Source organism: Lactuca sativa, chromosome 2 (assembly GCF_002870075.4).
Source record: "Lactuca sativa cultivar Salinas chromosome 2, Lsat_Salinas_v11, whole genome shotgun sequence".
Lineage (NCBI taxonomy): Eukaryota > Viridiplantae > Streptophyta > Magnoliopsida > Asterales > Asteraceae > Lactuca > Lactuca sativa.
In genome coordinates this window covers 73,650,171-73,722,259 of record NC_056624.2, presented here as the reverse complement: position 1 = coordinate 73,722,259, position 72,089 = coordinate 73,650,171, and the positions used below count along the sequence as shown (strand labels likewise).

Genomic DNA, 72,089 nt, shown 5'->3' with positions numbered 1-72,089 from the left:
ATAGCGCGTTATTTCTGGCCACTTGAAATTACACATGAATGTTATGAAATACTGTGGATTCCCATAAACCCTACATAGCACAAGTGCATCCTGATAGTGACTATACATGTAGCGAGGACCACACGTAAAAGATGTGGGTAAGAAGATGTGTTTCCCAACTGATCGAGCTTCGGTGTCACCCTTTGAAAGTGCATCGTATGGATCGCTGACATATTCGGAACAAAGATTTTCTTGATGAGAAGCGATATATTCCAGTCGTCCCTCCTCAATACAAGTATATGCATCTACCAAATATTGCTGAAAGAGTCGAGATGCATTCAAAATAGTAGACCATATGTGTCGGCGAGCATGAATCTAATATGTAAAATACATATTAACAGTAAGATTCCTTGCATTAGCAGTAGTCTGATTACCCAATTTTAGACGCGGAGACCAACCCTCTTCACCATATGGAAACAAAATCGGATATTGCAGCGGCATATAGCTAGGATGAAGCTTACTAATACGCTACGGACGACCCGAATTAGAGTGGACTACAATATCATAATTTCTACAATTAGTATCATCACCAGTCACTATGCAACCCATGGAGCCGGGTGAAGGTTGGTCATATCTATAGTTGGGAACATTGTTAAACAAACGAATAGCATATGATGTAACGTTCATCTCATCAGCAAATTGTTTTGCAGTCTTGAATGTACACATATATTCGTTGTTTCCCTTTAAAATGGCAACCAAAAACGTAACTATACCCTCATCCAAATCCCTTTTTTTGGGATTGTCGAATGTCCTAAACCTGGACCTCATTCTCGGTGTCAAACAAATACAGCTAAAGAAACCTAGGCCCCTTGACAACATCAGGGTAAAGGACTGAATTTTATGACTAATTTGACCGGAAACCTTAAACACATAGGGACCACGACTATCATTGAGATCCTCATCTACATTTGCCCCAAACAATGTCATAGAGAACATGCTATTATAAGCTATAATGTCCCTCAAAAAACGAACATTATCAAAAATGGCAATATATTCAATCGGTAATGTAAAAGGATAAGGAAGGATGACATCACCAGATTTGTAATAATGACCATATCTCGGGTGATGAGCAGTGGATAGCTTCATAGACCTTTCAACAAACCACAAATAGGCGCCGCTAAATTCGCAAACGCAGACACAGTCACCATACTCGGGAAGAACAACAGCGGTGCATTCGTCGAGATCGCCTAGTACAACCAATGACAAAGGAAACAGCCACAACCAAAGAGGAACCAACATCATCCCCGAGAGAAGAGAACCCAACATCGACACACCTCCGCTTACAACGGAAAGACATACGAAAAGAAACCAACTACAACAATCCGAAGAACCCAAACACCAAAAAAAGATCGAAGGATTTTACCTACAATTAGAAGAGGAAACAGAAAGGGAGAAAGCGAGGGAAAAGATAGATACCAACAAAGAAACAAAAAGGCCGGTACCATGAACATGGAATTGAGTAACAGCAATCCAAAGCTGATTAGGGAAAAAAAACAGTAACGTTAACTGTGAAGAAACATGTGTCCAAACGTGGCAAAAAAGATTTGAAAAAATGACAGAAATTACCCCAAACAAAAATAAAGCTAGAAGAGAACACATAACCATAAACAAAAAACCAAACCTTCCAAAAACCAAGGAACTTTACTATTCCTAAGATTGTCTTACTTTAATATATATATATATATGGTTAGATTCATTTGAGAGGGGTCTACTTTTATGAGATTGTGAGACCACTTTTTTTGATGAAATATTCTAATATTCTGTTATTCAAAAAAAATATATATGTAATATTCTGATATTTTAAAATAATATTTTTAATACATTTTACACTAAAATATTCTAAAAGCATATAATGTTAGAATATTATATATATATATATATATGTGTGTGTGTGTGTGTGTGTGTGTGTGTGTGTAAAGGTTCAAATGAGAACCACTAAAAATTAAGAACTCTAAAAACCACTTATTATTAAGTCGATTTTTCTTATTCCATAAAACCTGATGCATTACTCTCGTTGTTTTATAAAAACAAAAGGAATTATTTCATATACTTCAACCACCTGTGATAAATACCACCACCACCACTGCTGACAGCCCATTTCCGCCAGCATGGCTGCTCCACCACCGCCACGACGCCCACTGTCGCCACCATCGTCGACGGCGGCTCCGCCTCCTCTACCTCCCTTCCTCTGTCGCAGCTTCCGATCACCTACGAGAACATATACATTTGTCACACAAGCCCCTCTTTCAATTCTAGATCTGTTGTCACTGCCTCTTCTCGTTCATTACTCCGATTCGCTGCTAACGACCTCAATCTACCACCAACAAATCGGCCTCCTTCAGTTCCATTCTATCTCTAAATTGCAAAAATGTTTCAGATTTGGAGAGAGAGTATTAACGTTGAAGTTAAACCACCTCCAACGTCAAACAACCACCTAGATCTGACAAAGCACTAGAAAGCTTATTTGATATGCTTTGCCGGAACACAACATCTGATGTAGAATGAAGTTATTTGTTGCCTCCAGATGACCGAACACATCCAGATCTGCTTTTTTCGGCCAATCTCCTCTAGATCTACAATTTCATGTTAATCGTCGTTGACGTCACTCTACCATAGGTGTTTGTGGATCTGAAGCTATGAAGCACACTCAAATCTGGAAACAAGAGTTTTAAAGATGTTTGATGATATGCTCATGAAAAAATGTATGTTTTAAGTTGTGAATGGTGTAAATGTGTTATTTCATGTTAGATTTGGTGTTTATATGTGTGGTGTATCTGTATCTGGTGATGGTGTTTACATAAAAAAAATTGCAAAAAAAAAAAAGATGCACACAAGGTGCTTGATGAAATGCCTCAATGAAATTAAATAAATTATTAAGTTGTAAATTTAGTTGTGAATGTTACTGGTGAAGTTTTTTTAGATTTATACAATGAATAAATTGTTAATATAACGTCTCTTTGTATATTTGTTCAGATCTTCTATTTTAAGATGATTATGGATATGATGTATATGGTGAACACAAAGTGTTTGATGAAATGATTCAATGAAATTCGGTAAGTTATTAAACTGTGAATATGTGTTTTTTATAAATTTGTTTTTGTGAATATATAAGTTATTAAACTGTAATTATATATTTTTTTATTCACTAAATTATGAGTTAGTGTCGGGAATATTGAATTAAGTTGTGAATTAATGTCTCAAATATTGAATTAAACTGTGAATTCTGATTTTTTTATTATTTAGATCAGATTTTTTTTTTAATTCACTAAATTGTATATGTTTTTCTTTTAATGTTTGGTTATGAAATATGAGATAATTTATGTATGTATTAAATTGTGAATGATTTGTTTAATACAGTAACATATGAGATTATACTTGTAAATGAGCTATTGTATTGAACTGTGAATTTTAGGTATTAAATTTTATTCATAACTTAATATAATAGATTCACAATTTAATACATAGAAATGTCTGCGTATAACAATGTATAAATGTAATTTTTAAGTTGATAATATTGATGTGAATAAATAATTTTACATATTAAACTGTGAATTGACTATATTAAGTTGTGAATTGATTGTACTATGTTGTGAGTTTGTTATGAATTTTATGTTTGCTTCTGAAATATGATAAGAAATAATCATTACACACATATATGATTTTTTCTAAATTTAAATAGATTATATGAAAACTTAAATTAAGAATATTGTGTAAATTTAACTTTGAAAAAAACACTGACATTCATATCTAAAAGTATAAATGTAAGTTTTAAGTTAAGAATATGACATTTTATTGTATTAAATTGTTAATTTAATATATTAAGCTGTGAATTTTTTGTATTAAACGGTAATTATTATATTAACTTGTGAACTGATATCTGAAAGTGTAAATGTAAGTTTTAAGTTAAGAATATGACATTTCAGTGTATTAAATTGTTAATTTAATATATTAAGCTGTGAATTTTATGTATTAAACGATAATTGATTATATTACCTGGTAAACCGACTTCTACTTACTGTGATTTTTTTAAATAATTTTTTGTTTAAATATAAATGATTTATGAATGAACTTTTTGATGGGTTTTGGTCCTAAGAACATCCTATGTGCTCATACAAACCCTAATGCTTGGATCTAGGTTTCTCTATTGTACATGCAAGTTATCCAAGACTATAAACCCTAGATCTAACATATGATAATCAATATAACATATAATTAGGGTTTAGATCATACCTTGATTGTTATGTAGCAATAACAATCCCAAATCTCCTTGTATTGACTTTAGAAAGCTTAGAGTCACAAATGTCACTCCTCTAATGGTTCACAAACACCATAAGCAAGAGGATGAAGAGGGGAGAGGTTAGAGGCTGCCCAAAAACGTGTGAAACCCTAGAACAAGTATTGGCCACGTTTTTGGTCCTTAAGGGGTCTATATATAGGAGGCAATTAGGGTTATCAAACAAGGAAACCCTAATATGGATGCTTAAGCCCTAAGCAACCCATAGATCCCTTTCCTTAAGGCCTTGGACGATTTCCTTATGGGTCTCCCCATAGAATTCGTCCACTCCTTAATACAAGGCAATCCATGGCCCAAATTGCAATTATCTTATAATTACAATTCCAGTCCCTTAAGTTTAATTAATCTCGTTTAGTCACAAAATTAATTACTAATTAATTCTTGACTAATATTAATTAAACAATATGATTTCTCCTTTAATATATTATTCTCATAATATATTAATAAATCATATTTAATCCTTTCTCTCCATAATTCATCCTATCAAGTTGCTTTGGTGAAGGCAACCCAAAAGGACCATGCACCATCGGGTCAAGTACATACCAAAATAGTTATGGACTTAGACACTAATCCAACAGTCTCCCACTTGGATAAGTCTAATAACTATTATGCGTATGACTTCAGATCCTGATCTGCAATCGTAGCTTTCCAAAGCCGCTGTCAACTCTGATCATATCAGATACGCGTGTCCTTTAGATAAAGGATCATATATTCCTCCATTCTAGATATCATATGAGATATGATTTCAAATCATTCTCTCTGTACTATTTCTCAAATTCTGATTTATGACGAGTGACTAATTGAACAAATCAAATTAGCCCTAGCCCGGCCGAGCATTTACGTTTGTCATCACTAAATCATCGAGGGGCCCAAAGATATCGCTTTTATCCTACTTTGGATAAAAGGAACAGATAAACTTTGATACAATGCTTGCTTGCACTCACTAACCAAATCACACACAACAATATGTTTTATAACACCAAGTTACTAGTGCGTTTACATATTATCAATGTGCAATCGATTTGCAAGATACAACTCACACATCTCGGTTTCAAGAATATAAGATGTTATCGTCTCAACAATCACTCGTGATACAATTCATGGAGTGATCCAAGTGAGCGTGGGTTTAATCCAATACTCAAATCATATTCATAAGCACTCATGAACGTTGCAGCAAACATTTTCTTATGTCTAATACCTTATAGACAATCCACACACCAATTCATGACAGTCTTTATTCATACCTACTTCCAACGTATGAATGACTGTGGCCCGTTCGAATAATTTGACTGTTCTTAACCAATTAAATTATTCAGGAAGTCAAAACATGCAAAGTGAAACACAAGAATAATACTAATCCCATATGGCCTCAAACCTTTGAGTATAAATAAAACACCTTTTGTTTATCACCATATCGATTACTCATTATTTGTCGTTTCGGGTAATCAACTTTTTACTTGAATTATTACACTTGTCCCATGCTCCCAGCATGCACACAATGTTTACCTATGGTTCTTACTTTGTGAAATAGATCAAATTGAACACATTTCCAATCATACTCATTTCACAACTCCTAATCCTTTTCATAAGTGAAAGAATATCAAATTCTTGCCACTTATGGAATATGTTAGATTCTAACATTTTATGCAATGACCCTTTCATAATGTCACTGCACCAAAGTCACAAAGACTATTGCCAATGATATTACAAAAGTCCTCTATTGGAGATTGTTACAACAAAATTCCTTAGATATGATGTCTCTCACTCAAAGTACATTCCTTTGAACATCCTTTTGCATAAAAGTTTCTAATCTAGACATAGATTTTCAATATTCAATTCCCAATATGGAAACGTTTCCATATTTTCCATATGACAACTTATTCTTAATAGAATCTTATCTATTCGTAATAATGTCGATATGGTCCATTCAATACCATGCTTCTAACTACTCACAAGCAACCAATCCTCGTCGAACTTTGGATTGTCCTTTGATAGTTGTTTAATTATTTTAGTCAAAACCAATTCTAGTCCCTTTTCCTTCTAAATGCGCTATACATTTGGAAAATTTTAGAATGGTAAAACATTAAAGCATTTGCAATCGATCGTATACCCGAAGCGTATGGGACACGACGCATAATGTTTTATTTGCTATGTTCTCAAAATTCGAATTGTGAAGATGAATGCCGTAATCGAAATTTTAAGAACACACTATGTACCTTTGACTAAATTTATTAACACTTCTCAACCTAAACCTTTAGATTTGAAATGAAGCATAATATTCTCTCCCTTAATTATAGCAAAACAACTTTACAACCCTTACGACTTTGCAAGGTATAACTCTTGTTTTCTATAATTAATATTGCCAACTTGCAATACGTGCCTTAATAATCATACAATCATAACATTTATGCTCCCACTATCATGATGATTATTATAAAACATAACACTTATGCTCCCACTAGCTTCGACATGTATTCATAAACATCTTAACTTTCAGAAAGACAATACCTATTGAATTTCTTAAGTCCATGTTTCTAATACTTAATGCTTTGATAATATTTTATCAAGGCCTCTTAAACTTATACACCCTTGCCTTAGATAGTTCATATGTGTGTCTAAACAATTGCCAAACCTCACAATTCAAATTATGAAAAGGGATACTGTAACCATAATCGAATTCGAGAATGCAATTTTACAGTCACTATCTTCTTAAAATCTTTCTTAGTGAAAGTATTTCCTCACAATCATTTTCATGAAGGAGGAAATCTTATGACACTTAGATTTAAACGGTGTATGTGTTCCTATCCATGTGAATTTGTTAAAACCAAAGTTTACGACAAATTCAAACTCATATGGACCGAACTATCTTAATCTTGATTTCTTGCCTTATGGTAGCTTAGCTGCCCACCATGTCTTCCAAGTAGTTAATCAGCTCACCCTTTCCTATCAATGTACCTTTCATTGATTAAGGTCCTTCCCTTTTATGCATTCAAATGAGAAATCATAGGACTCACATGCATAATTAACTCGATTGGATTGGCACAGAAACAAAATAATGTCGACACGATAGGTTGTAAACCTCAACTCGTGTGCTAGTGATGATCGATAAGGTTTATTTGATTTGTTCTTGAAACCTTTCAAGACCATTAAGACTCCCACTGACTCCTTGACATATAAGATTCTCTTGTCAACAAACATTTCTTGACAAACAAATATTCAAGAGTTAGTGTAGTTTAAAACACTTCATAAATTGGTCCTAGTTGGTCTTTGTCTTATCCAAGACATCACAACTTTCCACATTTGATGAATGATATAAACCTTCTTAATACTTTTCACTCAATGTCGCAATCCTAACTCTAAGACTTGTTTTGGAACGAAGTATGATTGACTTCTTGATTTAACCATTTCTTCAATCCTCGATTCCTCTTCTTAGACATACAATTGTACTAAGACTCACTTAGAGGATCAATTGAGATATGGTTCTTAATCATTAAGACCTATCATAAAGCATAAAAGGTACTCTCCCTTCTTCTTAGAATGGAGAAACTTTTATCTTTTTGCCTACTTGATTCTTCTTATTCGTTCTGCTATTGATTTAAACCTTTTCAATCAATTCAGAATTACACTTAATCTTATAAGTATAATCATATTTACTAAACTTTTAGTAAATCATGACGAATATTTTGTTACTCTTATGGTGGACTTTGATCAACACGCAACTTTGTGTATTCGATCTCCAAGTCCTTCACTTGACACTTTGTCAATGAATTAGTCTAATTTCCAAATATGAAATTTCTCATTCATCGTGCAACCAAGTTGCATGATTCCAAGTTTCTGTGCAATTGAAACTTGGGCGATGAGAAACTCTCCATATTTGGTAAATTCTCGACTTTCCATAAATAACATAATAAGGACCAAATCCATTATTGCTAATAATAGAAACATTTTAACATCAATTTTTCATACACGCCATTGTAAGGATAAATAAATAATATAAAATCAAAATTTATTTTATTGCGGAAAAATTTGTCCTTACAATGCAATTCATTGAAAAACTATGCTAATACATCTTTCTTAGCAATCTAATTCTAACTCTAAGTAGTAGCTCAAGAATCTAATCTTCGAGAAATGCGATCGAAATCCATTCCTTCACGGTTAGATTCTGCTCACTTCTTCCCTTAAGCTTCCTTTCTTTTCTTCGATCCTACAAAACATCAATTGCAATCTTATCACATTATTTATTAAGAATCTAGAATAGAAGCTTAAAAGAGTTAGTCAGCAGAGCCATACGTTTTGACTCTCCCATCTCTTAGATCTCTTAGGTAAATAGGGCAGCTTCGTCTCCAATGCCCCTTCTCTTGGCAATAAAAGCAGATTGACTCTTTTGGAACAGGACATGGAACTACTTCAAACATTGCCTTTCTCTTATGATCAAACTTTTGATCATAGCAAGTCTTTCGTTGCCATTGTCTATATCCATAGAGGTCTTGAAGGCAGATTCACCGATCAACTTTGCTTTTCTATTGCGCCAAATCATTGCTGATTCAGCAGCAATAAGCATATAGGTGAGATCTATAAGGATCACGTCGCAGTTCATCATATAGTACTCTCTTACGAACTCACTATATGATTTAGGAAGTGACTGAAGAACCCAATCAACAGCCATCTCCTCACAAACAACGGATCCCAACATTCTTAACCTATCAATGTGTGACTTCATCCCTAGGACGTGTGCACACACCGACTTTCCTTCTTTATGTTTACTTGCCAAAAGGGCTTGAATGAGCTTGAACTTTTCAAGTCTTCGAACTTGTGGGTTAGGGAGAATAATTGGAGGAGGAGGAGGAAGTGAAGCATGATCTCTAGTTCCTCGATCGAATCGTGGAATACCATCTTCATGTGGAATGCTTGTTCCACGGGATTTGGGAAGACCATAGTTGTCAAACTTTGACATCTATAAAATGGGAGAAACAAATTCAAGTTAGTTGATTGATTGAGTCCTTAGTAAATCACCCAAATGAGATACTAAGGCTAGGACCCAACACAATATTCTACAACTCGGGAGAGGGATGTTGTAACCCTAATTGCAGAATATTTGAAGGTAAGTGAATGACGATTCACTAATTTCCACCATGAAAAACGAAAAAGAAATTTAAGTTTTAAATCTATGAAAACTCCTAGATCCTTTGAGATTCATTGAACTTTCAATGGCATGTTTAAATCTCGATATGCCCCTCTTGTTTGTGACTGGGATGCCGAGGATCACAAAGCGGGTGTGAATAACCATGCAAACTTACATGGTGCCCTCACATGTTACAGTCACCTATTCGATGTGCCGGTAAACCACACATGCTCCACCGAACTATGACAAACATTGAGTCACCCTTTGCTACCTTTGCTTAGAACCATTTAGTGTGTCGGTTAACCACACGCACTCCACTAACGTCTTCGCAAGGGCACAAAGTGTAATTTCATGGAATTGCGTCAATTCACTTTTGCCTAAGTAACTAAGATTGGGAATTTGTAAAACATTTAGTTACTTTTGTACTTCATTATACTTATAATGGAAGGTTTTTGTCCTATCCTACCTGTTCGGCTAACGACCATCCACTAGTCAAGAGTGCGGTGGGTAAGAGTGGATACCCATTCAATCGTCATTTTATAGGCAATTTCCTTAAACACCCTTTATAGACCAGCTTCGTGAATGAGGCCTACTAACGGTAAGACTGACTTTTACTCATACATATATATAATGTTAGACTTTTAATGTTATATATAGTATAGGGTGTATTTTACACTTTTTTAAAATACTAGGTGGTCTAATTTAACAATTATACTTTTAATTCAATTAAATTGTAAACCTAAACTTTTATGGATTTATTAAACCTCTTTTAATTATACACCTTAATTAGTTAATAAAACCATAAGGGTGTGATTTGAACTTTTCAAAACAATACTAGGGTTTTAGAATTTAACATTCCTAATTAAACTTTTAATCAACTTTTAAATTCCAAAACTTGAGGGCAAGTTTTGAAACATTTCAAAACATTAGGGTTTAGAATTTAAATATACATCAAAATTAAACTATTAATCAAAATTTAAATTCCAAAACTTGAGGGCAAGTTCTGAAACCTTTTTCAAAACATTAGGGTTTTAACTATTTAAATTTCAAAACAACAAAACTTTTGGGTTCAAATTTAAACTATAAAACCTAAAGGGAAAAATATGAAACTTTTCAAAGCAGAAGTATCAAATAACAAATAATCTAAATTAACATTTAATCACATAATTATCCATATTTGATTTATTTAATGATTTCTTGCAAAACAATTTACCAATTTAATCAAAATAATTAATCAATTATCACACAAGGAAACAAATATTTTATTAATTGATAAATATCTTCAATTAGATCAAGAATATAGTCAAATATATCATAAAATCGGATTTATATTGATCTAATATGATAAGGCAACTATCCTTAAGCAAAAACAGCAAGAAATCTCGGTTTTCCCTCCATCTGACCAGCCGACTCGCCGAGTCAGGCATGGACTCGTCGAGTCAACATGGACTCGGCGAGTTCATCTATGGACTCGGCGAGTCCAGCCTCCAGAAACACAAAAAACGAATTTTTCAATTATACAAATCATCAATACAATAGAAACCAATCTAGGCTCTGATACCACTGATGGGTTTTGGTCCTAAGAACATCCTATGTGCTCATACAAACCCTAATGCTTGGATCTAGGTTTCTCTATTGTACATGCAAGTTATCCAAGACTATAAACCCTAGATCTAACATATGATAATCAATATAACATATAATTAGGGTTTAGATCATACCTTGATTGTTATGTTGCAATAACAATCCCAAATCTCCTTGTATTGACTTTAGAAAGCTTAGAGTCACAAATGTCACTCCTCTAATGGTTCACAAACACCATAAGCAAGAGGATGAAGAGGGGAGAGGTTAGAGGCTGCCCAAAAACGTGTGAAACCCTAGAACAAGTCTTGGCCACGTTTTTGGTCCTTAAGGGGTCTATATATATAGGAGGCAATTAGGGTTATCAAACAAGGAAACCCTAATATGGATGCTTAAGCCCTAAGCAACCCATAGATCCCTTTCCTTAAGGCCTTGGACGATTTCATTATGGGTCTCCCCATAGAATTCGTCCACTCCTTAATACAAGGCAATCCATGGCCCAAATTGCAATTATCTTATAATTACAATTCCAGTCCCTTAAGTTTAATTAATCTCGTTTAGTCACAAAATTAATTACTAATTAATTCTTGACTAATATTAATTAAACAATATGATTTCTCCTTTAATATATTATTCTCATAATATATTAATAAATCATATTTAATCCTTTCTCTCCATAATTCATCCTATCAAGTTGCTTTGGTGAAGGCAACCCAAAAGGACCATGCACCATCGGGTCAAGTACATACCAAAATAGTTATGGACTTAGACACTAATCCAACACTTTTGTATTAATGTTAGAATATATTTATTTTTTGTGTTGTATAAGTACGTAAGATTGTATTAGTTTTTTTAATTGTTTTGTATTAAATTTAATATGAGTAAAGTAATAGGTTTATTAAATTATGAATGTAGTATTTACCCTCTCATCGCATGACTTTATATACAGATCTGATTTTCAAGAAAAGATTGTTGCAATGTTGGCATAGATTGTTGGTGGCAGCGTTTATTGGTGGTGGTGGTGGTAGAGTTTAGGTTTGACTTCTTTAAATTTGTGAATTAATATAAAATAGATTGTATTAAGTTGTGAATTTTGTCTATTAAACTGTAAATGAACTACATAAATTTGCATTTTACATAATTTTTGGGTTAAAAATATAAAACGGTTATATGAATGGAAATATTAGACTAAAAAAATAAGATTTTGCCATTTTCTTAACAAAAGACAAAAATTAAAATTTTAACATATTTAGTAATATTCACAATACATATTACTTATTATATATGAGTTCTTAAGGTTTTTAATCTTTTGTAGTTCTCATTTGAACCACTCTATATTTAATAATATTCACAATACATATTATTATATGCAATGTTTTAAAAACCGGTTTGAACCGGCCGGTTGGACCGGGAACCGGAGGAGGGAGCGGTTCAACTATCACCGGTTTTACATTGATTTCTGAACCGGATTGAACCGGCCGGTTTTTAGAAAAACCCGGTTGAACCGGTCAAAATAAACCGGTTAATCCGAATAAAAACACATGAAAAATAATTATTTACATAATAAACTTTGGTATTTTTTTTTCAAATATATTTAGTTTTCTCTAAATAAAAACATATGTTAAATGCTATAAAGTTTTTTGATGTGGTTGTATTCATCTAAAACTATATTTCATTTCGGTATTATATTTAATTTTTTTTAGCATATATTGATTGATGTAAAACACTAAAACTTATGGTTATGTGTTATTTTAATGTATTTTGATTTAAACTTATTTTTATGTGTATTTTTAATGTTTGAACTTGTGAACATCAAATTCATAATTTATATATGTATGTATGTGTATGAAAATAGAAAAAAAAAAACATGAAAAATATAAAAATCGGTTCACTCGGCTGTCGAACCGGTTAAACCGGGAATCGGTCACTATACCGGTTTTTAAAACATTGATTATATGTGAGTTCTTAGGGTTCTTAATCTTTTGTGGTTCTCATTTGAACCGCTTCCTATATATATATATATATATATATATATATATATATATATATATATATATATATATATATATATATATATATATAAAGAGAGAGAGAGAGAGAGAGAGAGAGAGAGAGAGAGAACGTCTAAATGACAAAAGTAGATTTTACATAACAAATCGATAAAGAAAAGTAATACCACTCTATCCAACAAAATCGTTTTTATAGAATATCAAAAGTGATAAATATATAATATATTAGTTTAATGTCGATAAAAAAAGTCGATCCATGTTGAAATTAAGACTCTCACGGACAAAAGGGCAAAACATGGCTTCATAATTTTGTGGCTTTTGCACAAAGGGTTGAAAGAAAATAGTCACCTAATAATTATAATTTTTGGTTCATTGAGTACAGGTCAAAACACAGTACAAAAAAATCAGTTCTAATATATCTAGCATAAGAGACAAGGCCTAAAACTATATCAAAATCTTTTTTGAGAAAACAATATTAAACATATTTGAAACTACCACAGAAAAGAAGCATAAATAATATAATACAAAGTGATGGTGCTCTCTCACTAGGAACCACAAATCATAATTGATCCAAAATGGTACAAATTAAACACTATAAAAATAAAAAAATAACAAAAATGTTTTCTCCTTGATTAGAAATGGTATCTTATGATGTGGCATTATATGCCGCATCAGCTGAAGATGTGTCCATATCGTTCAAACCCAACTCCTCATTTTGTTCCCAACTCCTCTCATATTCCTCAACTGCATAACATAAAACACCAACAAATCTTATCATACAAGACTTTAACATTTTGTCTTTTACGAAAATAGCCCTTTTTTCTTATTGTATGATGTTTTCTTATCCTATAATAATAAATAAATAAATAAATAAATAAAAACTTACTTGTTAATTGATGGTCATCTTTAATATCATCAGAAGCCGGAGCAATGAAAGAATTTGACAAGGCATCATCCATGATTAAGGTCCACGGCTCTTCCAAACTTAAAAGCTAGACAACACAACATACAAATTACAAAATATATAAATAAAAATTCAAATTTTAAACAATATGGAAAATCTATACTTGATAAAGCATCTACAGTTCTTTTGGGTCCCACTTGTTATGCATGATATGACATAACATTACAGAACATGTTGTAGATGCATTTGATTGGAACAAAGATAGATGTCTATTTTTGTCTCATGAGAAGGGTATTTACGTCTTTTTGCACAAACAAGAGATGCCCACATTTTTTTAAGTAGACGATTTAAAGAAGCTTAAGAGTTGTGTGAATGGATACCTTAATAAGCCTTGCTCTGAAGTCCTGCCATTTGTCTTTTCTACCCTCCTCCAAACTATCTCCAAATGTAAACCCATGCACTCTCTCTAAAGCTGCAATACACAAAACCATTTCGGTCAATTTAGGGTTTAGGGTTTAGCCATTTGAACTATTATTATTTTATGATTATTATGATAATAATAGTTCAGACAGTGGCTATATAAAAAGTAAAAATGGTGAGCGAGAGAAATTAATTATAAATTACCTTCACTTATTTTTGTAATTAAACCTTCAATAGTTGTCACAATACCTCCCAATGTGCCACTTGTCAACTCCAAATCAATTTCTGGAATTTCTACACTTGCAGTATCCGACTACAAAATAAAAGTTATAATTTATCAAAAGTTGTATATATTATAGGGTTGAAGAATGCAAGAAATGAAGAAATAGCAACATGCTTTCAATTCATACTTTCATTTTTTTTCCTATTATTACTCTGAAAAATTACCTAATTATAGCAATTTTGTCAAAATACAAAGCAACTTTCACTGCTATAATTGGGTAGACAACATTAAATTACAATGTCCTATTAAAAAAAATAGAATGGGAGCACAATGTTATAATAAGTAAATTTATCAATGTACTATGTCTTAATAAGAAAAAAAAATGTGAAAGTAGATTGATTTAAGGGTTAATCTCAAGAAAAGACCTTTTATTTTGCGTTTTGTCCGGATTAAACCTCAAATTTATTTTTTACCTGAAAAAGGCCTTGTATTTTTTCATTTTTTCCAAAAAAGCCCTCAACTATGTATTTTTTTCCAAAAAAAATACCCTCAACTTTCTAAATACTTCCAAATAAACCCTCGACTTTTTTAGTTTTTCTCAAAAAAACCCTCACATTTTACAAATTTTTTTGGCAAAAATGACTAAAAGGGCCAGATCGGAAAAAATTAAAAAAAAAAAATAAAGGTCATTTTCAGGCAAAAAATAAATTTGAGGTTTAATCCAGAAAAAACACAAAATATAAGGTCTTTTTTGAGATTAACCCTTGATTTAATAGAAAGAAATGAAAACAAGATGCTATAAATAATACACAAATTAATTAAAGTAAGTTGCTATTTCTTGCAATTATCCGTATGTTGAAATTTACAAGTGGACATACCTTTATGACATCACGGCTCAAGTCGACTATGTTTTTCACAGTAACAGAAATTTTCTTTCCTTTAGGAGGAATAGCACCACCAGGTTTCAACTGTAGAAAATGAAAATGGAATATTATGTTTATGTTTATGTTTATGTTTATGTTTATGTTATGTGACAATATATATAACTTTGAAATTTAATGCACAAATATCAAAAAAAGGGAGGGGTGAGAGAAAGAAGTATAAAAAATGAAATGAAATGAAATGAAATGTGTACAAAACAAACCTCAGAATTCCGATAGCCACAACCATCACAAGTAGATGCCATGACAATAACTTCTTGAAAATAAGGGATTTCTAAATAAAAGTCAAGTGGAACAAAATTTTGAAAGAAATATGCTTGAAAAAGAGTATTTCAACTTTCAATTTATGGTCCATTGTTGTGAAAATTTATACCTTTTGTTCCCCACTGTTATATGAAATTTTGTATTGACTGAAAGTACAATGCCTTGATAAGAAAAGAAAAAAAAATTTTGAAAGTATAGTGTTGTAATGTAATAGAAAGAAAAGAAAGTAAGATGCTGTAAAAAACAAATAAATGGAAGTAAAAAAAAAACAAAGGATACTGGTGAGATACATCCGAGTCTCGCAGCTTACAGCACAAGCACCACATGTTGATGGAAAAGTCATCACCTGTCAACAAAATATAAAGTTAAGGTTTAATCCGGAAAAAAAAAAAAAAAAAAAAAAAAAAAAAAAAAAAAATAGAAAATATAAGGTCGTTTATGAGATTAACCCTAATTTATACAAATTAAAGGTTAAAAGAAGTACCTCTTCTGGAGCAGTATATCGAAAGAGAGCTTCAGCAAATTCCACAGTATTGCCCTGGGCAATTGCCCGCCGCCCGGCCACTGCCCCAACTGACCCATGCGGTTCAACAGTTCCTTCAGAAGGAATATTATTTAATGATGTTTGATTGTTAACTTCTGCAGATAGTGAAGGATCAAACAGGTATCCTAATGTTGCTTGTTGCTCATGACTTCTATCATAAAACTCAATTCTTAATGATGGATCTGGAGATGGAGCAAATCTGTTGCCAAAATTAAATAAAAAAAGAAAAAAATAAGTTAAATGAAATAAATACCAATGTACTTTCACTTCTAAAAGAGTTATAGCAATTATCCCAATATAAAGAAACTTTTAATGTGATAATTGGGATACTTTTTTTAAAGGACAGTGCTCTAGTTAGAAAAAACAAAAATTGAAATAATAATAATAATGATTGATTAGTTCTGTAGATTTTTTTAAGGGTGATGCGTTAATAAGAAGAAAAAAATATGTAAGTGCAATGTTGTAATAGAAATGTATGGAAGTATGATTTTATATAAATAGAGGTACAGTTTTGTATGGTTTGTGAATCTATTAAAAACGTAAATAATAACAAATGACAGAACTACCCTTTCTTATATTCTTTATAAAACTTAAAGGAATACTTGTAAAAACACGTAAAATTACACTTTTATTAATTTCTTGTTCACAGAAGCTGTCTCTAGGTAAAGATATAAAGTATACAATACATTTATTTTATCCACACACAGATACAAATTCCGAAACAAATAAAAAAACAAACCAACATATGACAATGTTAACAATAGGATTGAAAAAGGGTATTTCAGTCATGTAAAGAAATCAGAAAGAAATGAAACTGAATTCCATGAGTTTATACAAATATTTCTGTAGATTAAAAAGAGAAACTTACGGATTTTCTACAAAACTGTTGCCAGCTGGATCATCAAGAATGAAGGTAAAAGACAAATTTCCTGTTGCACACTCTTTTAATCTCAGTGTAAACTTGTCTATTGCCTCAGCAGTTTCAGGATCCACTTTCTGAAAAAAATAAATAAATAAATAAAATAACATAAGAAAGTCAGACCACATGAAAATACAACATGTGATATCATAAGAAGACTACTTACCTTTCTCTCTTCTTGAAGGGCTTGCAATTCTTCAGAAGCTCTTAGTAATATCCCTTCCACCTGAAACAGATATAAGCCTAAATGTGTCAGTAGCCTCCAACTCCAAGACCCAAAAGACATAAATACCCTTTTGAAAGATGGTGGGACAGGGACTCGTTCTTCATCTCTCTCTCTCATATGTGCAAAAGACGTAAATGCCCTCCAAAAAGGTGGGGGGTGGACTTGTTCTCAATCTCTTGTCAGTGAAAAAGACATGAATGCCCTCTCATGCTCATTATCACAGATACCTCTAGAAAGCTTTCTAGGGCTATTTTAATGGTGAGGGTGAGAAGGGCATTAACGTCTTTTCCACAGAGAAGAGATCGAGGGTGATTCTCTCTGACTCACCTCTTTGAGCAGGAGAAAAATTGCAAATTTTGTCCCATTGACATGATGTGTAACATCCAATTGTTAAGTATCATTAATCATATATTAATAACACTAACAAAAGACCATGTAAATATGAATAACTAATTTTTTTTATGTTCCAAATAAATGTAGTCATGAACACTAGATATATAACATACGGTTGATAAAGATCCACGTTGTGCTTCTGGAGGAATCTCAAACTCCAGCTGAGGAATCTACAAACATAAAAAAAAGGAAGTCAACATACTTTGGGAAAAGCATAAGTGCAACATTCTTTCATCATTAATCTAAATCAAACTTAAGGGGTAAAAGAATGCAGTTTCCTTTATATATATATATATATATATATATATATATATATATATATATATATATATATATATATATATATATATATATATATATATATATATATATATATATATATTCAACCAGAAGAATATAAAATCAAAGCTGTTTTTTTACTTGCTAAAAACATTAACAATAATGTGTAAACCATTAACCAAGATGCACCTGCATAAAGCTTCATTATTAATGGAGAAATCAGAAACACAAATAGTAAATTAGAAAAAAGTTATTTTCATTTGCTATAAGCATTTGCAGTTTTAACAAATAAAATACAAGTTAGTCTCCAAAATAGAAGTTAATTTAACAGAATTGGAAGCATAAGAGTTCCTTACAATAAGATAAAAGTTGTTTTTTTGTGTGGTAATATAATAACACACTATGGCATACCTAATAATAATATCAATAAGAAAAATGATTACAAAATATATACAAAATTTGAATCTTTCAAGTAAAACTGAACACAGTGAAGTACCTTAATTGTAGCAGTTTCAGACTTCACTACTTGTCGATTAAGCATCTGTATTTGGCCAAAGAAAAACATAAGTATAATTTTATAATAATGAAATTCCCATGTATGTTTGTGAAAAAAAAAAAGGAAAATTGCAGGGAACATATATTCTTTTTACCAAAAACAGGTAATGTAGTTCACTTTCTTAAGGTCTATTTTAATAAAAAAACAAAATTTGAGTGCAAAGTAAAATGGATTTGATTCCTTATGCATTCAATTCTATTTCCTCAACCTTTTGATCACCCGATTTAAATTCTACACAGTAACGAGACCCTCGAGGCTGTATTTCACCAGCAAACTGCACTTCATTATTCCTAATGAAAAAAATAAATAAACATTTTAAATTTATTATTGTTACAAGTATCACATGCTTTAAGAGAAAAAGTTGAAACAACTTACCTCTCACCACAATGAGAACACTCAAAGGCTGACAACAAGATCTGCATTGAAAACAAAAACTTAGCTTTAACTTTTTACTAATTTGCCCTCCTTCAGTTTTTCCTTTCGTTTTCCCAAGTGTGTTGTCATTTTCGCAAGTATTTTGAAAAACATCATCTATTCAGACATCACTTAATGGGAAAAAAGAAACATGGACTAAATTGCATTTTTTAAATTATCAACAACTAGGTCAAGTTGCTACTTTTTCATGCCAAATTTGCAGCAAACAAATTAATATAACTGAAGAGTAACTACTTAGGAGTAATCAAAGTTTAAAGTATACCTTTCTAAAGTGTGGAATCAATGTCAACAAAAATCTTGTTGTCCCCTGTTGATATAAACAATGTCAGAGTCTCAATCTTTATGTAAAACCAGATACATATATGCATGAATTAGCCATAAACTGAGAGACAATACAGCTTGTAATATCAAATGCCAGTGAGTTGACTTAGTGTCAACATTGCTATAAATTCTTTCACCCAATTGCCAAATAAAACATATCGACACTAATAGACATTTTTCACAAATGAATTCAACTTTGGGTATTGTTATACATAATGATCAAACTGTATGCAGTTTTTCCTTTTGTGAAAAGATTTTTTTTTTGCAAATTGAAAGTTGCTCATAACTGACAACTACTAGACATTTACTAGATTAGTTGCATTACAAAAGTTTTATGGATTTTGTGTTATGATGTGGTATTTTAGGTACTGATAACTAAGCTATGTGTCAAATTGATTCTTTTTGGGACAGGAGTAAAAGAAAGTATTAACTTTATAAACTGTAACAGCCATAAATAACTGAAAAAATGTGTCAAACTGAAACAACTAAAAGTCGTGCACTTGCAACACTTCTCTTTCATAAAAACAAACGACATCAACCTTTGAATACTTTGCATAGAACCTAGCGCCTCCAAATGAAAACCTAACAGGAACATCACACCTATGCCATACGTTTATTCAGGAAGTTTAAATTTCATACAATTCTAAAATTAGAAAAGACATCATATTTCAAGCCCTAATCAGCCTGTAGCTTCTTATTGTCCGAGTTGAGATAATCACATATGTATGTATAAGTGTGTGTGTGTGTGGAGGAGAAGAGGTAGAAGGAGAGAAAGAGTATACATTTTCATGGCAGCGCATACAGAGGCTTTCGACCTGGTACACAGGGGCATTATCGTCATCAGTAGAAATTGCTTCAACCACCGACCTCACGTCCAGTATCGTTGCTGCGTCTTTGGTTGATTCCATTTGCGACTTTGCTTTGGCCTCTGTTTCTCCGGCGCGCTGATTGAAAAACCCTCCTGCAAGTTCTTTAACCTACAGAACGATTAAAAGTTAAAGCCAATTGCTTAGCGGTCCCTAATTTATACAGCTATTACCTGTTGGCCCCTGGAAAATTACTTGCTATCGTTTATTTAACATCAAGAACCACTCTTTACTTTGATATTAACCTTAAAAGCTTTTATTGTATTTTGTATAATATACATAGAAGATATTCATTGGTCGGTCCATTTTTGGTTAATAAATTACTTTTAGTTGGTTGAAGTAAAATATGTTTGTTGTCTGTGAATGTTTTACTTTGATGAATTGTTTAAAACATATCCACAAGGGTTGTATGAGGACATACATATCAACCCAAGGTAATATCACATGTATTGGCAGATCTATGTAGTGCCCGGGCCACCACTCTGATTATGGTCGTTAGTGTAACATTTTTTTTCAATAGGTATAACGTGTTAAAATATAAGTGTCACTACTATTTTATATTTGTTCGAATTTTTTTTTTTTGTGCCACCACTACTTAAACTTTTTGCATCGATCACTGATCATGGGTCTAATCAAACAAATCAAGCGGAAAAAAAAAGTGTTTCGAGTTTGGACATTTTCATGATGTAAATCAGCATCAGATAAGCATGGGTTTCTAGGTCATCTTCGGATGAAGGAATGGAACGCAACATTTTTGGGGAGTATTCATTAATTTATGGGACGTTGTGTTCCATGAAAAAACGCTCAAGACATGTTTGAGAGGTCCTAGGATGACGACGATGTTCTGAACACGAAAATCAGTTTTTAACTCCCTTATAGATAAAGACACTCCCTCATTGATTCCATACTTTTCCCCTACGATTTCTCTGGATTTTGGCAACCTTCAAACACTTAAAAAGCCTTAGGGAATAAGCTTAACCAATTCTTGTTGAAGACTCAAGTATATGTTCTTCGTGTTCATCGTTCATCTTCCAAGGCCTTAGGGCAAAGTTTTGCACTACTCGCTTCCGTATTTTCTTCATCTTATCATCCACATCTATGAAGAATTTAATCATGCTCATGCATATTTTGTTGATCCATGCAGTTCAATATATTTGAAATCACAACTTGTGAAGATAATGTGATTTGGTTAAGTGTTTCGATAATAACTTTAAAGATGTTTTGGATATACCCAACGGTTAATGAAGATCCTACAAGACTTGACATTGTAATTGTATTTTTTTTAAGACATTGCAGGACTTGACATTGTAACTCTAGTTTTACTTTATTATAATCTTTTAAAACACATGGTATTACCATAGAACATTTTATTCATTATATAAAAACATTCAAACAACAAAAATAATTTTTAAAAAATACGAAACAAATTGATGTAATATTTAGCGCCTTCTTTCGTTAGGTTATGTTACAATACAATTAAAGACATAGGAACCTTATATAATGTTAGTGGATTTATAGTATGGATCATTAAGTATATTAAATATTAAGAATTGAAATTAGAATCCGAGTAGTTAGCTCCTTCTTTGACTCTCTCTAGGAGGTTAGTCGTATTGTTAGTGATGTAGACAACAAAAAACGAATAACAATTGTAACTAACGCAAGCAAAATATTCATATATAACTGTAATAATTCATGTAACGGCAATTAAATATTAAATATAAAAATTATTAAATAATGAAAAACAAAAAATTCCAGATATCGGATATACGAAATATCTATCTGAATCCGAATCCGAAAAAATAGATATCCGAAATTACAGATATCCAAATTTTTAGATAATTTCGAATCGGATAATTGGATATTCAGATTCAGATGTTCGGATTCGGTTATTTTTGAGCACCCTAATACTCATGCATGCAATAGTCATGTAGAGCACTCAATTTTTTAGTATATATAGGGGTCTCTGGTATCTTGAAAATATATGTTTTGTAATATTGCTGAAACATTCCAAAAATACAGTCTAAAAATTTCGTTTTTAATTCATTATTTAAAACATAAATATCGTCATCAAGTAAACATCATAAACCATGTATCTCCAAAAATGTCATAACAACTGTCAAGTATCAAAATATCTTGTCAAATATCAGAGTAAAATATCCCAGGCTAGAAGCGATGGTGTGTGTCATGCGATCATCCTGAGCCATTCCCTTTGCTAGCAAAAGTACCTGAAACCAAAACTAAAAACTGTAAGCACGAAGCTTAGTGAGCTACCCCAAACTACCACATACCATACAAATAACATGCAATTATGAGATGCGGTCCCCGTACACTCTCATGGATATTTGGGCCCTGCCCACACTCCGCTGTCTAGGAGATTCAGGCCCCGCCCACACTCCGTTGTCTAGGAGATTTTGTCACACCCCAAAACCAAAAACGGTGAAAACGTTCAGGGGTGGAGGACGTCATGTACAGTATCATAACAATGCAAAGTAGTAAACAAGCAACAACATCATCCATTGCATTAAAAGTAAATATTTAATACATGCGTGTTCTTTAAAAGTAATAAGACACCAAAATATGAAATCAAAATAAAAGATGAGTCTTGTCTGTGCTCCGTCTTCTCAAAACCTGGCCATCGTACCTGTCTACGTGTGACCTGAGAATACAAGTTATTTTGAAAGCGAGTATCAGCATAAAGCTGGTGAATTCATAAGTATTTAAGTGTCATTGTCTTATTTTGGAAAGTTGTTATGAATGCCATGTAAATCTTTGAATGAAACAATTGATATAAGTATGAAAAACCCTAGAAAATCCCATATTTCCTATCAGTATAAGAGAAGTCTTCCACGAAGACCCAAATGTTTTGAAAGTAGTCTTCTACCAAGACCTGTACGTTTTGCTGTAACAAAGATGGTTTTCCCTTTTATGACTACTATTAACAATATATAGTCTACCTCCTCGTTTATGTGAATGTAACACAAAATAAAAGTAATAAGGAAAATATAACCATAAAAGTATTATCCTTTTGCATTAGGATAAACGCGACATCGCGACTGCCGAAATGTATAACCTTGAACATCTGTAGATTGTTCATTTTCCTTTGTAGCTAGCAGCAGGTTTAAGGAATGGTTAGTCCCGTAAAGGTACTCCTAATATAAGTATTAACCGTAGGCATATGTAGATGTTCATTACCTCTATTGCTAACAGGTGGGTTCCGGAATGGTTAGTCCCGTCAAGTTATCCTTTTGAACTAGGATAGGCAGAACAATTTACACATAATGTACTAGTAACTCATCATAGTGAATCCAGGTACAAGTACCCATGTAAGTGTATACAAATAAATGTATATATGTAAATGTATTCATGTAAGTGTATCGATGTAGACGTATTCATGTAACATGTAATGTATAGTATAGACTCATGAATGAACTGACTCTGGTGTAATTCCTTGTAATAGGAATAATGTTTTGTATCTCCTAACTATCCCTATAATAGTTAACTGGAAGGTAATTGATTGTCCAAGCAGGTTTATACACCCTTGCTACACAAGAGTGTGGGAAACTGAATGAAGGATGAAAGCTATCATATCAATACGTATATAAGAACATAAGTGTATACATATAGTTTTGTTCAAGAAGATGAAAATGGTTTTGTAAGACATTTAAGAGTTTTGAACAATAATTAACAATGACTTGATGCCATTTTAATAAACATTTCAAAAATAATACATTTGATAACAAAGTATTTTTAAGATAAAAACCATTTCATACATCACATTTTGAAGCATGTGAAATCAGTTGGATGAAAACACAGTTATAAATCGCATGTGATTGATTCTATAGCATGTTTGTTTTCTACTTGTATCCCCCCCCCCATTAAAGTATTTATAAACATTTGAAAATATTTAAAAGGTTAATTTAGGGGTATGAACTCACATGTAGTGAGTGGATTGGATTGAAGTGTCGGATACGATGCTAGGTGACAAGTGGAGACTTGTACACACGCAACGAGCCTAGTTATCATATAATCAATATATATATATATATATATATATATATATATATAACTAATTAGTCACTTTATCTCTAATAATATAAGTTAAGACACTCTAGAACATGGTAACACTTTGTTTCAAGTGTTAAAGATCACAAGGGCTACAACCAAGTGTTGTAGGGAAAGGCTAGTGTGCTTGGGGTTCAAGGAACACTCCTTTAGGGAGTTTACGGTCTTATGGTCACTAGAAAAGGGTTTATGTCATAAACCCTTGGGTTTACAGTCGTAAGCTCACCCCCTTTGTGACCATTTGTTGTTTGAAGCTTTAAGAGTCCTTAGAAGCCTTTCTACTTGATGTATGTGACCATGGAAGGAACTAGGGCACCATTTCACTCCTAAATGGAGTTTATGGTCCCTTTACCAGTTTCCTTTGAGTTTAATACCGTAAACTCATAAGTTTTATGGTATTTGGGGTGTTTTCAAGTCCTTAGCTCAGCATGGTAATAGTCTAGGTTAGATTCTAGGCATAAGGAACAAATATGGGACATTTATACACCTTTTGAGGTGTTTATGGTTTTGGGAGATCCCCAAACCGTAAACACATATAAATGATTGTTTTCTTGTTCTTTTAGGTGATAAACACATCAAGGATGGATCTAGACAAGTCCCTAAGGCATTATGAAGCATCTAGGCACCCTAAGGCACCACTTTGGCCCTATTCTTGGTGTTTACGGTTTTGGGAGCCTCCCAAAACTGTGAACACCTTGTTGTTGGTGTTCTTGGGACTTTTATTTGATATTAATATGTATATCAAGCTTTAAATGACTCTAGGATAGAAGTACTTACTTTGCAGGAACTTGAAATGAACTAAAAGTCCAAGAACACTAGTGTGTGTTCTTGGTGTTCTTGGTGTTTTGGAAAACTAGTCAAAACACATAAATGGATGGATTAAAGGATGTATAATCACTAGATGTTATGTTATATCAACTAATCAAGTCGAGAAACACTTACGTTTTTGGGAAATCGGGCAAAAACCGGGATGATAGTTGAGAGTGTTTTGGAGTTTACTCTTTAGGTTGAAAGTTAGAAATGAAGTATTTTGGGGAGTAAACTCATGCATAAGCATGATTTTACGGTTTTTGGGAGTAATTTGAGGCCCAAACATAAAAGTTTGGCCGTGAACTTCTAAGCCACGTGGTATTCGCGGTTTTGAAATTTCAAGACTCGAGACGGCACATCCTTTCACCCGTTTGTTTAAAGAATATTTATTATAATAGTCATACGAACTTTAAATTTGTTAAAAACAAATAGAAATGAAATTGACTTATAATATGAAGTGATTGACTTTTAGGGTTTGACCGAATGAAAATTTCGGGTTGTCACAGATTTGGTCCCCGCCCACACTCCGCTGTCTAGGAGACTCGGGCCCTACCCACACTCCACTACTAACATGTATACAAGTATCACACATACAACAAGTATATCTAACAAACAGTCACATAACTATACTCAAATAATACTATGAGATTCGGGCCCCGCCCACACTCAACTAATAACATATTACATATACGAGTCGGCCTTGGTGCCTTAGACCCGGTCCAACTGAAGGAAGTCTCACCTCTCAAACTGGATGCTAAACTCGTACGTGAGGAATCACTGTTGGCTGCTCCCACGACTCCCCGGCTAACTCTATACAATAATACTTAGTTAGAAAATTTGATAAGCTTGCATATGGTAAAATGACTATTTTACCCTTGGTCAAAGTCAACATTCTGATTGACTCGAGTCGCCGAGTCAGCCTATCGACTTGCCGAGTCATAAGTCATAATAACCCTGATTCTACGATCCAACTCGTAGAGTTCCCGGGCTACTACTAATCATGATTTAGAAAATCAACTCACCGAGTCACCCTTAGACTCGTCGAGTTCTAGCATGCTCAGAAATGGGACAATATAACTCGACTTGTCGAGTTCCTTTATGGACTCGACGAGTCCCTCTATCTATTTGGCCATCTTAATCGGTTAAGCCCCTGTTCTCTAGCTCTAAAGCCCATACTTCACTTGTTCGCTGGAAATGATCTTTATAAGGGTAAAGTTTCCAACTTTACCCGTTGATAGCCCTTTTTGAAGGGTTTAGCTAAAAATCCTTAATACCCCAAACCAAAGCATATCACTTGGATCAGGGAAATTCATAAGGTTACCAAGAAGCTGGTGATTGATTTTGTTTTATTCAAGTATGTCGTTACCATCGTTTCGATAATTAATTAAGAAGATGATTGTTGTTTCGACCCTAGTGGTCATATCAAATTGAGTCCGACTAAGATGAGTATGTTACGTGGTTTAGAGAACCAAGTTCGATGTAACATCTAACTTAAGCCAGAAGATTGAAGTGAAGGATAATCGAAGTGGTCAATAGAAGTATCTCGCTAGTTAAAGAAGTCGGTAGCTAGAAATGCTACATTTTAAAATGTGATTATATCACATTAGAACATGAAGGAAAGTATATTCCATTCCGGAATTTGACTCTAAGAGACCTGAGCCTGAGCGTTGCAACATACGATGAGAGTTCATTAGAACGTGACCCATCGGTCTATCGTGGAAATCAAATAAACTTATCTTAAGTTTGTTAAGAAGAAAAAGGAGTCTCTGATAAAGAGCGAGTTTGTGATTTGAAGGTCATGATTGAAAGTGTAACAAGACATAGAGAACGGGTGCAAGATCAAGCATCGCTTGCAGTCAAGAAGGCCAGGAGTTAGATACGCATTCGAAGAAACATAGAAGTTATGATTATTATGTAGGATGAAGAGATAACGTATATAGTCATTATACTGCCCTGTTTCGTTGATAATTCCGGGACGTAATCATCATAAGAGTGACATAATTGTAACGCTCGCAGATCTGGGCTAGTCAAGTTAGAGACAATGAGTGTCAAAAACGAGGTTTTAATGGAAGGTTATTTAGAAGGAATAATCTTAACCAAGTGGTAGTATATGTTACAAGGGTTTCATATATATATATATATATATATATATATATATATATATATATATATATATATATAAAGAACGCCGAAATCTAAGTTATAACGAAGAAGTTATGTCCCGTCAAAGTTTTACGGCAAAACCGACATGGCACCGGGAGACGTAAATAGTGAATTTACGAAAAAGGCCTTTTAGGCCTTAGTTATCTAAACAAAAGTTGTAGTATATGTTAAACCGAGAGCGTGCATAAAAAGAACGCCCAAATCCGACTTTGTATGAGGAAGTTATGAATTTTCTAAAATTTGACATAACGGTGTACGACCCGAAACTCGAATTTTAGTTCAAGTGGTTTTTGGCCTATGCGACCTAAATGAGAGTTGAAGATCTCAGTAATAGGAACTCAACAATAAAAATACAAACGAAAACGGAGTCCGTGTGTAGAAGTTATGAATTTCATGCGGGTATTTAACAGTATATGTGACAACCGTCAATTTCCGGTCAAGTCAAAGTCAACTAAAGTCAACAAGTCAAACCGGTCGACTCAATTAGCCCGTGGGTACTAGGGCTTACGTTAGGTAATTACTTTACAACTCGTTATGCTAATGAGAAATCATCAATTGAAAAGTTCGTATATCTAGATTTCATTAATCTAAAACTGCGTTAAGTAATGAACCAAACCGATATAACAATGTTGCATACTCATCGGGAGTGTGTAAGATCCTTAAACATGGCTTAATGGGATTTACGGACCTTGCATTGCGAAGCCAAACACTCAAAAAGGTCACAAGAGAAATCTCTCCCAAATCTCTCTCCGTATGAGAAATCTCTCCAAGTATGTCAAATCTCTCCCAAATCTCTCCAAGAATGTGGAATCTCTCCCAAATCTATCTCTGTATGAAAAATCTCTCCAAGTATGTCAGATCTCTCCCAAATATCTCTAAGAATGTGAAATATCTCCCAAATCTCTCTAAAAAGTTCCTTAAACTTTTTGTAGTCTTTCGGGCCATCCCGACCCTTAGCCAGGTCAAAAACCGCTTAAAACGGGGTAAAAACGGATAAAATAGACTTAAGGAGCCAAAACCCCTCTTAAGGAGCCGAAACCCCTCTTAGGGCCGAAAGTCCTCTTAGGGACCAACCCTCTTGGACAGGACCCGAAGGCTGCTGAACCGAAACCAGGAGGACCGAACCCGAAGGGTGCTCTCGGGCCCGAACCTCGCATACGGAACCGAAGCTACCTTCGGCCCATTTCGCCTCTTACCCCCTTTTGCTCCATTTCGCTTCCTGACTCACTCGCGCCTTCGGTCCCAGCCTTCTAAGGACCGAACCTAGCCACCTTCGGCCCCCCTTGCGAGAAGCCTCGCAAAATGAGCAATTATTCCCGGTTTTCGACCACGATTTCATTTTCAACCCATTTTTCATCATTTTAACGTGGGATTTTCACCCAAAACTTTATTTTAACATATAAGGCCCCATATTTATTAATAAATCATGTTGTTGGGTATAAACCTTATCCATGAAGAGTGGGTGAAGTACAAAGGTTGAGTGTTGACTTTCTTTGTATTATGACACAAGTAACCACCATACCCACTCCATGACTAACCCACACTCCTCCCCACCATCCCTAGTCATTTCCTTGTACCTCTCCATCAATCATAATCCCTTCCCATGTTCTTAGAGATGGAACCTCCATCCTCTCTCCTCACACTTCATTCATTCTCTCATTTTCCACCAAAAGATCAAACACTTTTCTCTCAAACTTTTTCTCTCAATTTTGAGACTCCAAGGCTGATCATCAAGCTTTATTATACTCTTGGTAATTATAATTCATCCTCCTTGTGATTATTATACTTCATTCTACTCCAATCATCAATTGCTTACACAAACTCCATCACTTTGATGTTAGATTCTCGAAAATCTTCAAGGCATCTTCAAGTGTTCTTGAGTTGAACACTTCCCTTCTCCAACATTCATCTACTGAAATCACATAAGGTGAGTTCATACCCCTGTATTTTCATGTTTTATTAAGTTTTAAAGGGGGGGGGGGAATACAAGTTAAAACACCAAGAACATAACTCAACTTTTCCAACAGCTTTCATCAGAAAAGTTGGACTCCATTCACGGACTGTTTTGGGCAACTTAAATATTTTAGTTTTCAAAAATGTTTTAAGTTCAAGTAGTTCCAGTTCTTAGCTTTAAAATGACTACTTTCACATCTCTATACGATTTTTCTACAATTTATGGTGATTTTTACAAAACTGCCTATCATTTCAAACATCAATCCGGACCAGTCTGTGATTATGGACTATTTCACACCAGTTGGAGGTCATTAAAATTCATAATAAAAATGATTAACAAACTAGACTCATTTCCCAAACTCTCAGAATTTACGGATTCTGATTTGGTCCTTTGATGATTTTTCTATTAATTTTCTAATAACATTAAATGAAAATGTTAACAACAAAAAAATGCCATCAATTTCATTTCACCTTGTAACATGTTGAGCAAGGTGTATATCTTTATGTGAAAACATGTTCTTACAAATAGATGACATTTTGTCTTAGTATATAGTCATACAACAGAATACAAATGGATTTTTACCTACAAAAGTGTGGTAATTAATTAGTTGTTATAATGCATGTTGCTTCACTTTAGTAAAAGGTATATATACATATCTGTAAACAAAAGGGTTTTTACCTTCACAGATACAATAGTTAACCATAATAAACAAAGTTATAACTATTACATTTAAACGTTTTGATAAACTATAATAGGTATGTTTATGTTTCCATTAACACAACAAACACATTTCGGAAGGTTTTATTCCCACAGAAAAAGGTTTTACACTCACGCACACCACACGTAAACTTGTTAACTTAAATTGTGAGACATTCTCTTCCCGTACGTCCGAGTGCGGGATCCAAATTCCTGGTAGTTATATGCAGAGTCTCTTGTAGGGAGAACATGATAGTTGTGTATAGATCTATATTGGGTTAGACACCCCACACCTGAGTTGCATGCAACAGCTAGACCGGTAGGTCTGTGGTGACAAATGTCATATCAGTTTCGCGACGCCTGAGAAACGACGTGGCAGGTTCATTCAGTCATAGTATGGTTATAGCGACTCACATAGAAAGTTAACAACTCATAAAGTTTACGGGAATTTTTATAATCAAAAGGGATTTTATGTCAATTTAAAATCACTTTTTATCTCAATAAGTACGGGTATTACTGTACACTTTTGGTCTTGGTATTTAAGACTACACGTCATTCATTACGAGATTTTCCCTCAAATCAAAAAGGGTTTTATGCCGATTTAAAACCACGGTTATATCATTAAGTATGGAAAATACTTGTTTATTCTTGGTCCTGGGATTTAGGACCACATAACTTTTAAAAAGAAATTATTGGATTTTTCTTGGTGACACACAACACATTACAAAGAACGGTTTCCAAACTCCTTATCTCAAAAACTTATGAACTCACCAACCTTTGTGTTGACACTTTTTCAAACAACTTGTATTCTAAGGAAATCAGTGAAACAGGAAAACCAACAACATATTGAGGATGGGAAGTTAAATCGTCAAACAGTTCATTTTATCATCATAATGTAATTGATTTGAAACATGTAAACATATACCTTGGTATAACTTTTTCAATTATATTTATGATGGTTGTATTTACTTTGAGCACTATTATACTCGTTGTTGTGATACTATACATGAAGTCCTCCACCCCCGGACATTTCCGCCATCCTTGGTTTGGGGGTGTGACAGTATAATCTCCTCCTACTATTAAATTTAAGATCGGTCGAGAGTTAGTATTTGAATCCAAAATTAAATTGTAGATCTGATTTTTACATACGCGTGGATATAAAGAACGTAAAAAATGGAGCTCTTATACAAAAATTACGGATTTTAGAAGTCGGAAGTGTGGTGTGCGAAAATGGGTGACGTGGCACAATCTTGGCCATTGCTTTCTCCCCAAGTCTTGCCACCAGATGGTGACATATGGCACCAAGTTCAGCCATATTTCACCCTATAATTAGAACCTCTCTCACCCTCATTTTCTTCACACCTTTCCCATTCTTTCTTCTCTCTACACTCTCTCTAAACCTCCCAAAACTCCCCTAGCGCTAGAAGAAAGCCTCGAAGCGCTCGATGGCTCCGAGAAGAAGAGATTTTGGCTTGAAAGTTCTGCCCCTGAAGAACCTGGCTTCTATTTAAACCCCCCTCGTAGGTAAGATATGCCTACACTATTTTAAATATAGTTTTTATTTAAATATAGTAATGTTATTAGGACCTTATAATGAATATTTGGGCTATTATTATGAGTTATATAAGTTTCGTTATAATGTCTTTTTAATCACTCGCGGTACGGGAAATCTGGTTTGGAGGGCCGCTTGGGTTGTTGGATTTCATAAGTGCTATATGCCAAAATGATCTTGCCCTCTAGTGTTCCATGTCTGGCCCTTGTCTGTACATAGTGAGTGAAAAGTATTATGTTAACGCCAATATAATAGTAATAATAGTCAGACTATTAATTAGTCTCGTCGAGCATTAGACTAAACTCTAGTGGTAATGATACTTGGTTCTGTCAAAGGAGTTGTTTAAAGTAAACGATGTGCCGTACGAGTACCGAGTCACCACCTTTTCAAGTGAGTGCATGGTCCCCTTCATCTTACACATAAATATGAAGTATTTTATATAAACTACATGCTATGTGTGCATATTATCTGTATACTTGCTATCTATGTTGGATGAACAATTTTATACAAGTTTTATATGATTTAAATTGTATATGTATTTATATCTACATAATATGTTGGGTAAAACATGGGTAGATGAAATATGAGTTGGATGATGAGTTGAGAGGTGATATAGACCATGAGGTAAGGGTAAGAGGTTGACGATGTGAGAAGCCTTGTTCCCAAATGCTGACCCCGTCATCTAGCAGAGTATGAATGACAACCACAGACTATTCTAGACAGTCCAGTGGAACACTAGCAGGCTCGCAACCTGTAGGTGTTGTGAACGATGTGTTCACTGGTGTACTCTAAAAACCCATTGACATGTATTGCGAGTGGACTCTCGAAAACGATGTTGTCAATAAACGAAATAACCCTAGCAGTTGTGCCCGAAGGACAATACCGGCAGCTGCGCCTCATAGAGAATGTCACAATTCTGGAAGCTGCACCTAAGTGATAGTTATAGCAGCTATGCTTGACAGTTGTATCATTGACAACGATAGAATTCGTACATATTCCTTAGGATAATCCTTAGGAATGAATGAATGAAAAGTAGCTGATTCTCAGGGTATTTCCTTAAGAGTAAAGAAAATAATAAGGATGGGTAATTGAGTTAACTGTTTGATGATTAAACATAATAATTATATTATTGTGGGTTGAAAACCCTATGTACTCACCAGGTTTCCTAACCTAACCCACTCAGTTTATTTATATCACAGGTGTTGATATGAAGTCACATTACACTGAGAGATTAAGGAGATATAAATCACTAGTGATAATGAATGTAAGTTCTATTTATGCTTATGTTTATGTATTGACGATGACATCCCAAATGTTTTAAAATGAATAAAAATACTTTTTTTCAGAAACGCTTTGATAACGTATTTATCATGTTTTACTAGGAGCAAATTCCGCAACATTTTTATTAAAGGAGGTACTCTGATTTTTATAAAGCATAAACAAAATCGGTCTTTTCTGGCCGTGAAAATAGGGATGTCACACAAACGCCCCGATCATTATTGCCCCAAACTGGAACTTACCATTTGAAATAATGTGCGATGCAAGCGACTTTGCCTTAGGAGATGTACTTGGCCAAAGGGTTGACAAGCACTTTCACCCATTTACTATGCCAACAAGACCTTAAATCCTACCCAAGAAAACTACACCACAACCGAAAGAGTTATTAGTCGTGGTGTATACCTTTGACAAATTTGGTCCCTATTTAATTTTGTCTAACCCTACTATGTATACTGACCATTCTGCTATTAAGTACTTTTTTTGCAAGCAGGATGCAAAGCCAAGGTTGATCCGATGGGTGCTGCTACTTCAAGAATTTGATATCGAGGTCAAGGACAAGAAAGGGATGGGAAATATAGTTGTTGATCATCTGTCCAGATTAGAAAATCCTGCAATGGAAGAGATAGATGACAAGGTTATTGAAGATAACTTCCCGGAAGAGTATTTGATGGTTATAATGGGGGAAGAACCATGGTATGCCAACATTGCAAATTTCTTGGCCGATGACTTTCTTCCAAAAGGGATCACTCATCAATAGAAAAAGAAACTATTTTCAGAAATTAAATATTATTTCTGGGATGAGCCATACCTTTTTAGGAGTTATGCGGACGGGGTTATTAGAAGGTGTGTATTTGGCAAGGAAATCTGAAACATATTAGAGCATTGCCACAATGGGTCGGCAGGAGGACATCATGGTGTGCAATACACTGGTAAGAAAGTTTTTGATGCGGGGTTCTATTGGCCTACTATCTTCAAGGATGCTACTACTTACATGAGGGAATTTGATGCTTGCCAAAGAACAGGTAAAATATCGACAAGGAATGAAATGCCTCAAAGGAATATTCAAGTTTGTGAGATCTTTGATGCGTGGGGAGTGGATTTCATGAGACCATTTCCTTCATCCAAAGGCAAAAAATACATACTTGTAGCGGTGGATTATGTGTCAAATTGGGTAGAAGCGCAAGCATTACCAACCAATGATACAAGGGTTGTGTTGAAGTTCCTAAAATAATTATTCTCTAGATTTGGAGTGCCAACAGCTTTGATAAGTGATAGGGGAACCCAATTTGCTAATGATCAACTAGCAAAAGTGTAGCAAAAATATGGTGTGCCATAGATTTTCGACACCATATCATCCACAAACAAATGGGCGAACCGAAATTACAAATCGAGCACATAAAAGGATTTTGGAGAGATCGGTGGGTGGAAATAGAAAAGATTGGGCTCATAAATTGGATGATACACTTTGGGCTTTCTGAACTGCAATCAAGACACCTATTGGAACCACACCCTATAGGCTAGTATATGGTAAAAATTGTCATTTACCCGTGGAGCTTGAACACGAAGCCTATTGGGCTTTAAAAACATGCAATTTTGAACCAAAGGAGTTACGTGCCAATAGACTCTTGCAAATGAATGCTTTGGAGGAGTTGAGGAATGAGTCTTACACTAACTTATTGATTTATAAAGACAATACCAAATGATGGCATGATGCAAGATTTAAGGGTAATAAGGAGTTTGAAGAAGGGCAAACAGTTCTTTTATACAATTCAAGACTAAAGATCTTTCCAGGAAAATTGCACACTCGTTGGTACGTGCCTTTTAAAATCAAGCATGTCTATCCATATAGGGTGATTGGGTTATGGAGCAAGGATGGGTCGAGCTTTAAAGTCGACGAGCATAGGATCAAGAAATACGAAGAGGGAATGCCAAAAGATGAATGACTAGAAGAAGTGTTGGACTTGGAGAAAGTCGCTGCAACGTAGAGCGGGAAGGAGTCCAACTAAAGACTCCTAAAAAATAAGAGCTTACGGGAGGTAACCCGCTATTTGAGTTTTCTTTCTTTTTACCTTTACCTTTTCGTATTCTTTTAGTTTTATTTTCGTTTGGTGTGTTATTAGGATTTTCAACCTACATCTTCATATTAGCTTAAAATGATTGCTTGAGGACAAGCAAAACTTAAGTGTTGGCTGTGGTGTAATAAATTTAAGGAGAACAAAAATTTTCATAGAGCGTAAACAACTCGATGAGTCAATTACCTTACCCGACGAGTTCATTTGAAAATCCCCGAATTTATGCAAAATTGCGACCCTACTCGGCGAGTCGGTTACCCTACTTCACAAGTCGGTTTTATAACCGGGAAAAAAAATTTAACTCTATAAATTAGGGTTTTTACCCTAATAGGTAAACTTTAGTCATTTTAGCAGCCACCACAGCCCACTCGACAAGCAACTCTCTCTCAAGCAACCATCTTCCAAATTTCATGATTTCTTCCAACTTCCTGCTAAAAGTTAGTACTTTCACCCATAATTATGTTAAAGTTTTGATCTTTAGTAGTATAATGGTCATAATTTATTAGAATCCCGATTCTTGAACTTGACATGAATTTTAGGGTTTCAATTTTTGTCAATTTAGAGTGTTATAGTTGAAATTTTTTGTGAATTAAGACTTGGTGTACAACCCTAGACAAACCCCTGAAATGAATTTTGAGTATACATGGCTTATTTGTTCCAAACCAGATCAGATTTCCGCAAGCAATTCATCGGACTCACCGAGTCTGTTCATGGACTCGACGAGTCCATGTTACTTTCCAGACTTTTAATTTTTAATGTTTCTGTGGTTTGGTGGTTTTTCTCTGTGTTTGATTTTGCATAAAATGTTCAGAATGGGGCAAAGCTCAAGGGGTAGACAAGGGGAATTCCCTTGGTTTAATTTTCCACAAATTATTTCAAAGACAACTTTGGTTAGGTGGAAGAAGAGGCTCGAGACGCTCAAGGGAAAGGATATTTACGTGCCAAATGAACTGAACTGGTAATGGTTGGGTTAAGTGGGTTTGACGGAGGCGTTAAATCCTTATTTAACTAAGTTTTTTTTATTCAAAATGGGATCTCAATTACTTGTAATGGTTGGAGGAGGTTGTTCCAGATTCAGGAACCAGTGTACAAGGAGCATTGCCTAGAGTTCTTTGCCACGATAACATTATTAGGAGGGAATGATTTTTATAATCAAAATGTCTTAACTTTCTGCCTTGGAGGTGAATACCGTGAATGCAATATGGCGGAGTTGGGCTGGAGAGTGGGCATCTATGATGAATCTGAGGTTATGACTGAAGCCTTTAGGATGTTCTTGGAGAATTGTCACAAGGATATTTCGGAGGGAACAAATGGTGCAAATTGGTGGAATACAATTTCAAATAGAGTCTACATTCCTTTTTGTGGCTTAAGAAGGGAGCATACGATCCCCCATTGTGACAACCGTCAATTTCCGGTCAAGTCAAACTCAATTAAAGTCAACAAGTCAAACTGGTCGACTCAATTAATCCGTGGGTACTAGGGCTTACGTTAGGTAATTACTATACAACTCGCGATGCTAATGAGAAATCATCAATCAAAAAGTCCATACATCTAGATTCCCTTAACCTAAAACTGTGGTAAGTAACGAACCAAACCGATAAAACAATGTTGCATACTCATCGGGAGTGTATAAGGTCCTTAAACATGGCTTAACGAGGTTTCGGACCTTGCGTTACGGAGCCAAACACTCACAAATGTCACACACGAAACCTCTCTCAATCGTTTTCACTCTATCTCTCTTTATCAAGAATCTCTCCCAAATCTCTCCAAGAATGAGGAATCTCTCCCAAATCTCTCTCCATATGAGAAATCTCTCCAAGAATGTGAAATCTCTCTCCCAAATCTCTCTCCATATGAGAAATCTCTCCACGTATGTTAAATCTCTCCCAAATCTCTCCAAGGATGTGAAATCTCTCCCAAATCTCTCTCAAAAGTTCTCCTAACTTTTTATAGTCATTCGGGTCATCCCAACCCTTAACCGGGTCAAAAACGGCTTGAAACGGGGTAAAAGCGCGAAAATCAGCCTCGAGGAGCCGAAACTCCTCTTAGAGGCCGAAACCTCTTAGGAGTCGAGCCACTTTATTGGAACCGAGACTAGGAGGAACCGAAGCTGAGAAGAGCCGAGAGTAGGAGACCAAGCCTCGCTTCCAAGCCAAAGTCGAGACCGAGCCTTGCTTCCCAGCCAAAGTCGAGACCGAGCCTCACCTCTTCTCTTATTTTTCCTACTTTCAGTCCTTTCCTCCTTCCCCTTTCGGTCCTTCTCTCACTTTCGGTTCTAATGAATAGGATCGAACCTCCGGTCCTAAACTTTGGATTTTGACACTTTTCACCCATTTTCAATATTTTTAACATTTTAAGCCCGTTTTTCGAGATTTTAACGCGGGATTTTCACCCAAAACTTTATTTTAACATATAAGGCCCCATATTTATTAATTAATCATGTTTTGGGGGGTAAACCTTATCCAAGAAGAGTGGGTGAAGTACAAGAGGTGGAGTGTTTACTTTTCTTTATTCTATGACACAAGCAACCACTCCCATACCCACTCCATGTCACTATTCACCATTAGCCCATACCCAGTCATTTCATGGTACTTTTCCCACCATTTTTCAGCCACACACTTGGTCAAGGGTTAGAAAACCCTCCTCTCTCCTCACATTTCTTTCATTTCCTCTCATTCTTCCATCAAGAACAAACTTCATTTTCTCTCATTTTCTCTCTCTAAAATTCGAGATTCAAGGCTATACTCCAAGCTTTTCTTCTACTTTTGGTAAGTATTAACATCCGCCATATGATTATTTCACTTCTTTCTACTAAAATCATAGATATCTTACACAAACTCCATCCTAATGGTGTTAGATCTTCGAATCTTTAAGCAATCTCCCAAAGTGTTCTTGAGTTGAACACTTCTTTTCTGTGACAACCCGATATTTCGAGACAATGTAATGTAAAACCAATCAAAGTTAGGTCAAAATATAACGTTCCTAAAATCTTATTTAGGTTAAATAAAGTAGTAGGAATCGTATCAAGGTTTCCAAGCATATAAAGAACACTAAAATCCGAGTTATAACGAAGAAGTTATGACCAACCGAAGATTCTAGGCAAAAACCGACAACACTGATAGAAGTAAAACGCGAAGTTTCAATACAATAGTTTTTGGCCTTAGATATCTAAATGAAATTTTTAGATATCATCAAACCGTAAACGTACATAAAAAGAACGTCCAAATCTGACTTCGTATGACGAAGTTGTGATTTTTCTAACTTACAGATATAACAGTAGACAGCTAAAAACTCGAATCGGAGATCGAGCGACTTTTGGCCGAAATGACCTAAACGAGAATTGAAGGTCTCGTCAATGGTATTTCAGCGGTAAAAAGTCTGGCAAAAACCGACGTCAGATAAAGAAGTTATGAATTTTTAAAGAAATTCCTTAATCACGTCATTTTAATAAATAAATAATAAAAATAATTTCGGAATTTGCCAACGGAATCTAAATGAAAGTTGTAGATCGTAGTCTCACCTTCGCGGGGATATAAAGAACGTCGAAAACGGAGTTCGTATGAAGGAGATATGAATTTTAGAAGTTTATTTAAAATAAATATAAAAATAATTAAAAATTATTGGTAATATCCGAAGGGGAGTCAGCAGATAGGGCTGAAGTACGCGCCGCGTACTCGAATGAAGGGCCTCGGATCGTCCACGTTGCCCTATGCGAAGCTATCCGACCCATCCGACCCGACCGTCCCATCCGACCCGTCCCGTCCGAAGTGCGTAAGCGATGACGTACGGGTACGCGCTGCGTACGCCCGTACGCCCCGCGTACGGAGGCGGTTCAGCACCCCTATAAAAGGGATGCGAGGGCTTCCGAAAATTTTGCTCATTTTCTCTCTTTCTCTCACGATCTTGCCTCGATTTCCATGCCCGTTCAAACCCGAAGCTCTGGTCTTTTTGCTCAAGTCCCGAGGGTCGATTTTACTCCCGAGATTCCCGAGAATCCCGAGAAAAATCCGTTTCCCGAGACGAAACTCTGCCCGGTTTTCGATCTCGCTATCTTCAGACTTCCAAGTGAGTTCATACCCCTTAACTAATGTTTTAAACTACTTTTAAATGTTTTATGGGGTGGAATACAAGTAGAATCATGCTAGGATTATATCAATCGCATGCGATTAATAAGTAGAACTACGCTAGTTATTACATCAATCACATGTGATTAACATACAACATTCAAAAGATTTGGCTACTCATGAGCCGTCTTACCAAACAGTTTCCTTCAAATGATTTTTATAAACATTTTATATGTTTTAAACTATTTATTACACTGTACATCTTACTCGGTACATTACCTTTCAAACTTATTTACAACTGTGTTTCAATCAAATGGTTCCTTATACTCAAAACTGTTTTATCATACTTATGCCTTCAAATTGTTTTATAGATCGACATCAAGTCGATCTTTTCTTAAAATAATATTTATGTTTCAAATGTCTTACAAAATTCATTTATGCTTTTATATTATAAATTGCATGCCTCTATATGTATAGTTATATAAGAAATGTTTAAAAGACTTAGGAAGGCTATCCACCCTATTTCCTTTTCGCGCCTTGAGATGTGGTCTGGTGGGATTTTGGGTATTCGTCCGAAAGTCGTTTAAATATTAATTATATATCATGTGTACATATATAGTCATAAAAGGTCTTTCCAGTTCATCCCATGCCCTTAGTTAGTAAGGGTATACATCCATGACCATACGTACCAGTTAGACTGATAGTAAACTACCATATGGGTAGTTTAGGAAGATACTAGAACCGTTACTAGAACACGATATCACACAATGAGTCAGTTCATTCATGAGTCAACACTTTCTAGAACATTACATATACAACTATACTAGAACAAGAAACATTACCCTTACATTAATACGTTAACAATTGTGATCCACTGTATCGGAGCATGCCTTAAATGTCATGGCCCGAGTTGTAGCCAGAATTCTCTTGGAGGGAGAGCGTTGAGTTTGCGTATAGATCTATACTGGATTGACTATCCTACACCTCGCTGCTAGCTACAGTGGGACCGACAGGTCTGCGGGTGCCAAACGTCATACCTTATTTTTCGACTATACGTTGTCGTTGTTACCGGTCGATAGTACGGTGCAATTTATCACATGATACCTTAATATAAACCCGGTTCACGGTAGTTAGTACAGTAGTAGTTCTTATAATACAAAACTACAGTACTACAATGATTTACCCATTACATTTTAGTGATAACCTCACTTAAACTTTAATGTACAAACTATATTTTGTTAAAAGATAGTTACACTTGGGAAATTACACACTTTTACATCAAACGAGCATACAAAACAGTTAAGCCTTGGTAGAAGGCTACTTTAACAGAAAATATAGGTTTTTCTGAGAGATTCAAACTTTTACAAACACTTACATACATTTACAACTCATATTTGCGAAAGGTTCAAACGTTTTGATAACAAACATCGACACTAAAACACTTATGAACTCACCAGCTTAATGCTGACAAACTCTTTCAAAATAACTTGTATTCTCAGGTCATCAGTAGACAGGTACCGAGGCCAGCTTTTGAGAAGATGGAGCGTATTCAAGACTCATCTTATTATTTTGATTTACGTTATTTTTGGTGTCTATAATGTAAAGAACACGCTTGTATTAAAATTATATATTTAATGCAATTGATGATGTTGTTTGCTTATTTACATTTACTGTGTTGTGATACGTTATATGACGTCCTCCGCCCCAGAACGTTTCTGCCGTTCTTGGTTTTGGGGTGTGACAGATTGGTATCAGAGCATTGTTTATAGTGAATTGAGTATATCAACCCATAAAATATATACTAACTATAAATACAATGGGATTAAAAATACTCTGATTTAGAGTTTATACTTTAAATAATAAAATATTGAAGTAAGTATACGTGCCTGCATTCATACTAAAATCAATGTCACTAGGGCAGTACAAAAGAATTACGGTTGTTGGGCAACACAAGTGGGCTTAGAGACATATGGTCAAAACTGGGAAGGTATAGCCTGATCACCTATATTATCCGAGGGTTGACTAGCATGTGCCTAAGTTAAATTGTGTGGTTGCAACAATGCTAAACTCTTACCAACCCTACCACAATGAGAACAATAGAACATAACATTAAAATTTTAAAATACTATAGGAGTATTTGGTGTTACTATAAGTACTTTATAGTTGAGAACTAAAACGGGATCTTCATTATTAAGTTGATAGTTGCTAAGTGGATACACTGAGGCTATATGTAATTAGGATGTTATAGACTTAGAATCTGTGATAATGTTGCCTTGCCCCTATTCTGTGTGAATTTGGAATTAAGGTCACTTATTCGAAGGTCTATCCTGTTTAGATTACACATAGTTGGTATGCACTTCACAAATAGCGATGTAACTAATGAAGGTTTTCTAAATAATTATCTAGATAGTTCGTCAAATAATATTCCTCTTACCCTAAATTCTCGCTTAGAAATCATAGCTGGTTGGCTTGAAGAAGAACCAGTGAATGATCATCCTATCCCCTTGAACGATCACCATGATGAAGACTTTTCGTATGATGCTAACTCCGAACCAGAAGTTGAGAACCTACCCCGAGCAACTCCTGTTCCAACTCTTAACCCTCGTCCGGTTTTCATGACCCGACCCTGAGTGAGTGGAATGCTTGGAAATAGGGAGCCAAGGACAAGATCAGTCTATGCTATTTGATGGCGACCAAAGCTTTTACGACTTGAGCAATGAGGGCTTAGCAGATATAGTCTTGCCAATCTTGGTCCGTAGAGAGACCCAAGATGAGATTCAAGGCAGGACAGCCCTACATCAGATTTTAGAAATAGTCGCCTATGCTAGAATGCATACCCTCCACACCATTCATCTAGAATATGCTCACGAGAGATCAGAGAGAAACCATGAAACTCTACTGCAAGCACTGACTGAATCACGAGCCGAAGTCATAGGGCTCCAAGTATGACAGATGGTGTGCGAAAGACACCTACGCGACGTGGAACGTCAATTGGCTGAACTAAGCGTTCACCAGAGGGAGGACTGTCGCCAGTAGTAGACGCTTTACTTTATTTCCTTATAAAGAGGAATCGTATTTTTCTGTCTATGCCTGATGTGGCATTTTCTATGAAATTATCTTGTACCGTAAGTACTTTAGTTAGGTCTTTATGCTGTCAGGAACTACCTCCTGTGGATATGATGTAAGACCTTTACAAGGTCATTTTCCTGAACCTTTATGTCGTAAATATCCAAGATATTGACAGCCGACTAACTTTTGTGTCATTCTTCATTCAAGTACTCTTATCATACTTTCATTGGAGTCTATATGAAACATGCTTTAGTCAAGTCATTGGACTATAGCGATTTATCTCCGGAGACACTTCCAAGTCTCTAATATGAAGGCGAGGATCTCGACGAGTGGACTTACAAGAGTCCTAACGGAAAGGTATGGTTTCACGATCGAGACGCTAAGAGTAGAATGTACGCTACTGAGTTCGAGGGGTGGGTCTAGTTTATGCGAGGCACATGAACGATTCTTATAAGAATCTCGGAGGTCCTTACTATATTGGATTTAGCTTTCCACGCGCTACGAAGCGTATTAAGCCATTCCCAGAGTGAGTTCTCCTAAAGAACTTGGTCACTCACTTGGAATCTCCATGGTTTCTTTTTCTTGATTAACTTCCCAGTCAAGGGCCACCCTTTGCTGGGTCCGAGTCGTAAAGGTTTCTGTAATTTGTGAGGGGTTCTGAATGAACTATGACAGCAGGTCGGTAAGACCTAGAATTTGGCGAATTTAGGTCGGTGTCTCCGGTGTCAACAAATTCTTAACAGTTTTGACAAATTGCAAGAGTACTCAAAAATTTCCACATCACTAATAGTGTGTCTTAGGAAATTTTGACTCTTCAATTCCAAAACTCGGGTCCAGAGAACTTCGCGAAAAGTACCTCTGAAGGAAATGTTTCCATGGGTTTCTTCATACTACGAGGGTAGATAAGTAAGTCATTACATGGAGAAATGACGAACTGATCCAAGTAAGAAAGACGCACCCTACTCATATAACTCATGAAAACTATGGGTGTATTGGTCCTATCCGAAGGGTATCACTACGGACTTGAAGTGTCCGCATCGAGTTTGGAAGATAGTCTTACGGACATCCTTCCCCAACACTCGAACTGGCGATATTCGGATCTCAGATCCATTTCTGAAAGTAATTCTTTCCTTGCGTTTGCTCAACTATTTCATCTATGCGAGGCAGTGATAACGATTTCTTATGAAAAATCTTGACGGAGTCCTCGATAGCCGAGGAACATACGATGCGATCCATCTATCTCTTGAAAAATATGATCGGGGTTCTCCAGGGTGAGAAGCCTAGTCTTCTAATTCTATTTCTGTGTAGTTCGTTAAGTTGTCCGGGCTGTTCTTGTGTCTCCGTAGGTGTTTAAGTTGTAGGGCGATCCGTTTATGGGAGTCATACTAGATTCTACGTTTGTTCACATGACGATGTGATTACTCGTAGTCTTGTGCAGTTCTCCGTCCTGAAGTTCATCTTAGAATTCATACATGGTTTCACAATCACAATTTCGTGTATATGAGTCGTATATAATTAAGATTGAAAAGGTAGTCGAATAACTAATTCTTCTTTAAGCTCACATCCCATCGGGGAAAGAGAAGTTAAAGTGGAATCATCAATTCTAAACCTGTAGAACCTTGATTATATATCACTCTTATGCATACATTCCTCAGTGATAGATCAACCACATGAATCCCTGGATTAAACTTGACGTATTGCACGAGTGGTACTTCGGGGGTTTCTTCGGAAGGAAGGAACTATGAGGTACTCCTAGCATGAGTACTTCGGTGTTCTGATATGACGGTTTTGCTAAAAAGACGTTTACTGATAAGGAGACGTACGTATGAAGCTTTTTTTGTGAGGATCAAATTGAATCGAGTCGTATGATAATGTCGAAATCATACAGAGACTTACGGACATTAGATTTGAACATAAAACGTTTACAGACAAAAACAACCGTGCAACCATGAACAGAGTTACAGTACTTTAGATTTACTACAAGACTATTGCTGCAAATAAGATATACTACAAAAGACAAGTATACACAGCATGATCATCCCTATACCGACAGGATCCCACAAAAGATAAGACTCTAGTTGCACTAGTCCTGGATAGTTTATAAGTCTGTTACAACAACATGCCTGAATTACATTAACGTGGTTTCGGAGCAGGTTCTCCTGCAGCTGTGATCCTGAGAATTTTTCCATCTGCGCCAGATTTCTTTGTTATAGGTCAATCTTTCTTTAAGTGCCCTATCTCACCGCATTGGTGGCATGCCTGGCTAGTACTAGCATTAGTGACGGGAATGCGGTGCTTAGCCAGTGTTATGTGGACACGAGTGCCTTCCTCATTATTCCACCTTGGAAACTGCTTTTTAAAGCGTTCTGCAGGAGTTACCACTTGTGGCTGTGGCATGGCAAGTCTTTGGGCTCTTTTGTGCTCTTTTAGGGCTTTACGATATCGTCTCTTCCTTTCGGTCTTACGGCTTCGCAAGTCCATGACTGTTGCCATTTGTGGGTTTCCCAGTTTGGTATTACCATCGTGACTCTCGAATCCTTTGTCAGTCTTGTTTGTGTTGCCTGAGTCAATGTGCGTAAGGAAGGTTGTCACAGCAGCTGCTACAGCAACTTGTAATGTAGCAGCGTCGATATGGAGGATAGGAGTTTCGTTGTTCGAATGATTGTTTCCGAATGACGACATGATTCTGTAACACAAAAGATAAGGGTTTTGTGAGCGATTCTGGTCGACCCTAGATGTACTTTGATTTGTTCGATTAAAGAGCAAGACTATGTTCTCGTAAGTTTGACCTACATCCCTATGATGCAGTCCTAGCACGAATTGGAAGTATGTTCACGAAGGTTTGACCTACATCTCTATGATGTAGTCCTAGTACTGAATGGAGGTGTGTTCATGAAGGATTGACCTACATGCCTATGATGCAGTCCTAGTAATGGAATGGAAGTGAGTTTGTAGAATGGTCTTAAGACGTTTGTCGTTCAAGCCGAGGTATCGTGGGTTGGTGAATAACAAGATCCAACCACTGAAAGAGACTTGGAATGTCTCCGGAGCTAAATTACTATAGTCCAATGACTTGACTAAAGCATGAATTCAGATAGACTCCAATGAAAGTATGATAAAAGTACTTGAATGAAAAATGACACTGAAGTTAGCCGACTGTCAAAATCTTTGATATTCATGACGTAAAAGTTTGGGAAAATGACCTTGTAAAAGGTCTTACATCATATCCAAAGAAGATAGTTCTTGACAGTATAAAGACCTAACCAAAGTACTTACGGTATAAGATAATTTCATAGAAAATACCACATCGGGCATAGACAGAAAAACATTCCTTTTTAACAAGGAAAATAAAGTAAAACATTTATTACTGGTGACGGTAATCCCTCTGGTGAACTCTTAGTTCAGCCAGTTGACGTTCTACATCGAGTAGGTGTCTTTCGTACACCCTCTGTCGTACTCGGAGTTCTATGACTTCAGCTCGGGATTCAGCTAGTACCTGTAGCAGGGTTTCATGGTTTCTCTCAGATCTATCACGAGCATCTTCTAGACGAATGGTGCGGAGGGTATGCATTCTAGCATCGGTGACAACTTCGGTAATCTGATACAGCGTTGTCCTGCCTTCAATCTCATTTCGGGCCACTCTGCGGACCAAGATTGGCAAAATTCTATCTGCTGAGCCCCCATTGCTCAGGTCATAAAAGGTTCAGTCGCCATTAAATGGTATGGGCTGATTTTGTCCTTGGCTCCATGTTTCCAAGCATTCCACTCACTCAGGGGTCGGGCCATGAAAAGCCTGAAGAGGGTTAGGAATTAGAACGGGAGCTGCCTGGGGTAGGTTCTCAACCTCTAATTCGAAATTAGCACCGTCCGAAGGGTTTTCATCATGGTGATCATTCAAAGGGATCGGATGATCATTCTCTGGTTCTTCTCCAAACCAGCCAGCAATGACCTCATTCAGGAGGTACTGGTTGTCGTGGGGATGGAGTCTAGCCATGTTATTTATGCGAGAATTGGGGTAAGAAAATAATTATTAGATGAACTATCTAGATAATTATTTAGAGAATCTTCATCAGTTACATCGCTATTTGTGAAGTGCATACCAGTTATATGTAATCGAAACAGGATAGGCCTTCGAATAAGTGATCTTAACTCCAAATTCACACAGAATCGGGGTGAAGTAAAATTTCACAGATTCTAAGTCTATAACATCCTAATTACATATATCCTTAGTGTATCCACTTAGCAACTATCAACTTAGTAATGAAGATCCCGTTTTAGTTCTCAAGTATAACATACTTATAGTAACACCAAATACTCCTATAATATTTTAAGTTTAATGTTATGTTCTACTGTTCTCATTGTGTTAGGGTTGGTAAGATTTTAGCATTGTTGCAACCATACAATTAAACTTAGGCACATGCTAGTCAACCCTCGGATAATATAGGTGATCAGGCTATATCTTCCCAGTTTTGACCATATGTCTCTAAGCCCACTTGCGTTGTCCAACAATCGTAATTCTTTTGTACTGTCCTGGTGACACTGATTTTAGTATGAATGCAGACTAGTATACTTAAGTAAATATTTTAATATTTAAGGTATAGACTCTTTGTCAGAGTGTTTTAATCCCTTATGTATTTATAGTTAGTATATCGTTTATGGGTTGATATACTTAATTCACTATAAGCAATGCTCTGATACCAATCTGTCACACCCCAAAAACCAAGAACGGTGGAAACGTTCTGGGGCGGAGGACGTCATGTACAGTATCACAACAATGAAAAGTAGTAAACAAGCAACAACATCATCCATTGCATTAATAATATAATTTTAATACAAGTGTGTTCTGTCAAATTATAATAGACACTAAAACATAAATCAAAATGAGAGATGAGTCTTGAGCGAGCTCCATCTTCTCTAAACCTTGCATCGGTACCTGTTTATAGATGACCTGAGGATACAAGTAATTTTGAAAGCGAGTATCAACATTAAAGCTGGTGAGATCCTAAGTATTTTAGTGTCTTAATTTGTATGTAAGAAATTGTTTGTAAATGAACTGTAAGTATGGAAAAATGTTGATGAACTGTAAGTATAAAAATGTTTGTAAAACAACTGTAAACGTTTGAAAAACCCTAGAAATCCCTATGATTCCTACTTTATATAAAGGTATCTTCTACCAAGACTTAACTATTCTCAATGTAGTCTTCTACCAAGACTTAATTGTTCTAAATGTTCGTTTCATGTAAAAGTGTGTAATTTTCCCAAGTGTAACTTGTTGGATTAGTGTCTAAGTCCATAACTATTTTGGTATGTACTTGACCCGATGGTGCATGGTCCTTTTGGGTTGCCTTCACCAAAGCAACTTGATTGGAGAAATAAATAAAGAGAGAGAGGTTATTATGATTCATTAATATGTTATAAGAATAATATATTAAAGGAGAAATCATATTTGTTTAATTAATATTGGTCAACAATTAATTAGGAATTAATTTTGTGATCAAGTGTAATTAATTAAACTAGAGGGGCTGATTTGTAATTATGTGATAGTTACAAAATAAGGTAATGATTATCTTAAATATAGGGTGAACGAATTTGAGGTGATAAGGCCTTAGAATTCGACTATGATAAGGATTCAAGGATTATCTTATGGGTTGCTTTGTGGATAAGCAACTAGATAAGGATAATGACTGAAACCGTATCTCTACACCTATATAAACACCCCTTGGCTCATGAATTCGTGTATCCCTTCCCAAGAAGTCCTAAGGACGAATTCTAACCTCTCTCCTCTCTCTTTATACTTTCTCCATTTGCTCTTGGTGTTTGTAAGCCATTAGAGGAGTGACACTTGTGACTCTAAGCATTCCAAAGTCAATTCAAGGAGGAATTAGGATTGTTATTACTCTATAACAATCAAGGTATGTTCTTAAACCCATTCATATGTTAATATCGATTTCATATACTAAAATTAGGGTTTATAGTCTTGGATTCAAAGCATGTACAATAGAGAAACCTAGATTCAAGCATTAGGGTTTGTATGAGCACATAGGATGTCTTATGACCAAAACCCATCATAACTATCATTTAATAAAATATAGTTTTTACATTTAAAGTTTAAGTGAAAAGATCACTAAATATATGTACAGGGAAAATTAATGTAGTACTAAAATGTAGCGCTATAAGAACTACTATTGTACTAACTACCTTAAACCAGATTTATATTAAGGTATTATGTGATTAATTGCACCATACTATGGACTGGTAACAACGACATACGAATGGTCGTAAAACGGAATGACGTTTGGCACCCGCAGACCTGCAGGTCCGGCTGTAGCTAGTAGCAAGGTGTAGGATAGTCAATCCAGTATAGATCTATATGCAAACTCACGCTCTCCCTCCAAGAGAATTCTGGCTACAACTCGGGCCATGACATTTAAGGCATGCTCCGATACAGTGGATCACAATTGTTAACGTATTCATGTATATGTAATGTAATGTTACTTGTTCTAGTATCGTTGTATATGTTCTCTTCCTAGTATAGTTGTATATGTTCTTCTCTAGTATAGTTGTATATGTTCTCATAGTAGTAAGTATTGACTCATGAATGAACTGACTAATAGTATGATATTGTGTTCTAGTAATTGTTCTAGTATCATCCTAAACTACCCCTATGGTAGTTTACTAGTAATCTAACTGGTACGTATGAACATGGATGTATACCCTTGCTACCCAAGGGTATTGACTGAACTGGAAGAACCTTTATGACTATATATGTACACTTGATATATAACTAATATTTAAACGACCTTTGGACGGGTACCCGATATCCCACCAGACCACATCTCAAGCGCGAAAAGGAAATAGGGTGGATAGCCTTCCTAAGTCTTTTAAACATTTCTCATATAAATAAACATATATAGGCATGCAATTTATAACATAAAAGCATAAAGTAAGTTATGTAAAACCTTTGAACATAATTATTATTTTAAGAAAAGATCGACTTTATGTCAATCTATAATACGGTTTGAAAGCATGGGTTTGATAAAACAGTTTAAAGTATAAAAGAACATTTGTTTGAAACACAATTGTAAATGAGTTTGAAATGAAGTGTACAGAGTAAAGCGTACAACTTAACAAGGACTTTTAATCATATAAAATGTTTATGAAAATCATTTGAAGGATAAATGTTTGGTAAAATGGCTAATGAGTAGCCAATCATTTGAATGCTACTTACTAATCACATGTAATTGATATAGTAGCTAGCATAATTCTACTTGTACCCCCCCCCCCCATAAAATGTTTAAAAATAGTTAAAACATTGATTAAGGGGTATGAACTCACCTGTAGTAAGTGACTGGAATTGAACGGACTGTTATCGTAAGGAAGGATCGGACAAGTGCTTGGTGTCAAGTGAAGGCTTTAGACACACACAATGATCCTAATTGCATATGAAGACATGTGTATATAAATAATTAGTGATTAAAACACTAATTATACAAGTATAAACATTTTAACGCAGGGAAAAACACTTTTGGTCAAGTGCTAGGAGGCTAATGGGTTGCAACCAAGGAGTGCAAAGCCTCTAATGGAAGTTTATGGTCAAATGACCATATGCTTTGGAGTTTACGGCCCAGGGGAGTAAACTCCTGGCCTTAAACTCTCAACAAGGTCTCTAAATGAAGCCTATCATTTATACAACTAGTTTGGTGAATTGTTTCAAGGCTAAATCAAGTGTTTTGGCTTCCTATTAACTCCTTTGAGGAGTTTACAGCCCTGGGACCATATCCCATGGAGATTACGACCGTAATCTCCTTTGGGGGAAAGTTTATGGTGCTTTCAAGTCCCTATATTATCAAGGAATGCATCAAGGAAATTGTCCAAGGCTTTAGGGGGATTTATGGCACCATTTGGCACCTTTTAAAGGAGTTCACGGCCCTAGAACCCTTTGGGCCGTGAACACCTTACTCTTGGCATTCCAAGTGTGTTTTCTAGTCCTAAACTCATTTAGGTACATGCCTAAATTAGTATCTTGGCTTAAGGAGGGTTTTTTAGGCATTTTGGCACTTAAACATGGAGTTCACGGCCCAAGAACCTCCTTGGCCGTGAACTCTCTTTCCCCCCTTGAATCTTAATTGTTTTGGTGTCCTAAACATGCAATGGTGGGTTCTAGTTCGAGTTCCATGGCTTTGAGGGACTTTGGGACACCTTAGGACCTTAAAATGCAGTTTACTCCCCAAGTGTTCTTGGGCGGTAAACTCCCAAATCTTGGGGTCTTGATCTAATTTTGATGTTTTCTACTCATATACACACTAGTATATAAGCCTAAGGTAGTTATAAATCACGGGGAAAGGACTAGGTAGCATTTAAGCAACATATTGGAGTTTACTCTCCAAGAACGTTCTTGGGCGGTAAACTCCCGAATCTAGTTGTTTTGTTATGAAATTGATGTTTCTAAACACAATCTAAGCTATATAACATAACTAGATCGAAGTACTCACAATATGGGATAAAAAACCCGAAGATCTGTGAGAGAGAATTTTGGCTTTTCTCTAATTGGAAATGTAACTAATGAACTATTTGGTTCAAAATTCTATTTATAGTCCTGAGATATTTTTGGCAGAAAATATTTTTATTCTCGGAACGAACTCTAATATCCTAGAGTATTGGAATAACAGTGTTGCACAAAACCCTAGTGCATCCACTCTCCTGATATCTCCTTAAGTGTAAATCCTGAAAACTGCCAAACTTATACTTGAAGTCTGAATTTTCACTGTAACTGTTCTACTTCTATTGGCTTCAAATGGTTTGTTCAGAATGGAAATTTCGGGTTGTCACAATGTGACACCCATTCACCGTTTGATTCACCGCCTAATTTCTAGCACCGTAAACATGCGGAAAGATGATGACAAGGTCCCGAACCTTGACGTGTTCTACTTATAAGGTGCATTATAATGCCCAATACCTTTTGCAATATTCCATATTGCTTAGCAAGGTTATTTGGGAGAGGGAGCGGTGAAGAATATGACAACTTCAAAAATAAATGGGGGTATGTTTGTTACTCGATTGGCAATGTCATATGGTGTCATGGAAAGGGGAGCCGGGAGCATGTTGACTATGTTACCAACACCTCCGTTCAGTCTTATGCTTTATAGGAGGGCAAGAATTGTGGAAGACTATGGTGGTGGTAACTTTGCCATCCTGAATGATGACGATGTGATAGCTCCATAACAACCGCGCTAGACGGGTTAGATCGAGGTAAGAGAATGTTCAAGAAGACCCACTAATAATCCCGATGGAAGATGAATTACCAATAACATGGTATAATGCGGAGTCTAGATGGTGTCAAGACGATATTGGGCAAGGTATTAACTACAATTATATGGATCTTGCCCGTATGATGAGCCACGTGCTCATTCCACCGATGGACGGACCCGAGTACTCGTATATTAGGAATTAGGAAGAGAGGGTGAATGCAAGAAGAAGTGGAGCTGGGGGGAGCGGAGTTGGAGATGAAGATGAGGAAGGAGATGAAGACTAGTTTATCCATTTTAATTTTATTTGTGTGGCTTGCTTTTATACAATTTTTATTTTGCTTGGGTTTTTTTTGTTTGTTTTGATATTTGAACACCTAGTAATTATGATTTTTAGTTTGTTTTCCTTTTTCTGTTATTTGTGTGTTGTTTTGATCTTTTTAGAATCAGGACGAGGAAATGAATGCAAGAGTATAGAACGGGAGGGAATTACATGAAGAGTTGAGTCTAGACGAGAAGATAGGAGTTTTGAGTCCGGTATCGAGTCTGACAATTAGAGCGGTTAAAGAGTACATTTTACTAAAGGAAAACAAGTAGGAGTATTTCTTTTATATTCTCCTTAAATTCCAGAATGAACCTGAAGCAGAAAATGAGTCTTTGTCTGCTGGGGGTCAGAAATGGCATCGACCAAGTCCTCGCATGATGGCCTGGAGTGCCGCAATTGAATGTCTGGTCCTGGAGGTCTAACTGCGCTATATGGGTAAGGTTGCCCCCTTTCTAACACCAATTGGTTTTATATCAACTGGTAGCGCTGATGTTCAACAAGTGGTATCAGATCCAGTGGCGAGGGTTCGATTATCTCAGGGAGCAATTTCTGAGAGGAGGGGGGGGGGATTGTTGGGACCTTTCTAACACCAATTGGTTTTGGATCAACCGGTAGCGCTGATGCTCAACATTGTCCATACAGTGCTGACTCGTCAAGTCCATATCCTCAACTCGGTGAGTCCAAGTGAAAGAACCGATTATTCTGCCAGTTATGCTACGACTCGGAGAGTCCTCCACATGCACTCGACGAGTCGCTTATGTTGGGTTTTGAGCAATCTAACACTTCCTAAATGTGCATCCAACCCTAATAGACCTTGGATATATGTTTGTCTAAATACATGCAAAATAATAATTTTTCCAAGGATCATAACCTATCTAACATGGCATGGGGTACTTTTAAACATAAAAGAATTAGATGATATTACATACCTTTTAATGATGAGTTTGATTCCTAAGGAGTTTGAGGGCCAAGAACCAATAGTGTGAATGACTCAAATGGAATCACAAATCACCACAAACTCTTGGAAAACTTTGAGAGAGTGTATACACACTTATAAAATCGGCCACACACAAACACACACACTAGTGACACTAGTGGCTATTTCATGCAACATAAGCATGCTTATATAGTGTACATGATTAGGGTGAAACCCTAATAACCCATGACCTTTCCTTTTCCAAGGATCCATGGGTTAAAAGCTCCATGGATCATCCATGGACTTCCATACAAGCCTAGCCCATTAACAAATGAGTGTTAGCCCACACCATATAAAACCAATAGCCTACAATCTAATTAGTCTTCCTTTTAATCTCTAAATTAATTCTGAATTAATTTAAGACTAAGACTAATTAAATAACATGACTTCATATTAATATATTATAACTTATAATATATTAATAATCATATGTGTATAACTCTCATAAAATTATCCATAAATAGTTTGGATGAAATGCAACCCAAATGGACCATGCCGGGTCGGGTCAAGTATGTACCAAATAAGTTATGGACTTAGACACCTTATCCAACAGCTTATTCTTCTATTTTTGAGTTCATGATTTGACCACATTTGATGCGGGCATTAGTCATATTCTTTAAAGATTATTTCCTGAGTATTTCAAAGAGCTTTTTAGTCTATATTTGGAGCTATCAACCACACGAGATTTGACACCCAAGGCATGGATGAGCTGTTCCCATGACGAAGTTAGTTGAAGATGGAGATTTACATGAAGACGATCAACCTCGCAACTACTATCCCAGGGGAGTTTGTTCCAATTTGTAGCAACTGGTTCCTGGTACATAAAAATTTATCTAAGTAATTGTCATTTTAGCCTTGGAATCGGCGAGTTCTAGGTCCGACTCGCCAAGTAGGGACGCGGTCCGGGGGCACGCTTAAGTTGGCGACTCGGCGAGTCCATATCCTGGACTCGGCGAGTCACCGCTTTTTGATGAAACCCTAATTCCAAGGGTTTGCCCCCTATTTAAGCTAGCTTGTGCGACCCAAGCTCGCCCCCTTTCACCCTCAGAGTGCCCTACATCAAACCCTAACTCGTTTCTTGTGAGATTGAAGTGATTAGAGTGATTCCTTGAAGTTATTGGGAGAAGAAGGAGAGTGGAGCAAGAAGAGGAGAAGGAGACCAGATATCTTGGTGCTATTTCAGAGTTCTCTAAGGTATATCTCTACTCTATTCTGTTTGCATGCTTAAAACCCCATTAGAGCACCTTTTGAGCTCTTCTTGAACCTTTTCCAAGCTTGTGCATGAAGTAGAATTCGTAATAGGTTGAGTATTCGCTAGAACTAGTCATGTTTGAGCTCCAGAAGCTCAGATCTAGAACCTTTATGGGGGTAAATTGCTGGAACGTCCTAGATCTACCTTCTTAGCCATCATTTCGCCCCTAATCCCCATTCTATGCATTTCTACATGTAAAGTCGGAAACTTTACGTGTAAACCAAGCCCTAGGAACCCAGATCTATGAATGGCATGAGATGGATCCAAGCAAAATCGCATGTATGGTTTTTTCATGTGGCCGACTCGGCGAGTCGTTCATCTGACTCGGCGAGTCGGGCGCGAGTCCCAGGGTTGTTCCCTTTTGTGTTTGCGAGTTGGAGTAGTGAGTCATAGGGTATGACTTAGTGGGTTGGAAGCCAGACTCACTCATGAGGTCACTCGGCGAGTCAGTGCCATGACTCGACGAGTTCATGGCAATCTTCTTGTCTCAAGAACAACTCGACGAGTTGTTCATACAACTCGGCGAGTCACAACTTAGAGTGTTCTTCGGATGAAGGCGAACTTGGCGAGTTGTTCATACAACTCGGCAAGTAGGATGAAGGACTATTGGACTTGGGTATAGAGAAAGGGGACTCGGCGAGTTGGCAAGCCAACTCGGTGAGTCTGGTCAACTGGCAGTTGACTGTGACTTGACTCATGACTTGTTAAGGGTAAATGGGCAATTTACCCTGAGGGCGGTTAGCAGTATTTGACTAAGTGTTTGGTGGGAATTACAGCTGGAGGATTTCCGAAGCAGCAGCAGCGGCAGACATACTATTCCCACACATATCAGCAGCTACTACGAGGTGAGTTACCTTCCAGTAGCGGTGGGTCTACGACCATAATGCCGGCCCACCAGTAGGAGTGGTGTGATGGATGATTGTCTATGTGATATTCATCTAAGGTTGCTACTACCTGTGATATGTTTATGTGATAGTATGATATGCTGCTATGTGCTAGTGACAGTAGGGGGAGATAGTCCCCAGATTACCGGTCGATAGGGCCGAAGGGGCGGTCATGCCCAACCATGCTAGATAGATTACGAGATATATGTGTTATGTGGTAGTAGTAGGGGGTGAAATAGTCCCCAGTATCCGGTCGAGAGGACCGAAGGGGGAGACCAACACCCATATATGCTAGTCAGTATCCGGTCGAGAGGACCGAAGGGGAGGCAAGCTCCCAGTTATGCTAGATAGTATCCGGTTGAGAGGACCGAAGGGGTAGGTCGGGCACCCAGATATGCCTGATGATATATGCATGTTATGTGATTGTATGGTATGTGGTACGTTGGGGGAACTCACTAAGCTTCGTGCTTACAGTTTTCAGTTTTGGTTTCAGGTACCTCTTCTTCGAAGGGGAAGGAGCTGGTGCGGTTGCGGCCCATCACACACATGCTTCGTATTCCGCATCATGAGAACTTCCTGGGGATTTGTACTCTGACATTATTATGTTTTATGAAATGTTTTCCATACATGCGATATCTTATTAAAATACTATGATCAGTAAATGTTTTAATTCGAATGTTTTGCTAAAATATGTTTTCAAAAATGAAATTTTTGGCTCATATTTTGGGGTGTTACAAGTTGGTATTAGAGCCCTGGTTTGAGGGATTCGAACACACCTTCGGGGGTGTTTGAACTCAAATCGAGGGATTAAAAGATTTTGGAAAGAGAAAATGTTTTCTAAAAGGCTATGTAAAGGGTTTTAAGAAAGAACAAAGTGTGTGATGTGCGCGACCGGCCGAGCTCAAGTAAGTATTCCCCAATGTACCCGTACAAATTTATTAATGTTTATCAGTTTCTGTAGAACAGTATGCTAGCATAGGATTAAGGATCTAGGAGTGATGCCTTATGTGCCTACTTTATGTGCTTCAGTATATGAAAGAGTTGCATGTTAGAATTGAGTAGACAACAGTAGGGTAGCATGTTTAGGTTATTCCTGATAGTACGAGTTTAGCATTGTATGCTAGTTCAGTTTTCTCTACGAGGATAGAGTTGCTTGAGATTGTTTTCTTTATGTCCAAATGATGCTCGCTTTGTGCTATGTGGGCTTTGAAGTGATGGGAGTTAGCTGTTAGGTGAATACGTTAAAGTCACATGTGATCAGGGTTGAATAATCTCGGAGTGTTGGATTTGACCCTATTGCGTAGCTCTTGTTTGAGTCCTAACCATTGTAGGGATGAGTCCCTTACTTGAAGGATTATCCGAGCCTCGTCACATGTGATTGTATTTAGGTAATAGCTAATTGGCATCACCAAGAGGCCTTTAGCAGCTGAGGACTGGGTTGGGTGGAGTCAGAGGTTTCCTAGGGTAAGCCTAGGATAAGAGTAGCAGTGATCAACGGTAGTGGAAGGGACCTGGTTGAGTCGAGGCGGTCTTTAGGGAAGGTACGGATAGATGTGGAAGGTAGTATGGGCCCGTACTACTGAAAGCAGAGGATCCGTACCCGAACCGAGGAAGGCTAAGATAAGACCAGGGAACTTGTAGTGGGTGTGATCCCTCCAGGGGTATCAGTATCGCTAACAGTTGTTATTTCTTTGTATTTCAAAATAATGGTACTACGCCCGAGGCCAGCAGTTGGCAGTACAGGAGAGGGATCGGGTTCGGAATCAGGTTCCGAGCCAGTAGATGAGGGGCTACGCGAGTTCATCGCGTCAAAGATCCCCAGAGGCATCCTTGAGTCGACCCCCATTATCTTTGGGTCGATCAAGGAAGGGATATTCGAGATGATAGAGGATCGCCTTAGGGCATTCAGGAGCGACATGGAATCTGGCCAGTCAGGACCCCGCACACTGTCCTTCAAGGACTTTCGGGGCAGTGGTGCACCGGACTTTCATGGGGCGAAGGACCCCATAGCTGCTAGACGATGGATTGCAGACATTGAGTATGCACAGTTGACTAGCTTTTGCCCTGAGGGGTCGAAGGTGAGATATGCAGCTGGATGTCTGAGAGATCGAGCTAGGGATTGGTGGGAGTCCGTCGGAGACTCGTTGGGAGCCTCGGCTGTCGAGGCTATGACCTGGTCGGACTTCGTGACCAGGTTCAGGGCAGAGTTTGCATCGGCTGTCGAGCTTCAGCAGCTGGCCAGGGAGTTCCTAGATATGAGACAGATGATGGATACTGTGGCGGAGATCACCACCAAGTTCCGGGAGAGAGCGTTGTTGGTGCCCCAGTATGCGAGTGACGAGGATATGAGCAGGACCCGCTATCATGATATGCTATGAGCTGATATTCGGGAGCATGTTAGTTTTTCAGCTTGCCCTACCCTGGACTCTATGATTGCCAGGGAAAGGGAGAGGGAGATAGATCTGGAGCACATCCGGAAGAGGAAGACGGAGGAGGGGCATGTTATGGGGGTTTCGGGGAAGAAGCCCAAGGGATCAGATGCGGGGCCGAAAGGCCAACAGGGGCGGGGCCGCTGCAGGAAATGCGGAAAGACGCACGAGGGAGCGTACAAGTTGGGATCGTCAGGCTACTACAAGTGCGGCACGTTAGGGAACTTCAGCAGGGATTGTACCGCCCCTGCACCTATGATTCAGACATCGGAGTTGCGGGGTTTCCACTGCAACCAGAGGGGCCACAAGAAGGCCAAATGCCCCCAGTTGACATCACCAGCGCCGGTTAAGGCACCAGCTCCAGCTACCTATGGATTACAGATGGCTGGCAGGGCAAGGCAGAGGCTCCAGTGGTGAGGAGCCGGGTGTTTTAGCTAACTGCAGAAGAGGCAAGTGCCCCACCCGATGTGGTGACGGGTATGATTCTTTCCCTTTCCCTTTACTTTATGATGTTATGTTATTGATATGTGCTCTGTGTATATGCATTAGGATCGTTCCATGTGAATGGTATTTCGGTTCAGGTGTTGTTCGACTCGGGTGCCACCCGGTCATTTGTTTCCCTTGCGCTTAGCAAGAGGTTTACTGAGTCCTCGGGCATGTTGGATTGCCCTTTAGAGGTAGAGATTGCCGATGATCGATCGGTGCGAGCATCTTCCATGTTCAGGGATTGTGTTTCGAGGTTATTTGAGGAGCGCTATTTGGTGGATTTGATTCCCATACCATTGCGGGGGAACAAGGTGATTATAGGCATGGATTGGTTGAGCCCTAATGGGGCGGTGATAGATTGCTCACAACAGCTAGTGCCGGTCAGGACCCCAAGCGGGGGAGAGTTGGTGATCCACGGCGAGAGGCCACAGCGTGGACCTATAGTATGTTCAGCAGCGAGAGCTAGGCGCTACCTTCAGCAGGGATGCGCGGGATATGTCGCGTATGTTATGGATACCCGGGAGACGGGTAAGGCGACGGTGAGCGAGGTTCCAGTGGTGCGAGACTACGCTGATGTGTTCCCGGAGGAGCTTCCTGGAATACCTCCGGAACGTCAGGTGGAGTTCAGGATCGATCTAGTTCCAGGTGCGGATCCAATAGCCAAGGCACCCTATCGGTTGGCTCCTCCCGAGATGCAGGAGTTGTCTACGCAGCTGCAGGAGCTGCTAGACAAGGGGTTTATTCGACCGAGCAGTTCACCCTAGGGAGCCCCGATCCTGTTTGTAAGGAAGAAGGACGGGTCGCATCGGATGTATAGATTATCGGGAGCTGAATAAGGTAACGGTGAAGAACCATTACCCACTCCCGAGGATTGATGACCTCTTCGATCAGTTGCAGGGACCATCTTGGTTTTCCAAGATCGATTTGCGTTCAGGCTATCATCAGATGAGGGTTAGAGAGGAGGATATACGGTAGACCGCGTTTCGGACGCGTTGTGGCCATTATGAGTTCGTGGTGATGCCGTTTGGGCTCACCAATGCTCCTGCCGCGTTCATGGACCTCATGAACCGCGTGTGTAGGATGATGTTGGATCGGTCTGCGATAGTTTTCATTGATGACATCTTGGTTTATTCCAAGACTCAGGAGGTGCACGAGGAGCATCTGAGGGAGGTTTTGGAGACCCTGAGGAGGGAGAGCTTGTATGCCAACTTCTCCAAATGTGAGTTTTGGTTACGCGAGGTGCAGTTTCTTGGGCACCTCGTCAACCAGAACGGGATTTCAGTTGACCCGGCCAAGGTGGAGGCCGTGATGAGGTGGGAGGTTCCGAAGTCTCCATATGAGATTCGGAGTTTCCTAGGATTAGCAGGCTACTATCGGAGGTTCATTCGGGATTTCTCCAAGATAGCCGCACCCCTGACACGGTTGACTAGGAAAGTCGTGGTCTTTCGATGGGGGCCTGAGCAGCAGGCAGCATTCGAGACTCTGAGGCAGAGATTGTGCGAGGCGCCGATCTTAGCCCTGCGTGAGGGCGTGGAGGATTTTGTGGTATATTGTGATGCGTCGATCTTAGGCTTAGGCGCAGTGTTGATGTAGAGGGGGCATGTCATTGCTTATGCCTCGAGGCAGCTGAAACCTCACGAGGCGAACTACCCGACGCATGATTTGGAGTTGGGGGCGGTGGTCTTTGCCCTCAAGATATGGCGGCATTACCTCTACGGGGTTCGATGTACCATTTACACGGACCACAAGAGTTTGAGGTACCTCATGGATCAGCCGAATCTGAACATGAGACAACATCGGTAACTGGACGTGGTGAAGGATTATGATTGCGAGATCCTTTACCACTCGGGGAAGGCCAATGTGGTGGCCGATGCGCTTAGCCACAAGGCGGCGCCGATTAGGAATGTTTGCATGAGGATGATTGTGGTGACTCCCCTATTGGAGCAGATTCGGGAGGCTCAACAGGAAGCTGTGAAGGAGGAACATCGGAAGAGTGAGCGAATAGTGGGACAAGTCACCTCCTTCGATTATGATAGCCGGGGGTTATTAACACTACACCGTAGGATGTGGGTGGCGTATCATGGAGGCGTGCGCCAGATCTTGATGGAGGAGGCGCACAAATCCCGATTCTCCATTCATCCAGGGGAGACGAAGATGTATCGGGATCTTCACCTGGACTATTGGTGGCCCTGCAAGAAGCGGGATGTGGCATGGTACGTTGAGCGGTGCTTGACCTGCAGGAAGGTCAAGGCCGAGCATTAGAGACCGCACGGCAAGATGTAGCCGTTGGATATCCCGTTGTGGAAATAGGAGGATATTACGATGGATTTTATCACAAAGCTTCCACGAACGGTGCGAGGAGTAGATTCGATTTGGGTCATCGTGGATCGGTTGACCAAGAGCGCCCATTTTATTCCGATTTCGGAGAGTATCTCGGCCGACAAGTTGGCCGATATCTATATCAGGGAGACAGTGGCGCGGCACGGGGTTCCAGTGTCAGTGATATCAGATCAAGATGTGCGGTTCACTTCGAGGTTTTGGAAGAGTTTTCATGATGAGTTGGGCACTCGTCTACATTTTAGCACCGCCTTTCACCCGCAGACGGATGGTCAGAGTGAGCGGACCATCCAGACTTTGGAGGATATGTTGCGGGCGTGCGTATTAGATTTCGGTGGTAACTGGAATACCTATCTTCCCTTGGTTGAGTTCTCGTACAACAACAACTACCACGCGAGTATTGACCGTCCCCCATTCGAGATGTTGTACGGTCGGAGGTGCAGGACCCCGATATGCTGGGGTGAAGTTGGCCAGAGGGTCATAGGGAGCACCGAGGTGGTGCTCAAGACGACCAAGAGAATCCAGCAGGTTTGGAGTAGGCTTCAGACTGCGCAGAGTCGGCAAAAAAGTTACGCCGACAAGCGTCGATCAGACCTGGAGTTCCAGGTCGGGGATACAGTTCTCCTGAAGGTGTCGCCTTGGAAAGGCATCATTCGATTCAGGAAGCGGGGCAAGTTGGGCCCGAGATTCATTGGACCGTTCAGGGTTGTAGCCCGGGTGGGCAAGGTGGCATATAGGCTGAATCTGCCAGTCGAGCTTAGCCAGATCCACAGCACCTTCCATGTCTCCCAACTACGGAAGTGTCTCGTGGATGATTCAACGGTGGTGCCATTTGAGCTCCAGAAGCTCAGATCTATAACCTTTATGGGGGTAAATTGTTGGAATGTCCTAGATCTACCTTCTTAGCCATTATTTCGCCCCTAATCCCCATTCTATGCATTTCTACATGTAAAGTCGGAAACTTTACGTGTAAACCAAGCCCTAGGAACCCAGATCTATGAATGGCATGAGATGGATCCAAGCAAAATCGCATGTATGGTTTTTGCATGTGGCCGACTCGGCGAGTCGTTCATCTGACTCGGCGAGTCGGGCGCGAGTCCCATGGTTGTTCCCTTTTGTGTTTGCGAGTTGGAGTAGTGAGTCATAGGGTATGACTCAGTGGGTTGGAAGCCAGACTCACTCATGAGGTCACTCGGCGAGTCAGTGCCATGACTCGGCGAGGTCATGGCAATCTTCTTGTCTCAAGAACAACTCGACGAGTTGCTTATACAACTCGGCGAGTCATAGCTTAGAGTGTTCTTCGAATGAAGGCGAACTTGGCGAGTTGTTCATACAACTCGACGAGTAGGATGAAGGATTATTGGACTTGGGTATAGAGAAAGGGGACTCGGTGAGTTGGCAAGCCAACTCGGCGAGTCTGGTCAACTGGTAGTTGACTGTGACTTGACTCATGACTTGTTAAGGGTAAATGGGTAATTTACCCTGAGGGCGGTTAGCAGTATTTGACTAAGTGTTTGGTGGGAATTACAACCGGAGGATTTCCGGAGCAGCAACAGCAGCAGACAGACTATTCCCACACAGATCAGCAGCTACTACAAGGTGAGTTACCTTCCAGTAGCAGTGGGTCTACGGCTACAATGCCGACCCACCAGTAGGAGTTGTATGATGGATGATTGTCTCTGTCATATTCATCTAAGGTTACTACTACATGTGATATGTTTATGTGCTAGTATGATATGCTGTTATGTGCTAGTGACAGTAGGGGGAGATAGTCCCCAGATTACCGGTCGATAGGGCCGAAGGGGCAGCCATGCCCAACCATGCTAGATAGATTACGAGATATATGTGTTATGTGGTAGTAGTAGGGGGTGAAATAGTCCCCAGTATCCGGTCGAGAGGACCGAAGGGGGAGACCAATACCTAGATATGCTAGTCAGTATCTAGTCGAGAGGACCGAAGGGGAGGCAAGCTCCAGTTATGCTAGACAATATCCGGTCGAGAGGATTGAAGGGGTAGGTCAGGCACCCAGATATGCCTGACGATACATGCATGTTATGTGATTGTATGGTATGTGGTACATTGGGGGAGCTCACTAAGCTTCATGCTTACAGTTTCAGTTTTGGTTTCAGGTACCTATTCTTCGAAGGGGAAGGAGCTGGCGTGGTAGCGGCCCATCACAGACATGCTTCGTATTCCGCATCATGAGAACTTCCTGGGGATTTGTACTATGAAATTATTATGTTTTATGAAATGTTTTCCAGACATGCGATATCTTATTAAAATACTATGATCAGTAAATTTTTTAATTCGAATGTTTTGCTAAAATATGTTTTCAAAAATGAAAATTTTGGCTCGTATCAATTCCTCTTTATTTTATTGTTATTTATCATGTATAACATGCAATGGGGACATTGCATAAATTAAGTATGGGGTAGGAGGTTGGTTACATTTAGTCAAATTTGGAATCTTAGGATAATTTTTAAAATTTTTTTTTGTATGAAAGTTGCTAGGGTTTAATTTAGGAAATCATGGTAAAAGAGATTAGGATTCCATGTTAGTATTATGTTTGATGATTCTATGAGGACCTAAATGTTTAGTTGAGCCTACACATGTTATAATGCATTTGCCCCCCCCCCCCCCTTTATTTTAGTGAAATCATGGGACAAAAACACAACACCGCTTAGTTTGAGGGATGCAACATGTTTAGCATTGTGTACTTGAAATGTATCCAAGAAAGCTTAAGTAGTCACTGCACATTAAGACTAATGCCTTTAACCAATAATGGTTGAAGTTAAGCTCCCTTGCGTAAGCATGTAGGGATTGAGTGAAAAAAAATGAAAAAGTGATATAGAAAAAAAAGAGAGAGAATTTACCAAAAAGTTGAAAGAGTTTGGGAGACATAAAAGAATAAAATTGAAGATCTAAATTTTGAAGAATTTCAAAAAGTTGAAGATACCAAAAATCAAACAAAAAGGTGGTAAATTTAAGAAATCAAAGATCAAATGTTCAAGAAAGTGAATAATTCAAAGAGCTCCATTGTGGTATCAAAAGTTGTAATTTCTCTAGATTATGTGTTCTTGGGTAGCTTAACCAAAAATACCTTGAGGTTAAGAGAGTTTTCTGTGGATGGATTTGGAGGGATGCATAAAATGAGCGTTGTTCAAAAGACGTAGACGAGTGTTTATGAGGATTGTAAGTATTTAGGATTAGGGGGTCCTTACGAAAAATTTTAGACATAAATGCATGCGTTGCAGTCTTGGCATAATGGTTGGGTTTGATTAGGATTGTCTTATGTGGTATTAGTGTGTTAAAATTCAGTTTTGCTTGGGTGCAAACAAAAGTCAAGTGTGGGGTATTTTGATATGTGCATATTTAGTTATATATTTTGTCTAAAATCTTAATACTTTTTGGCTAATTTGTCCCAATTAGTAAACAAAAGGTACTTAATTGTGTTTAAATTATATTTTCAACCTAAAAGACACGCTCGAGTTAAAAAGTGTAACATCCGGAATTTCAGGTATTATATTTATTCATTTTATTTTGAGTTTTGTGGAAGAACTCGGCGAGTTGGTGTGTAGACTCGCCGAGTAAAGATGCGATTTCTCACCCGGATTAATGACCGGACTCGACGAGTCGCATTGGTGGACTCGGCGAGTCCGCGCTGTTTAATGAAACCCTAATTTCTCGGGTTTGGGGCCTATTTAAAGGGCCTTATGGCCGTCATTTGTGCTCACCAGACCCCCCAGAGCGAAACCCTAGTGAACTTGAGCGTTTGGAGTGAGAGAAGGAGCCATTGTCGACCTTGGAGGTGTTGTCTAGCAAGGGAAAGGAAGCTATATCAGCTATAGCCAAGAGGAAACAAGAGGGTTAACTTCCTGAAGATCTGAGGTCCAGAACATCACGTTTGAGGTACTATTTTCGAACCATTTTCTGTTGAGGTGATGTTCATGCTGATTTAGGGCTTATTGAGCCCTTTTGTGACTAGATCTAGTGCTCCCATGGTCCCTTAAGCGAGTTAGGTTTTGGATTTGGACCCATAGAGGTCCAGAGTGCCTCTTTGTCCAAGCTTTATATGAGTCTATGGAGGTTTTGGTTTGGGATCATTGTGTGGGAGGTTAAAACACCATTTATGAGTCAATAGGTGTGATATGAGCGCCAAGACATAAACTTTACGTGATAAATAAGTTTGGAAGGACTGGATCTATGAGGTAGTGGAACAGATATGACCTCAGAAGGTCGTTTGGGGTTATGCATGGAATGCACTCGCCGAGTCCATTGGCAGACTCGACGAGTTAGAGCGAGTTGTTCCGTGTTTTCGAACCAGGGGTTGGGTAACCGAGTTGGGTGAGTGACTCGGTGAGTCGGAAGGGATTCAGAGGAATCGGGTCCTCGTAGGAACTCGGTGAGTCCATGCCAGACTCCGTGAGTTGGGTTGACCGTTGACCATTAACCAGAGTTGACCGGTGTTGACTTGATAGAGTTAGTCAACCCTAGTTGGGAAAGTGTTAATTAGAGATACATTGTGTATAGGAGGACTATAGCTCGGGAGATCGAGCATTAGTGATTTCAGGAATTTACGAGTTACCGAGATACGCAAGGTGAGTCTTCTCACTATACTTTACCTTGAGTAGGTAAATAGAGTTATGTGATACAGTGTTTTATATATATTGTTTGTTGCACTGCATTCTTTTATGTGATTTATGCTGTGCATGCTTGCAGAGTTAGAACCTGAGGGTTCACAGAGTTTGGGTGCACGGACCCATAGAGTTATAACCTTGAGTGGCTAATATGTGTTATATGTGGTATTTTGGGGAACTCACTAAGCTTTGTGCTTACAGTGTTTTGTGTTATGTGTTTTAGGTACTAGTGAGGATCGTGGGAAGGCGCCGGCTTGATCAGTACACACACGGGATTTTTAGGCTATGAGATCTTGGGATTGATATATGTTATAAATTGAGTTTCAAACAATGATGTTTTTATGATTTACAAATGAATTATGTTTTTATAAAATGCGAAAAATTGTTTTGGAAATTTACGTCGTTACAAGTTGGTATCAGAGCCTTGGTTTGAGGGATTCGGGTACACCTTCGGGAGTATTTGAACTCAAACTGAGGATTTGGAAAATATTTTCAAAAGAGAACCAAGTTTTCTAAAAAGAGTAAAAGAGTTTTTAGAGAAACACAGAGCATAGACATGTGTACGATCAGTCAGTGCCCGAACGGTGATTTCCCAAAATACCCTTATGTTATATGTTTATGAGATTGTTATGATGTATTCTCTTGCTAGAGTGGGCTAGGTATTCCTATTAGGACTAGGGTGGCCTGATTTGTGATGCCTTAGCCTAGGGGAAGGTGAGCTGCTATGAGATGTTTGAGAGTGAGTAGGTAGCAGTGAGGAGCTATGAGAGATTTATAGAGAGTGGATTATGCATAATAGAGTACTTGGGACTTGGGATCCTCAGAGGAGGACTTGGGGTGTACACTGATACAGTGCAGACAGTAGTATTGGGCCCGTACTACTGAAAACACCGGGGTGGTGTACAATTCTAGTAAGAATCTTCGGGATGCTAGAGATCAAGGAGAGATGCGTTATCGAGTGCGAGTATGCTCGAATGAATTTCTAATATATCATATGTTGTATTTCAGAGGTAGATCATGGTGAGGACATGACTTATGCCAGAGAGCAGCGAGACTAATGATGAGGAGATCCATCGGATCATCCATGGGGAGGTGGTTGCGGCCATCAGGGCAGAGATACAAGAGATGTTCGGGTCTATTAAGACCATGTTTATTGAGACTTTTGAAGAGCGTTATGCCGCTCTTTCTGAGGCTGCTGTCGTAGCGGCCACTGCGGCCGTCGCTGCTGCTAGATCGCAAGGGGGTGACTCGTTGTTGTTCAGGGAGTTCAACAACACGAAGCCACCAAAGTTTGATGGGATGTAGGATCCGATTGCAGTGATGAGGTGGGTATCTGACATTGAGGGGTGTTTCTATACTTGCTTGTGTCCGGAGCACTTGAGGGTTCGGTTTGCGCTGAACCAGCTTCGCCTAGGGGCTAAGGACTGGTGGAAGTTCGTGACAACACACTATTCTCCAGTAGAGCTTGCGGCGGTGACGTGAGAAAGGTTCACCACCATGTTTTGTGATGAGTACGTTCCCTCGGTGGAACGAGATCGGTTGGCACATGAGTTTTTGACCCTCAAGCAGGGTACAGAGTCTGTTACGGCTATTACCAGGATGTTTCATGAGAGGGCAATGTTCTGCCTTGAACACGTGTCTACTGAGCAGGCACGAATGAGTCGTTATTTGAGTATTTTGAGGAGAGACATTCGGGAGTTCGTGTCGAACTCCTCATACCGGACATTTGCCAAGCTTCAGGAAAATGCTTGGAAGAGGGAGATCGAGCTAGAGACTCAGGCAAGGGAGGAGGCGGAGTCTCAGGGGAGGGATTGGCAACCGGCACAATCTCAGCCGACAGCCAAGCGGGCCAAACCCGCTGATCCCAGGGCAGGGAGCCAGAAGGGCCGCACTTGTGGGAAGTGTGGCAAGGGTCATGATGGACTTTGTAGAGCGGGATCTTGCTACAAGTGTGGAAAGGAGGGGCATATGGCCAAGGACTGCCCAAAAGGGTTTGCAGTGTGTTTTCACTGCAACCAAACCAAACACCGGAAGGCAGAGTGTCCACTGTTGCGAGGGACTAACCAGGGAGCACCACAGGGATCTGCCTCTGCTGCTATCAGAGCTACTGAGAGCTGGCCAGTGAAGGCCGAGGTACCGAAGGCGCGAGGGAGAGACTTCCAGTTGACCGCGGAGGAGGTCCGTGCAGCGCCCGATGTCGTGGCTGGTATGTATTCTTTCATGTAATTATTTTAATGTTTAAGATTTTGTGCTTATATTATGATATGCGTAGGTACTTTTCTTGTGAATTCTGTACCTGCTTTGGTGTTATTTGACTCGGGTGTGAGTCGATCTTTTATATCGTTGGCTTTCAGTTGGCACATCAGTATTAGTCGAGAGGCGTTGAGTCGACCTCTGAGAGTTTCCATCGCCGAAGAGAGAGCAGTGTATGCCACGGAGGTGATTCGAGGATGTGTACTTGAGATTTTCGGTGTAGAGTTTCCTATTGATTTGGTCCCGATTGCGATGGGGGACGTCTGTGTCATCGTAGGCATGGATTGGTTGAGCGGATTTGGAGCAGTTATCAACTGCGAGAGACAGCTGGTGACTATACGAGACCCAAGTGGGGGAGTTCTTACGGTGTACAACGAGGGTACCCGTCCTAATTCAGCGTTTTGTTCGGCTGCTAGAGCGAGGCAAAGTCTACAACATGGCTGTAGTGGTTTTGTAGTGTATGTGACGGATACGAGGGTTGGTGCAGGGAGACAGAGTACGGTTGAGGAGGTCCCGATAGTGCGTGAATTCCTGGATGTCTTCCCCGAGGAGTTACTGGGTGTGCCTCCCAAGAGACAGGTTGATTTTCACATTGATTTGATTCCGAGGGCAGCTCCTATTGCCAAGGCGCCCTATCGCCTTGCACCTCCAGAGATGCAGGAGTTATCCTTGCAACTTCAGGAGCTGCTGGGGAAGGGGTTTATTCGGCCGAGTAGCTCGCCGTGGGGAGCACCGATCCTTTTTGTGAAGAAAAAGGATGGTTCGCACCGAATGTGCATAGATTATCGAGAGCTGAACAAGTTAACGGTCAAGAACCGTTATCCTTTGTCGAGGATCGATGATTTGTTCGATCAGCTGCAGGGAGCATCTTGGTTTTCCAAGATTGATCTGAGATCTGGATATCATCAGATGAGGGTGCGCGAGGAGGATATCCAGAAGACTGCGTTCAGGACTCGTTATGGGTATTACGAGTTCGTGGTGATGCCATTCGGGCTCACCAATGCGCCTGCAACATTCATGGATCTCATGAACAGGGTATGCAGACCAATGTTGGATCGATTAGTGATTGTGTTCATTGACGACATTTTGGTGTATTCAAAGTCCAGGGAGCAGCATGAGGAGCATTTGCCGGAGATCCTCAGCGTGCTGAGATCGGAGAGGCTTTACGCCAAATTCTCCAAGTGCGATTTTGGGTTACGAGAGGTGTAGTTCCTTGGTCACCTCGTTAACCAAGAGGGGATTTTGGTCGATCCGGCCAAGATCGAGGCGGTAATGAGTTGGGAGGTGCCGAAATCTCCTTCTGAGATAATGAGTTTTCTAGGGTTGGCCGGCTATTATCGGAGGTTCATTAGGAATTTCTCCAAGATTGTTGTTCCTCTCACCAGGTTGACCCGGAAGGGTGTGGTGTTTAGCTGGGGCCCAAAGCAGCAGACCTCATTTGAGACTCTTTGCCAGAGATTATGTGAAGCCCCGGTGTTGACTCTTCCAGAGGGGATGGAGGACTTCGTGGTGTATTGTGATGCATTGATATCTGGGTTGGGCGCGGTGTTGATGCAGAGGAGGCATGTGATCGCATACGCATCGAGGCAGCTGAAGCCTCATGAGGCAAAATATCCCACCCACGATCTAGAGTTGGGGGCTGTGGTGTTCGCCCTCAAGATTTGGCACCATTACCTATATGGGGTTCGGTGTACGATATACACAGATCACAAGAGTTTGAAGTATTTGATGGATCAGCAAAACCTGAACATGCGTCAGAGGAGATGGTTGGACGTGGTAAAAGATTATGATTGCGAGATCCTGTACCACCCGGGCAAGGCTAATGTGGTGGCCGACGCCCTGAGTCGTAGGGCAGAGAGCGCCCCGATTCGAGATATTTGTATGAGATTGACAGTGATGACTCCGGTATTGGACACCATTAGAGGGGCTCAGGCTGAGGTAGTGAGACCGGAGAACCGCAAGAGAGAGCGAGTTATCGGGCAGGTGACGGAGTTCGTGACCGATAGCAGAGGGCTTATGACCTTCTAAGGTCGGATTTGGGTACCGTTTGTTGGAGGAACGCGTACCATGTTGATGGAGGAGGCACATAAATCGAGATTCTCGATCTATCCCGGAGCCACTAAGATGTTTCTAGATCTTAAAAAGGAGTATTGGTGGCCCTGTATGAAGAGAGATGTAGCATGGTTTGTTGAGAGGTGCCTAACCTGTCGTAAGGTTAAGGCCGAACATCAGAGACCGCATGGTAAGTTGCAGCCACTGGAAGTCCCAGAGTGGAAATGGGAACAGTTATCCATGGATTTTATCACCAAATTGCCGAGAACAGCGAGGGGTGTCGATGCAATTTGGGTGATAGTAGACCGTTTGACAAAGAGCGCTCACTTTCTCGCCATTGGTGAGAGTTCTTCTGCGGAGAAGTTGGCAGAGATATATGTGAGAGACGTGGTATCGCGGCATGGAGTGCCGATCTCGATTGTGTTAGATCGAGATGTGCATTTCACTTCCAGATTTTGGAAGAAATTTCATGAAGAGTTGGGTACGAGGCTGCATTTTAGTACCGCATACCACCCACAGACTGACGGAAAGAGCGAGCGGACAATTCAGACGCTCGAGGACATGCTTTGAGCATGTGTGTTGGATTTTGGCGTAAGTTGGGACACATATTTTCCCTTAGCAGAGTTCTCCTACAATAACAGCCATCATTCGAGCATTGGTATGCTGCCTTTTGAGCTATTGTATGGGAGGAGGTGTCGGACTCCCATTTGTTGGGGAGAGGTAGGGCAACGAGTGATGGGTAGCACAGAGATTGTGCTTCAGACGACAGAGCAGATACAGCGGGTCAGGCAGAGATTGTTGACCGCTTAGAGCCGCCAGAAGAGTTATGCAGATAGACGGCGATCCGAGCTTGAGTTCCAGGTCGGTGACTATGTTCTCCTGAAGGTATCTCCTTGGAAAGGAGTGATTCGATTCAGGAAGAGGGGCAAGCTAGGCCCTGGTATATTGGGCCGTTCAGAGTGATCGCGAGGGTGGGCAAGGTAGCGTATCGCTTGGAGCTACCTGCGGAGTTGGAGCGGATTCATAATACCTTCCACATGTCTCAGTTAAGGAAGTGTATAGCCGATGAGTCGGCGGTAGTGCCGCTAGAGGACATTCAGGGGATGCGAGCCTGAACTACGCGGAGAGACCAGTTGTGATTTTGGATCGGAAGATCAAGGTTCTGAGGAACAAGGAGGTGCCCCTGGTACAGGTTCAGTGGAAACATCGGAAAGGATCCGAGTTGACCTGGGAGCCAGAGCGTGAGATGCGGGAGCAGCATCCGGAGCTATTTCAGGGATGACACTTCGAGGGCGAAGTCAGATTCAAGTGGGAGAGAATTGTAACATCCGGAATTTCAGGTATTATATTTATTCATTTTATTTTGAGTTTTATGGAAGAACTCGGCGAGTTGGTGTGTAGACTCGCCGAGTAAAGATGCGATTTCTCACCCGGATTAATGACCGGACTCGACGAGTCGCATTGGTGGACTCGGCGAGTCCGCGCTGTTTAATGAAACCCTAATTTCTCGGGTTTGGGGCCTATTTAAAGGGCCTTATGGCCGTCATTTGTGCTCACCAGACCCCCCAGAGCGAAACCCTAGTGAACTTGAGCGTTTGGAGTGAAAGAAGGAGCCATTGTCGACCTTGGAGGTGTTGTCTGGCAAGGGAAAGGAAGCTATATCAGCTATAGCCAAGAGGAAACAAGAGGGTTAACTTCCTGAAGATCTGAGGTCCAGAACATCACGTTTGAGGTACTATTTTCGAACCATTTTCTGTTGAGGTGATGTTCATGCTGATTTAGGGCTTATTGAGCCCTTTTGTGACTAGATCTAGTGCTCCCATGGTCCCTTAAGCGAGTTAGGTTTTGGATTTGGACCCATGGAGGTCCAGAGTGCCTCTTTGTCCAAGCTTTATATGAGTCTATGGAGGTTTTGGTTTGGGATCATTGTGTGGGAGGTTAAAACACCATTTATGAGTCAATAGGTGTGATATGAGCGCCAAGACATAAACTTTACATGATAAATAAGTTTGGAAGGACTGGATCTATGAGGTAGTGGAACAGATCTGACCTCAGAAGGTCGTTTGGGGTTATGCATGGAATGCACTCGCCGAGTCCATTGGCAGACTCGACGAGTTAGAGCGAGTTGTTCCGTGTTTTCGAACCAGGGGTTGGGTAACCGAGTTGGGTGAGTGACTCGGTGAGTCGGAAGGGATTCAGAGGAATCGGGTCCTCGTAGGAACTCGGTGAGTCCACGCCAGACTCAGTGAGTTGGGTTGACCGTTGACCATTAACTAGAGTTGACCGGTGTTGACTTGATAGAGTTAGTCAACCCTAGTTGGGAAAGTGTTAATTAGAGATACATTGTGTATAGGAGGACTATAGCTCGGGAGATCGAGCATTAGTGATTTCAGGAATTTACGAGTTACCGAGATACGCAAGGTGAGTCTTCTCACTATACTTTACCTTGAGTAGGTAAATAGAGTTATGTGATACAGTGTTTTATATATATATTGTTTGTTGCACTGCATTCTTTTATGTGATTTATGCTGTGCATGCTTGCAGAGTTAGAACCTGAGGGTTCACAGAGTTTGGGTGCACGGACCCATAGAGTTATAACCTCGAGTGGCTAATATGTGTTATATGTGGTATTTTGGGGAACTCACTAAGCTTTGTGCTTACAGTGTTTTGTGTTATGTGTTTCAGGTACTAGTGAGGATCGTGGGAAGGCGCCGACTTGATCAGTACACACACGGGATTTTTATGCTATGAGATCTTGGGATTGATATATGTTATAAATTGAGTTTCAAACAATGATGTTTTTATGATTTACAAATGAATTATGTTTTTATAAAATGCGAAAAATTGTTTTGAAAATTTACGTTATTACAAAAAGGAAGCAAGATTAGCAAACAAAAGCTGTGGAAATAAAGAAAGAAGAAAATGAAGCTAAAAGGGTGAAGGACTTGGCGAGTTGGACATCAACTCATCGGGTAGATACGAATATTCGCGAACCTTTGAAGACTTGTCGTACACAAGATTGAAATGACGGACTCGTCGAGTCGGTCTAAGGGACTCAACGAGTCGCCCGTGTTTTCAAAAAACTATATATATGACATATTTGATCGAGACTAATACTTCTTTTGGATCATTTGGCGACTTAGCTGCAAATTAAAGG

General features: G+C 38.5%; 1 protein-coding gene across 1 annotated transcript; it reads right to left on the bottom strand.

The window, feature by feature from the left end:
* Nucleotides 1-13,544: 13,544 nt before the first annotated feature.
* LOC111909127 (uncharacterized) lies at nt 13,545-20,444 on the bottom strand. The gene is made up of 16 exons (XM_023904914.3): nt 20,253-20,444; nt 19,412-19,456; nt 19,090-19,130; nt 18,923-19,004; nt 18,655-18,699; nt 17,993-18,049; nt 17,427-17,486; nt 17,210-17,337; nt 16,282-16,540; nt 16,077-16,143; nt 15,737-15,807; nt 15,471-15,560; nt 14,574-14,682; nt 14,330-14,421; nt 13,932-14,037; nt 13,545-13,789 (listed from the first exon to the last, which is right to left on the bottom strand). The coding sequence occupies exons 1-16, from the start codon at nt 20,376-20,378 to the stop codon at nt 13,692-13,694; spliced, it is 1,476 nt and encodes a 491-aa protein (XP_023760682.1). The 5' UTR covers nt 20,379-20,444; the 3' UTR covers nt 13,545-13,691.
* Between the last annotated feature and the right edge of the window lie 51,645 nt (nt 20,445-72,089).

Bases quoted from the DNA above. Each gene is read 5' to 3' on its own strand.
- LOC111909127 (XM_023904914.3), bottom strand. From the start codon at position 20,378: ATGGAATCAACCAAAGACGCAGCAACGATACTGGACGTGAGGTCGGTG. The intron at 16,541-17,209 runs GTAAGTTTCTCT...TTTTGGCAACAG, and splicing joins AACAGTTTTGTAGAAAATCC to ATTTGCTCCATCTCCAGATC. The intron at 14,038-14,329 runs GTATCCATTCAC...TGTGTTGTCTAG, and splicing joins TCAGAGCAAGGCTTATTAAG to CTTTTAAGTTTGGAAGAGCC.